The 52,694-nt window shown below is 35.5% G+C and overlaps 1 long non-coding RNA gene and 1 pseudogene across 4 annotated transcripts; one reads left to right on the top strand and one right to left on the bottom strand.

The window, feature by feature from the left end:
* On the top strand, positions 3,490-35,787 carry LOC107611056 (annotated as a pseudogene).
* On the bottom strand, positions 37,628-39,689 carry LOC110265909. Of its 4 annotated transcripts, none has more exons than XR_002352459.1 (5): positions 39,518-39,689; positions 39,161-39,272; positions 38,114-38,834; positions 37,920-38,006; positions 37,628-37,773 (listed from the first exon to the last, which is right to left on the bottom strand). It is a non-coding gene; the product is annotated as an uncharacterized LOC110265909 (long non-coding RNA). The 4 variants fall into 4 exon arrangements; XR_002352460.1 differs by lacking the exon at positions 37,628-37,773 and having other exon boundaries at positions 37,807-38,006; positions 38,114-38,285; positions 38,650-38,834; positions 39,518-39,683; XR_002352461.1 differs by lacking the exon at positions 37,628-37,773 and having other exon boundaries at positions 37,807-38,006; positions 38,114-38,217; positions 38,650-38,834; positions 39,518-39,681.

Genomic DNA, 52,694 nt, shown 5'->3' with positions numbered 1-52,694 from the left:
CTTGGATTCATATAAGAAACCTTTAACCACTGAGTCAAAGATCTTAAATTGGAAATCTAACACTTATGTTTATATAAAAGCCAAATATGTTAACGATATCAAGATCTTATCAAATATTATTGAATATTGCATTTTTTTATGACCCGCAGGTTGAGAGCGGGTAGAATTAGGATTGACATGTTATAAATTTATGGGTAGAATATAGTTGAGTTTTAGTGAAAAAATCAACTCTCGAGTAAAGTTATGATTAAATCTAAACCCTACTTTCACTACAAGATTCAAGTTTATTTGCGACGATTTTTTCCTGGTTTGTGGCGATTTAAAATCCCCACAAAAAAGTTTATGGGAGTCTTCCAAATCTCCAAAATTTGAGGTGGCCCGAACTTATTTGTGGTGATTTTACAATACCCCCAGGTCATAATTTAGTTGCGGTTCATTGTCTCCTTTGTAGGAATTTTGAGTTGAATTTTTTGGCATTTTTTGAAATTTTTATGGCGGTTTAAAATTCCTACAAAACTGAATTTTGAAATAAAAATATTGCAGCAAATTAAACTGTTAAAACGTTATTATTGTTTGAATAAATTACATCAATCAAGCTAAAGATTATTTAACTTTGAACAATAATCCACTTAATTTAACTTTATAAGACAAATTTGATGTTGGTATTATAATGATTTCGGGTCCAATTGAAGCAACCTCTTCAACACTTGAAGTAGCCCATAATGACAGAGTCTAAAACAATCACAGTACTAATTGTATAGATAGAGAACATAAAACCTTATAATGTCAAAGCTCATTAGGCACAAATATGTCACAAGTTAGAAGCATGTATAATATTTTGATTGATCATGAATGTCATTTTGTTTATATGGTGAAAAAATGGTGATTAACAACAATGCTTTGAAGGTCTCTAATTATGTTGAATATAAATGTAAGACCTAGAATTTTTGAAAAGACTTATTATGAACTAATTTCAAATTATATATTTATTTACAGTTTTAATTTAAGAAATTATTTTATAGAACATAATCAAAGGTAGCTTTGATTAATTGAATTTGAAATAAATTAAAGTTTTTAATTTAATAATTTAAGTTTTAGGAATAAAGAAAATTAATTACATTATCATATAATTTCAATTAGAGTATTTGATTGAAATCTAATTAGTAATTTGATACAACAAATAATATTTCTAAAAGTAAATTTATGGGTTTAATTAGATTTCAAATTAATGCTCTAGATCCTAATTTGATTAAAATTAACATTAATCCAAATTAATCCTAATATCCCCAAATAGAAACCCTAAGTCTAATTACACTCAAACACACACACACACCAGAAAAAGAAAAAAAAAGAAAGAAGAAAGAAGGGGAAACGGAATCAGGGGAAGGGGAGAAGAGAGGGCGTGTCGAGGGAGTGAGGGAGAAGAGAAGAGGGAGGGTTTATTCACGCCGTCACCGTCCAGCTCGTCCAGCTCGCGCCACCACCGTGCCACTCGTTGACATCACGAGGAAGACCAGAACCAAGGGAGAGAGCCGCGCGAGGAGAAGGAGGCACCGCCGTCCCTTGGAGCCCACGTAGTCGCCATTGCCATCAAGGTCTTCATCATCGCCATCCACGGAGGTTCGCGAACAGAGAGAAGACGCGCGAGAGGGAGCCATTGAGGAGCTGCTATCGCTGTTGTTGGAGCTGGTGTGCCTCGCCGCCACCGTCGCTAGTTGCTGTTGCCGTTCCTCGCCACTGCTGAGCTGTCGTCGACGTAGATCTGGTGAGAAGAGAAGAGGGAAACGTAAGCAGAATGCGATGCAGGGGAAGGCAGCTACCTGCATCGCCGCCGTCGAGCCATCGCCGCCGTTGCTGCCATCAGAAACCGCCACTGAAGCTTCTGTCTTCTTGGTAAGCTCTAACCTTGCTTTAGATCTTCCTTATCTATTAAGTTCGTTATTACCATGAGAGTTGTTGCTGAGGTTGTTTGTGCTAGGAGTTTACTTATCATGAGTTGCCACCGCCGGAGCCACCACCGGAGCTACTGCTATTTAATTCAGCTGTTCTTCCTTGTTACAGTAGGTATCTCTGTTCCGAAATCCTGGTTGCTAGCATATAAGCTTTTTGTTAGGTTTAGTTATAAACTCTGATGTTCTGGTAACATAGGGTCGAGCTCTGAATGCTGCATGTCACTTTAATGTTGCTGTGGTTGCTGCAAAAATGGTTTGGAGCTGAGGTTGCAGCTTCTGCTAACCGCAGGACGACAAATAAGATGCATTTGGTTTATGGGTTCACTTACCGAGGTAGGAATTTTTTCTAAAAACTCAATTTTATAATTTGGAATTGTTATAAATGGATATTAATGTGAGAAATATACTTCTTAGTGATTGTTTAAGTCTTATATATTGTCTGGCTATTTTGGATGAATATGATTTTTTGTTTGATTGGATTATGGTTTGGTTTTGTTAAACGGAAGGTAGCTGAATTGTTTCTTTAAATTTTTGGAAATGAGTTTGATTCATTGAAAATGATTTGATTTTGAATCGGTTTTCTTGAGATATGAAAATGATATGATTTGTTAGAATCAGCTTGATTTTGAATTGATTTGGTTTTGAACTCATTGGAAAGTGTTGCGTAATGGTTTGGTTGGGACCCGAAAAGGGTGGCAAAGTCCAAGTTTTAGGAGAGTTACTGTTGAAATTTCCATAGAATCTGAGACTTTGTTTGAAGTGTATTTAGAAAAGTTTGGATTTAAGAAATTGTATTATTCAAATTACTTAAGAAAATAGTTATGTTTCAAATTTAATTTATTTAAGAAAAATATGTGTCACGAGTTCTATTTATTTAGAAAAGAATTACTTTACGATTTTAAATTACTTAAGAAAAGTATTATGTTCTAATATCGATTTTAAATATTAAAAGGGCTTATGTTTTGAGTTGAAATTCAGGATTTTGTTTAGAGGAACTTTAATGAATTTACAAGAAATTGGACTTTGATTGAATGATGTCGTTTTGTGACGTTTTGAGAACAAGTTGAAATAATTGGTTTTAATAATGAAATTGAAATTGTTTTGGCTTTGAAAATTGGTTCGGAACTTCTAATTTATATGATTGGATTTTGATTTGAATAAGGAACTTTATTTGATTGATTTAGTCAAGAAAACAATGTTTTTTTTAGAATCTTTAGTGAATTTAAGAAGTTGAGATTTTGGTAGATTCTCCCTTAAAGTCTTGAGACCTTGTCATGGATTTTTAATTAACGACTCTTGACTTTAAAGTGGTTAAACGAATGGATTTAAGAGTGAAGGATTTTTTAGTCTTTTCTATGAATTTTATAATTGATACAATTTTGAAGTTGTTTGAAGTTTTCAGAGAATGTTACCAAAAGTGGTATGGTTTTAAACAAAATTGATTTAAGGAAAGGTGACTCTTGGCGAGATGTGAACTGAATACGTTTTGATTTTTAAAAGAAAGTGGGCCCAGAATGATTTTGAAATTGGGACAAAGATGAGTTTGGTTTTGATTGAGAAGCGATATGTGAGTCGCAAGAGTGTGCCAGGTACTATATCCTTGGGCAATGTGCTGGGTACTATATCCCTGGACAATGTGCCGGGCACTATATCCCTGGACAGTTTGCGAGCACTATATCCTTGGCTAATGTGAGGACTGAGGCATAGTATCCCGCTTACATCCTTTCAGAATCACAAGAGTGTGTCGGACACTATATCCCTAGACCGTGTGCCGGGCATGATATCCCTGGGGTTTCCCATTTATATTCATGACCGAAAGGCAACATTCCCATGGGGATGTGTCGGGTTGGAAGTTGAACCGAAAATGTGATATCACAACCAATAGGACAGGCATTCATCATATGCATCTATGTGACATTGTTTGGGTGTGCATAATGTAATTGGTTTGCCTATGTGAATAATTATGTTTAACTGCAAATTGCTATACTTGATGTTACTACTTTGATTGTGTTTGAACCTCTTTACTTGTGTTTGTGACTGAAATTGGTTGGAATTTGATGAATTGAATGTTGATTGAGTTGTTTGGGCCTGGGATCGTGATTGATTATGTGATGGGCTAGAGACCATGATTGGTTTGTGTTTGTGGTTTAGTAAAGTATGAAAAATCAAACTGGTTCAGCATAGACTAAATAAACCTATGCTTGGAACAGGTTGGTCATTCATACTATCTAGAAAAACTTTTAATATTTTATATAATAGGAAAAAGTTTTGGAATTTAAAGAATTAATAGATTTCTCTTTTAAAAAGGATTTTGGATTTCTGAATGTAAACCTTTGGTTTTTGAAAAGATACATAAGGCGACCAACGATCATTGTACCTTGAAAACAGTTTTAATTTACGTATCTTATTATAGCAATTCTCTAACCCTATAGTGAGAACCAACGAGAACGATGTTCTCACTTCCCTACAGGTTTTTCCTTTTTAGGACATGGACGAAGAAGTCATGAAAAGTTTATTTCATTTTCTGTTTACCCGATATTTTGTATTGTTTTAGATATTATGTTTTCCTCGCCTTTATCTTTACAAATTTTGTAAGAGGGATAGGAATTGTGATATGTAATGCTTGTAAATTAATATTATGTATATATATATATAATTTGTAAGTATTGTGTCTGGTCTACATGTACGTATTTATACTTTCAACTAAAAAGTCCCTTTTAGAAAGATTATACGGTTTTAAATTTAAACAGGCTCCTATCTTAGTATTAAAAATGTTTAAAGTCGTCGTAATATCCAAGTTATCAGGGTGGCACAGCCGGAAGCGAGACATTCTGATAGCAAGGGTGTTACAATAAATATAAAAAAAGGAGATTTGTACCATGATCGTTCCAGTATAGTAGCTGATGCAGCTCTTGCTGTCGCATATTCTCCTGTAAATATAAAGGGAAAAAGTATCATCCAACTCATCAAAAACCTAAAGAAGAATGATGTTTACACTATTTTGAGTGCATGCATCTTTTATATACTTTTTTTAATCTTCTCTCGATTTTACTAATATCAATTTCAGTACCAAAAATTAAAGATGAATAAAAAAAGAGTACATGTAACATTATCTAAAACTATGAATAAAGCATGTGCAGTGGTGGTGGTAGTACTAACCCTACATGTGGCTAAAGCCCTAAACTAAAAAAAAGAAAGAAAGAAAGAACGAAATGGAAAAGAGAGAGACATTTTTTTCTGCAGCACTAAAAGCTTCTCGATGTGGGATCTCAAGGTTCGCTGCTTTAATGCGCTGAATCTCCTTTCTGACATTTGCATAGATCAAATCAAATCAAACAAACATGAAACCCAGTTTTACTTCAAAGTTGATGGATCTGTTAAGGTAATTTCTGGATCTATATATATCGATCTCCACATAGTAAAAGACGAAACAAACACACTGAATCTTTTTCTTTTTTGACTTACTTCATGAAACGGTTGTATGCAGATGGAAGACAGTGCTTCTTTTCAGGTATTGTATGCATGTGTAATATTTGTTAATATTCGAAAACAAATCACACAAACTTTGATTGTTATTGCTAATCAAGTAATGCGTACGTTTGACAACAAAATGTGCTGCTTTAGGGGAGACTGATTCGTTTGATGTAGTTGGTGACGATGATGAAGATGATCCTTGCCCCTTCTTTGACCGTAGAAACCCTGCTTTTACCAAGGAAGAAGAATAAAATCGAATTATTAACTAATAAGTACTGTTAATCATAAATTCTCAACACAAAGTGAAAAAGTATATGTGCATAAAAATGGTTATCTGCCTATTAAAAATCTATGTTATTTAATTCATTATATTTTATCATGTATTTTATTAATTACTAATTTTTTGTACATTTTTTTCTAGTAATCAAATGCTCTAAAGATCTAACCAGAGTAAAAAGACTCGGAAACAAGATCATATAAGTCACAAAAAGCACAACATAAAATACTATCGAGACTAAAAAAAATCAAGAAAACATAACACAAATGTAACACTCTATCACGTTAAGCCTTACCTCTAGCCATAAAGCAAAGGATGACAAAGCATCACGACAGTTCTAAAGCTCCATACAATAATATACAATCATGAAATATTAAAACTAGAAGCCTAATGAATAAAAGATCAAAGACACATAAACAGAGATACAAGGCGCAAAACATTCACACACGATAACTAAACCGCATAGGCACGAAAGGAACAAAACATAATACATAAAACCTTGTAAACAGCTCCAGGATACACAAGGTAGTTAATATAAGATGAACAAGTTATATATATATATATATACTAGCGCCTCAACAAGCACTTACATGCCTGTTCAGCCGCTCTTCTATTATTCTGAAGAAATTAATTTTATTTTTAAAATATATTATTCATTCTTTAAATTTATTAGATGATCTTTTTTTAATTTTAATATTGACATGATCTTATTTATATTATATTTTAGTATTGGTGTTAATATATCCTTTACCCTTTAAATTTGTCAAATAAGTATTTTTTTTCATCATTTTAAAATTAACATAGCATTATTTATATGATATTTTGGTGAGACTAAAATTATTATAAAAAAAACCTTTATTAAAATGCTAAATTATAAAAGCACACATATATATATTATAGAAAAAGGTATAGTTCAAGAAATAATGGCAAAAATATTATCCTAGTTTAAAATTTAAAAATAGTATATCTATAAACCCAAATGCATGTTAGTTATTTACAAAAGATTATTTTTGCCTAAATATCATGGGTATTTATGTTTGTCTTCTTCTTTTTTAAGTGGTAGGCAAAAATATGATTCTGAATCTGAAGAGGCATTCATTTTCCTACAAATAGTGGAAGGACAGAAGAAATGAATATGTTTATAAATTTCGTTTTTAAATATCAAACTATAAGAGTATTTTAATAAAAAATTTAAGAGAATATAAAGATTGTGTACTTGGAAAAAATCCTTCGTAATTCATCATACATCTCCTTGTCAATAACTTCTTGCATCCTAAAAAAAGAGAAAAAAAGAATGTGATACTAAACATGTGTATTCCCATTATATATTGGTATAGATAGCTCATTAAATTTTTTTTAAATTATTTTTAAGGATGAATGATGTCTGAAAAAGTTGGATACCAAATTTTTAATGTTAACTTTATAAATTGATATATGATTGACGTGTTGTTTGATTAAGAAAGACCTTGTAGTATATGTATAATTTCGTGATATATATTTTGGATACTAAACCATGTATAGTAATATTAATTTGTTTAATTTTGTGTATGTTATTTTGATTTCTGTTACCTGTGGCAGTTTTATTCTCATGTGCTTCCATTTCTGTATTTTTTGAAAAGTAAAATATAATTATTAAGAACTAAATTAATTCATAACAAAAAAATTTAAATTTAGTTATCATGTTACCTATAGCAAATTGATGATAGGTGGTATCTCTGGCCATTTGTCTAATTGTAGTCAATCTGGCCACCCCCTATATTTGTAGTTAACCAGGTACTTCCACCAGTGTTTGGAATTGGAGTTGTATCAGTTGGGATGGCAATTTGTTTTTCTTGTCGAATCATTTCCTGATAACTTGCACGTCTTCTAACTCAGTATTGTTGTCTTTGTTCTTCGTTCTTCTTCGCCTAGCATAATCTGTCCAAGTGGGTCGACGTTGACATGGCTGTTGATTTCGTGAAGTTTCCATTTCTATTTGTCAGAAAGATAATAATGATATGCAAAGAAGAAAAACTCTTGTGAGACCAAGATTGAAAAAGAAGGAGTAATTTAATTATGTTAAGTATGATTGAAGGTGGAACAGTTTTTATTCAAAGTGAGTTAGTTTTTAAAATAAGTATGTAGTAGGTTTTTTTTTTCATTTTTAAAATACGTAGTGGGATGATGGTGAATCAGTTTGGTACTCTATCGTGGGATAAATTCTTTCCTTGATTAAAAAAATAGTAAGAAAAAATTGGATACCAAATTTTCATATTCTCATTATACATTGGTACAAAATGGGGTAAAATAATAAGAAAAAATTGGATATCAAATTTTCATATTCTCATTATACATTGGTACATTGGTATAATCTATTATATATTGGTATAGTCCATTATATATTGTATATTGTATTAGTATAAATTTAATTAATGAGTACACTTTTACGTACGTGTAATTTTTTTAAAAAATAAATATTGAACATCAAATATATGTAAACCATATGTTGTAGATTCAATTATTCCAATGACAATTCTCCCTACGATTTTGAACAAACTTAATTTTGTTATTAAATAATTTTTTAAATTTAGAATATTTTTAACTTCTTATATAATAAGTATCTTTTAAATTATCTTTCATGTATCTTGAAAGTTAAAAATTAAAGTTAAATGATATTAGGTTTTTTATTAAGTACAAAAATAAATATTTTAATGAAAGGGTCGTCATATTAAATCCCATGTTCTTATATTGAGAACATGTACCATTTATTATATTATATATAATCAATTTACCATATAACAAAAGGTGAAAATCTATATCTTTCTTTTGTTAAGTTTTTATCTCTCTCTCTAAATTAGTTTGTATATTATCAACTTATTTCTATTATTTATGTAATATTTTTTCTAGTAGTTATTCATTAATAAATTTTTAAACCTATTATCTTCAGACCATAAAATTTTCAAAGTAAAAGAAAAATACAATAAAACAAATTAGAGAACCTAAAAAAATAAAATAGTTTTTAAAATAGATAGAATATATATAAGATAAATAATAAATTAAAACTTACATGGCCTATGACATAGAAAAATAAAGAGAAGAAAATAATCATAAAAGTTGAAATAACAAAAAATATATAACACAGTCTTAACACGTTTAAATGTTATATGTCAATCTAATAATTAATAAAAATAATATTATCTAATATAAAATAGATTAAAAATAAAAAAGAGATTAACAAAATCAATTAACAAATTTCTTATCTTACTATATTTATGGTATTATATGTCAATCTAATAATCAATAAAAAATAATATTTTTTTATATAAAACATATTAAAAATAAAGAAAAAAATAACAAAATATACGTGGAGGTTTTTCACTCTACTATTAGTAGGTATAATTTTTTTTTACATCTTTTATATGCCAATCATATGACAGACAAATAATATTAAATTAATTAATAATTTTTTTGTAATAATTTAAAAAATTAATAAATGTCAATTCTAGTACTCTTTATAATTAAATGTCAAATTCAATACTCTACATAATTAATAGTTTAGATAGTTCAGGAAATTTACATGTTAATATTTTTAACAAACCTTTGATAGGTGTGAACTTTCTTGCGCCCTTTATACATGCCAATTAAATAAATTAGCCACTCCTTAAGATAAATGATAATGTGATAGACAAAATTAATAATTTCATTTTATTTCAGAAGAAATATTTATATACTCAAATTTCAAATATAATACTCTATATAATTAATAATTTAAAAACTTAAAAAAAATATTATTGCAAAGCAATCTAAAAATAATAAGTTAACAAAATATTTATGAAACTTCTTCTTTCTATCATTGATAGGTAAAGACATGTAAACAAAAAATAAGAACACATATCAGATAAAAAAAATATTTTCTTTCTACATCAAATTGATAAGATAAAAAAAATGATTTTTTTTACATCAAATTGATAAGAAAAAAAAGACAGAACTATTTTTTACGTAAAAAATTGGGAATGAATTAAAAGGATAAAAGAATGACTAAAAATATAAATTAAATAAGTAAACTAAAGAGAAGGAAAAATGTAAGTGGAAGTTATGCGTGAAATCAAATGATGAAATTTGCAACGGTGGATAAAGGCAATGGAAGATGAAGGAGGCGATGCAATTAAGGGTGTTGAAAAAAGAGAAGGCCGATAGTAAGAGAAACACATAAAAGTGTGTATGAAGAACAAAATTAGTAGATTTTTCTGAAAAATTACAAATAAAACTTTAATAGAATAATAGAAACTAAAGTTATGGTCAATTCTTCGTATTGACTTTATATATATATATTTACCAAAGATAGGAGACTCGAACCCGCAACCTCTTAATTGAGTATGGGGAGACTATACCATTTGAGCTATAACTCATTGGCTTAAAATTTGGAAAGATATGTGACTCGAACCTGCAACCTCTTAATTAAGTATGGGGAGTCTATGCTATTTGAGCTATAACTCATTGGCATTGACTTTATATATTGTTATAGATACATATTAATATATAAATAAAAGTATTAATCGACTTTAATAAACATAGACTTTAATAATACGTATTAAACAATATAAAAAAAATTGATAAATTTTAATAAATATAGAATATATTTATAGGTAAATAAATAAATAATTTTTTTACATATAATAATTAAAAATATAAAATATAAAATAATTAACTTTATTACAATTACTATTATTAGTATTATGAATGTATTGTCTATTTTTAAATTTTTTATTTGTTAATTATCTATTTTAATTATTTATTATGAAATTCATAATCTTATTTGTTATTAGGCATTTTATACATAGTAGTGTGCAATAACATATCTTTAAATTTATTCATTACGAAAGATTCTTTGAATAAATATTATATATTATACGATGAAGATAAAATATTAAAAAAATTATTGTTACTATTTTATCTATTAAATTTATTTTGTGAAATGAATTATTTGAAGAGAGATGATTTCTTCAAAATTTGGAGATCAAATTGTAATATTCCCTTTATATATTGTTTGAAACTGGATAATATAAAAAACTTGTTTAGATATTGAACACTCGATCTACAGTTATACAAAAAAAATACAAACTTTAGATGTAAAAATGGAATAAGATAAAGAGTACTTGTCTTTTAAATTTTCTTTTAAAAATTAGAAATGAGTACTCAAAAATAAAATAAACCATAAATATAAAATATCACCCACTTATATTATCATGACGTTTATTATTTGGACCAGTTCCATTATCGTGTGTTTCTATTCTTGTATTTTTTAAAAGGTAGAATATAGATACGGCAATGGAGTTGGCATAAAAATTGTATCAACTCCCTTTCTTAATAAATGCATGTCAGAACCAAAAGAGAGCAAGATGCAGAAAAAATATCGACAACAGTGAGGTGAGGAATATTTATAAGTGGAGCAGTTATTTAATTTACTCACGATTGCAGTAGTTAACTAACTCTTTCGTGGGTTAGTGACTTTTTTTTTTAATTAAAAATCTGAAAATGTATTGTTACTATTTTGTCCATAAATTTGATTTATAAAATGAATTATTTGAGGGTAAATAGTGTCTATAAAAATTGGACACCAAACTCTGGTATTGGCTTTATATATTGGTATATATAATTTGTATAACTGCATAAAAAATATAAATTTTTTTATTCATTATCAATTATCACGTCATAAATTTTTTAAAATATTAAAAAAATTAATAGCCGCAGCCCCTGGAATTTAGGCCGACTAGATCAATAAGATACAACAGAGTTTTTGATAAAACAAATACATCATGTCTCTCAATGTTTTCATTATTAAAGCCTCTAAGGCATAGACTTTACAAATGTGAGAGACAACAACAAAATAAAATGAAAGTAAAGTTGAGCCATCCTCCACTTTATCACCATCTGCCAACTCACCGAGGTGGGACGACCTGTATCTGAAAAATAACAACAACATATGGTATGAGAACTAGGGGTTCTCAGTACAGTAACAGTGCTCAATAGATAAGATATAAGGTTATGGGAAGCCAAAGGCAATCCTAGAACTTCAAACCGATATATAAAAAAATCAACTTATAATGAAATTTTAAACCATAAAGGGTTATCTAACTTAAGGATTTTCTATTCTACAGAATACCGCTGTCCCACAGCTTTTGCCAACCTATCCTCCATGTGATCTCATCGCCACCGCCTACCGAACCTCCTTAATCACAGCAGAATGCACAATTAATTGCAAGCAAGTAAAATACAACTAATAGCATATACCGTAAGTAATCCAATTAGCAATTAAACATATTATACAAGTTGGCACAATGCAAGTAAACAAAGCTAATAAACACATAAGAATGCATATGATGAATGCCTGTCCTATTGACCATGATATCACTTATCGGTTCAACTGCCAACCTGACACCTCCCCTCGGGATGTTGTCTTTATGTATTGCGCCATGGGATATAGTGCCCTAGCACACTCTTATGAGATATAATGCCTGAGCACATTCTTGTGACCAGAAAGGATGCAAGCGAAAAACACTGCCTCAGACCTTACATCTCAACGTAAGCGGGATTTACCACCATCCTTACGTTGGGGCCGCAACCTCGATAAGCGGGATTAACCACCATCCTTGCTGGGTGCATAGCGACTTACAAATCATAACATATCAGAATATATATTAAGTTTAGCGATCACCGTCATTCTCATCAAATTCAACAACCTCAATCTTTCATTTCTCTCAATTCATTATCAATGCAACATTCTGCCAATTTGCTCTAGTTATTCCATCCACAGAACTTTCCAAGCCTAAGTCACCGTCTCTAGTCTCATGATAGAAAATATGTCTAATTAAGTCCTCTCATAGTACTCTCCCTTGTCCCAAAGCCTAAATACTAGCTAGAAAATCTTAAACAGGGGTTATGGAGGTTTACAAGTTTACCGAGAAGGCCAAACAGTTTAAAGTAGGATTTTAGTGCAAAAATAGGACATCATGCATCCGCATCATACTGTGCGTATGCACGCACCAGAATGACTTCCCCAGCGTGTGCGTAAGCACACAATGTTCATGCGCACAACTTGTAAAATTTCCAGGGTATGCGTGTGCACACCCCTTCGTGCATACGCACGAGTCTCAACACACGCTCTGATCTGTTCGTGCGCACGATAGTGTGCATGGCCACACAAAGCAGAATTTCTGGTTTTCTGCAAAATTACAGAGTTTAGTTTTTTATATATAACTTTAGAGGTTCATAACTTTCTCTACAAAACTCCAATTTTCCTCATCTTTATACCATTTTAAATCTCTCAACTATCTTCAATTTGAAATAAAGTTCATTGTATTCCAAACTCCTAGGGCCATGTTATGTCCACTAAAGTTGGTGAAAATTTTATTTTTACCAAGTTATGCTAACTCCTTTAATTTTCAAAACTCACAAACCAAAACACACATTTTTACCATACCAAAACACCCAAAATCAATACCACACACCTCTCAATCATTTCTCAAGCATTCCAACCCCTAAATCATTCATTCCTCATCTTAGCAATTCATTCAACAAATTTCAAATTCAACATAATATCACATCAATAATCCTCAATTTCCATCGATTCTCATCAACACCATTATTTATCATTCAATACTCATCAATAATCATCACCAATCTTTATCATCATAAAAATCATAAATTACTATACATTCCATATCATCACCTCAACCTCCATCATACAAACTCATTCAATCTCCATTTCAACATTCACATATCATACACATTTACAATCCTCAATAACAATTCAATCATTTATACAAATTCAACCTATCTTAAGGCAACTAGCCTAAGTCTCACGCAATATTACATATTAACTAAAGAAAACCGAAACCATACATTGGCTGATTTCTCCCAAGCTTGAAACATTAAACTCAGCCACCAAGCTTAATCCAAATACTCCAATCCACCAAATCAACTCCAATCAACAAGAATTCAAGCCAGTTCATTCAAATTACCAAAAATTAAAATTAGGGTTCACATATATGACAAACTGCAAGGATATAGAGTTTTCTTACGTCACCCACTGTAGATTGGTGCAAAACCTAACAATTATTCAATGCAACATATCACCTAAACAACCAAAATTATCAAATTTTCTCAATAACTAAACCCAAAATGCAAGATTGTATATAGCAGAGAACTAGAACATGGGTTTCGAGATTCTTATCACTTTGTTTGGATAGAGTTGAAGAGCTTGACGAGACAAATGCATGACCGTAAATTGCATGCCAAACGGAGCTCCGGATCAAAAGTTATGATACAAAGAAGATGAAGATGAATAGTACCCTAGGATTTCTTCATCCTCTTCTCAACTCAGCATCCCTTACTTGTGTTTGATAAGGGAGTGATGAGCGGATAATTTATACACTTTTTGGCATTGTTTTTAGTATATTTTAGTTACCTTTTTTTTATATTTTTATTAGTTTTTAAATAAAAATAAAATTTCTGGACTTTACTATGAGTTTGTGAGTTTTTCTATGATTTCAGATATTTTCTGGCTGAAATTCAGGGACCTGAGCAAAAATCTGATTCAGAGGCTGAAAAAGCACTGTAGATGCTGTTGGATTCTGACCTCCCTGAACTCGAAGTGAATTTTCTGAAGCTACAGAAGGCCAATTGGCGAGCTCTCAATTGCGTTGGAAAGTAGACATCCTGGGCTTTCCAGCAATATATAATAGTCCATACTTTGCCCGAGATTTGATGGCCCAAACTGGTGTTCCAAGTCAGCATAAAAATTCTAGCGTCAAAACGCCAGAACTGGCACAAAAGCTGGAGTTAAACGCCCAAACTGGCACAAAAGCTGGCGTTTAACTCCAAGAAAAGTCTCTACATGTGAAAGCTTCAATGCTCAGCCCAAACACACACTAAGTGGGCCCGAAAATGGATCTCTGCATTAATTACCTATTTCTGTAAACCCTAGGCTACTAGTTCTCTATAAATAGGACCTTTTGCTATTGTATTTTCATCCTTGATTAGCCTTATGCTATCTTAGACGCTTTTGGGAGGCTGGCCTCATGGCCACGCCTAGATCTTTTGTTCTTATGTATTTTCAATGGTGGAGTTTCTACACCCCATAGATTAAGGTGTGGAGCTCTGCTGTTCCTCATGAATTAATGCAAAGTACTATTGTTTTTCTATTCAACTCAAGCCTATTTCTTCTCCAAGATATTCATTCGCACACAAGAACATGATGAATGTGATGATTATGTGACCCTCATCACCATTCTCACCTATGAACGCGTGCATGACAACCACTTCCGTTCTACATGCAAACAAGCTTGAATGTGTATCTCTTGGGTTTCTAATCTAATCTAAGATTAGAGCCTTCATGGTATAGGCTAGAATTATTGGCGGCCATTCTTGAGATCCAGAAAGTCTAAACCTTGTCTGTGGTATTCCGAGTAGGATCTGGGAAGGGATGACTGTGATGAGCTTCAAACTCGCGAGTGTTGGGCGTAGTGACAGACGCAAAAGGATCAATGGATCCTATTCCAACATGATCGAGAACCGACAGATGATTAGCCGTGCAGTGACAGCGCATTTGGACCATTTTCACTGAGAGGACAAGGGGTAGCCATTGACAACGGTGAAACCCAATATGCAGCTTGCCATGGAAAGGAGTATGAATGATTAGATGAAGGAAATAGAAAAGCAGAGGTTCAGAAGGAACAAAGCATCTTCATACGCTTGTCTGAATTTCTCACCAATGAATTACATAAGTATCTCTATCCTATTATATATTTTATTCATCTTTTAATTATCAATTCTCCATAACCATTTGAATTCGCCTGACTGAGATTTACAAGGTGACCATAGCTTGCTTCAAGCCGACAATCTCCGTGGGATTGACCCTTACTCACGTAAGGTTTATTACTTGGACGACCCAGTGCACTTGCTGGTTAGTTGTGCGGAATTGTGAAAAAGAGTTGAGATTACAATTGTGCGTGCCAAGTTGTTGGCGCCATTGATGATCACAATTTCGTGCACTAAGTTTATGGCGCCGTTGCCAGGGATTGTTCGAGTTTGGACAACTGACGGTTCATCTTGTTGCTTAGATTAGGTAACTTTATTTTATTCTTCAGAATTTTTAAGAACGAATTCTAGAGTTTCAGATGATACTTTCATCATCACAAGAGCTAGTTGATTCCCATCAATTTGGCTGTTGTATGTAATGTCTGCTGAAGCTTTAGACTAACATTGCATGATTCCTGGAATTCTTATTAAAATTTTTTGAATGTCTCTATTTTCTTTTCCAAATAATTTTCAAAAAAATACAAAAAAATTTATAAAATTATAAAACCAAAAATATTTTGTGTTTCTTGTTTGAGTCTAGTGTCAAATTTTAAGTTTGGTGTCAATTGCATCCTTTTTAATTTTTCTAAAAAATTTTCGAAAAATTCATGCATGTGTCTTCATTGATCTTCAAGTTGTTCTTGATGATTTCCTTGCTCTGATCTTTAATTTCTCTTGTTTTGTGTGTTTTATTGTTTCTCATATGCATTCTCAATTTGTTAGTATCTCTAATATGAAAATTTCTAAGTTTGGTGTCTTGCATGCATTGTTTATTTGATCTTAGTTCTTCATGATTTAGTTTCATTTTGTTATTATTCTCTAGAAATTCAAAAAAAAAATTTTCTTTTCAAGTCAATAATAAAAAGAATTGAAGATTCAGAACATGCACAGAGAAATTACACAGAAAAAGCTGGGCATTCAAAACGCCCAGTGAGGAAGGAAAACTGGCATTTAAACGCCAGCCAGGGTATCTGGCTGGGCGTTAAACGCCCAAAAGGGTAGAATTTTGGGCGTTAAACGCCAGAATGGATACCATTCTGGGCGTTTAACGCCAGGATGGCACAAGAGGGAAGATTTTGTTTTTAATTCAAATCTTTTTCAAATTTGCATGATTTTTCAAAATCAAATCTTTTTCAAACCATATCTTTTCAATCATATCTTTTCAAAATCAAATCCTTTCCATTTTTTTACTATTTTCGAAAATCCTTGCTAACAATTAGTGATTTGATTCAAAGACTTCTTCCTTGTTAAGAAATGTTCAATAATTGAATTTTAGAATCATATCTTTTAAATTTCTTGTTAGCCAAGGCATTAGTTTTAAAAATCAAATCTTTTTAATTGTTTGTCAATCATATCTTTTTAAAACCATATTTCCTCAATCATATCTTCTCAACCAAATCTTTCTCAAAATGATTTTCAATCATATCTGTTTGATTTCTGATTTCAAATTTTTTTAAAAAACCACTTAATTACTTTCTCAATTTTAATTTTCGAAAATCATTTACCAATTTTTCAAGATTTCTTTTAATTATTTCAAAATCTTTTTAAATTTAATTTCGAAAATTCTTCTCCCCTTCTCACATCCTTCTATTTAAGGACTAACATTCCTCCACTATCAGTAATTCAGACTCTCTCTATAAGTTCGAATTCTCATCTCTACCTTCTCCTTCTATTCTTTTTTTCCTCTGACACCTCAAAGAATCTCTATACTGTGACATAGAGGATTCCATACTTTCTTCTCCTCTCTTTCATATGAGCAGGAGCAAAGACAAAGGCATTCTTGTTGAAGCTGATCCTGAACCTAAAAGGACCTTGAAGAGAAAGATAAGAGAAGCTAAAGCACAACTCTCTGGAGAGGACCTAATAGAAATTTTCAAACAAGAAGAAGCCATGGCAGTCAAAAACAACAACAATGCCAACAATGCAAGGAAGGTGCTTGGTGACTTTACTGCACCTACTCCCAACTTCTATGGGAGAAGCATCTCTATCCCTGCCATTGGAGCAAACAAATTTGAGCTTAAGCCTCAATTAGTTTCTCTGATGCAATAGAATTGCAAGTTTAATGGACTTCCATTGGAAGATCCTCATCAGTTTTTAGCTAAATTCTTGCAAATCTGTGACACTGTCAAGACCAATGGGGCTGATCCTGAGGTCTACAGGCTTATGCTGTTTCCCTTTGATGTAAGAGAAAGAGCTAGAACATGGTTGGATTCACAACCTAAGGAAAGCCTGAACTCTTGGGAAAAGCTGGTCAATGGTTTTCCGGCCAAATTCTTTCCACCTCAAAAATTGAGTAAAATTAGAGTGGAAGTCTAGACCTTCAGATAGAAAGAAGGTGAATCCCTCTATGAAGCTTGGGAAAGATACAAACAATTGATCAGAAGGTGTCCTTTTGACATGCTTTCAGAATGGAGCATCATATGTATCTTCTATGATGGTCTGTCTGAACTGTCCAAGATGTCATTGGACAGCTCTACTGGAGGATCTTTTCATCTGAAGAAGACGCCTGCAGAAGCTCAGAAACTCATTGAAATGGTTGCAAATAACCAATTCATGTACACTTCTGAAAGGAATCCTGTGAATAATGGAACAAATCAGAAGAAAGGAGTTCTTGAGATTGATACTCTGAATGCCATATTGGCTCATAACAAAATATTGACTCAGCAAGTCAATATGATTTCTCAGAGTCTGTCTGGCATGAAAGCAGCAACAGGCAGTACCAAAGAAGCTTCATCTGAAGAAGAAGCTTATGATCCTGAAAACCCAGCAATGGAAGAGGTGAATTACATGGGAGAACCTTATGGAAACACCTATAATCCTTCATAGAGAAATCATCCAAATCTCTCATGGAAGGACCAACAGAGGCCTCAACAAGGCTTCAACAACAGTAATGGTGGAAGAAATAGGTTTAGCAATAGCAAGCCTTTTCCATCATCTTCTCAGCAACAGACAGAGAATTCTAAACAGAGCCAATCTGACTTAGCAATCATAATCTCTGATCTAACTAAGACCACACTGAGTTTCATGACTGAAACAAGGTCCTCCATTAGAAATTTGGAGGCACAAGTGGGTCAGCTGAGTAAGAAAGTTACTGAACTCCCTCCTAGTACTCTCCCAAGCAATACAAAAGAGAATCCAAAGAGAGAATGCAAGGCCATAAACACGTCCCCCATGGTCAAATGCATAGAGGAGGGAAAGGCAGTGCTTTCCACTGAGGAAGACCTCAATGGACGTTCACTGGCCTCCAAGGAGTTCCTTAATGAGGAACCATGGAAATCTGAGGCTCACACAGAGACCATAGAGATTCCACTGAACCTACTTCTGCCATTCATGAGCTCTGATGAGTATTCTTCCTTTGAAGAGGATGAAGATGTTTCTGAAGAGCAAGTTGCTAAGTACCTTGGAGCAATCATGAAGCTAAATGCCAAGTTATTTGGTAATGAGACTTGGGAGGATGAACTCCCTTTGCTCACCAACGAACTGGATGACTTGACTAGGCAGAGATTACCTCAAAAGAGACAGGATCCTGAAAAGTTCTCAATACCTTATACCATAGGCACCATGTCCTTTAATAAGGCTGTGTGTGACCTGGGGTCAAGTATAAACCTCATGCCACTCTCTGTGATGGAGAAGCTAGGGATCCTTGAGGTACAAGCTGCAAGAATCTCACTAGAGATGGCAGACAATTCAAGGAAACAGGCTTATAGACTTGTAGAGGATGTCTTGGTAAAGGTTGAAGGCCACTACATCCCTGCTGATTTCATAATCCTAGACACTGGGAAGTGTATTGATGAATCCATCATCCTTGGCAGACCCTTCCTAGCCACACCAAAAGCTGTGATTGATGTTGACAGAGGAGAATTGGACCTTCAAGTGAATGAGGACTCCCTTGTGTTTAAAGCTCAAGGATCTCCCTCTGTAACTATGGAGAGGAAGCATGAAAAGCTTCCCTCTGTAACTATCGGAGGCCATCATCATGCTCTGAGTATTTGTGAGGCTCCATGAGAGCCCATTGTCAAGCTATTAACATTAAAGAAGCGCTTGTTGGGAGGCAACCCAATTTTATTTTATTATATCTATTTATTTTCTATTGTTATTTTATGTTTTCTGTAGGTTGATGATCATGTGAAGTCACAAAAATAATTGAAAAAGTAAAAACAGAATGAAAAATAGTATTAAAAATAGCACAACCTGGAGGAGAAGCTTACTGGCGTTTAAACGCCAGTAAGTGTAGCAGAATGGGCGTTAAACGACCAGTCTGGCACCATTCTGGGTGTTTAACGCTAGAAATGGGCACCAGACTGGCGTTTAACGCCAGGATTGGCAATCAAGGGGGTATTTACACACCACATGGTGCAGGGATGAGAAATCTTTGACACCTCAGGATCTGTGAACCCCACAAGATCCCCACCTACCTCATCTCTCTCTCTCTTCTTCACACCTTCCCATAACACCCTTCCCTAAATACTCTTCACCAATCACCTCAATACCTCTCCCCTAAAAACCCCTCACCTATCAACTCCTACCCTCTTCTCCATAATCTCTTCACCAATCCACATCCATCCATCATAAAACCCCACTTACCTCACCATTCAAATTCAAATCACTTTCCCTCCCAAACCCACCCATACATGGCCGAACCCTACCCCTCTCTCCACTCCTATATAAATCCATCTTCAGTCCTTCATTTTCACACACCATACACACTACTTACCCCACTTGGCCGAACCACTAAACTCTCTCCATCTCCTCTATTTCTTCCTCTTCTACTCTTTTCTTTCTTCTTTTGCTCGAGGACGAGCAAACCTTCTAATTTTGGTATGGTAAAACTGTTGCTTTTTGTTTTTCCATAACCATTTATGGCACCAAAGGCCGGAGAAACCTTTGGAAAGAGGAAAGGGAAGACAAAAGCTTCCACCACCGAGTCATGGGAGATAGAGAGATTTATCTCAAGGGTGCATCAAGACCACTTCTATGAAGTTGTGGCCAAGAAGAAGGTGATCCCCGAGGTCCTTTTCAAGCTCAAAAAGGGTGAATATCCGGAGATCCGACATGAGATTCGAAGAAGAGGATGGGAAATTCTCACTAACCCCATTCAACAAGTCGGGATTTTAATGATTCAAGAGTTCTTTGCCAATGCATGGATCACCAAAAACCATGATCAAAGTGTAAACCTGGACCCAAAGAATTGGCTTACAATGGTCCGGGGGAAATGCTTAGATTTCAGTCCGAAAAATGTATGGTTGGCATTCAACTTGCCCCATGATGCAAGGAGATGCATGCCCCTACACTAGAAGGGTCAACTTTAATCAAAGGTTGGACCAAGTCCTCATAGACATTTGTGAAGAGGGCGCTCAATGGAAGAGAGATTCAAGAGGGAAGCCGGTTCAACTAAGAAGGCATGACCTCAAGCCCGTGGCTAGGGGATGGTTGGAGTTCATCCAATGCTCAATCATTCCCACTAGCAACCGGTCTGAAGTTACTATAGACCGGGTTATCATGATCCATAGCATCATGATTGGAGAGGAAGTAGAAGTTCATGAGGTTATATCCCTAGAACTCTACAAGGTGGCGGGCAAGTCCTCTACTTTGGCAAGGTTAGCCTTCCTTCATCTCATTTGTCACCTCTGCAATTGAGCTGGAATTGACATAGAGGAAGATATCTTCATTGATGAAGACAAGCCCATCACTAAGAAAAGGATGGAGCAAACAAGAGAGCCCACTCATGAACCTCACCAAGAGCATGAGGAAGTTCCTCATCATGAGATTCTTGAGATGCCTAAAGGGATGCATTTTCCTCCACAAAACTATTGGGAGCAGATCAACACCTCCCTAGGAGAATTAAGTTCCAACATGGGACAACTAAGGGTGGAGCACCAAGAGCATTCCATCCTCCTCCATGAAATTAGAGAAGACCAAAGAGTCACGAGGGAGGAGCAATAAAGGCAAGGAAGAGACATTGAGGAGCTCAAACTCTCCATAATATCTTCAAGAGGATGAACAAGTCGCCATCACTAAGGTGGATCCGTTCTTTAATTTCCTTGTTCTTTATTTTTCTGTTTTTCGTTTCCTATGCTTTATGTTCTATCTATGTTTGTGTCTTTACTACATGATCATTAGTGTCTTAGTGTCTATGCCTTAAAGTTATGAATGTCCTATGAATCCATCACCTTTCTTAAATAAAAAATGTTCTCTGAAAAAGAAAAAGAAGTACATAAATTTTGAATTTCAAAATAGTTTAATTATTTTGATGTGGTGGCAATACTTTTTATTTTCTGAATGAATGCTTGAACAGTGCATATTTTTGAATTTGTTGTTCATGAATGTTAAAATTGTTGGCTCTTGAAAGAATGATGAAAAAGGAGAAATGTTATTTGATAATCTGAAAAATCATAAAATTGATTCTTGAAACAAGAAAAAACAGTGAAAAGCTTGCGAAAAAATGGCGAAAAAAAGAAGAAAAGAAAAAGAAAGAAAAAGAAAAAGCAAGCAGAAAAAGCCAATAGCCCTTTAAACCAAAAGGCAATAAAATCCTGGCCTAAGCGGCTAAACCAAGCTGTCCCTAACCATGTGCTTGTGGCGTGAAGGTGTCAAGTGAAAGGCTTGAGACTGAGCGGTTAAAGTCATGGTCCAAAGCAAAAAGAGTGTGCTTAAGAGCTCTGAACATCTCTAATTGGGGACTCTAGCAAAGCTGAGTCACAATCTGAAAAGGTTCACCCAGTTTTGTGTCTGTGGCATTTATGTATTTGGTGGTAATACTGGAAAACAAAATGCTTAGGGTCACGGCCAAGACTCATAAAGTAGCTGTGTTCAATAATCAACATACTGAACTAGGAGAATCAATAACACTATCTGAATTCTGAGTTTCTATAGATGCCAATCATTCTGAACTTCAAAGGATAAAGTGAGATGCCAAAACTATTCAGAAGCAAAAAGCTAATAGCCCCGCTCATCTAATTAAGATTGATCTTCACAGATGTTTTCAAAATTTATTGTATATTCTCTTCTTTTTATCCTACTTTGTTTTAAGTTGCTTGGGGACAAGCAACAATTTAAGTTTGGTGTTGTGATGAGCGGATAATTTATATGCTTTTTGGCATTGTTTTTGTTATGTTTTTAGTATATTTTTGTTACTTTTTATTATATTTTATTAGTTTTTAAATAAAAATCACATTTCTGGAATTTACTAGGAGTTTGTGTGTTTTTCTATGATTTCAGGTATTTTCTGGCTGAAATTGAGGGACCTGAGCAAAAATCTGATTCAGAGGCTGAAAAAGGACTGTAGATGTTGTTGGATTCTAACCTCCCTGCACTCGAAGTGGATTTTCTGGAACTACAGAAGCCCAATTGGCGCGCTTTCAATTGCGTTGGAATGTAGACATCCTGGGCAGCAATATATAATAGTCCATACTTTGCCCGAGTTTTGATGGCCCAAACCGGCGTTCCAAGTCAGCATAAAAATTCTGGCGTCAAAACGCCAAAACTGGCATAAAAGCTGGAGTTAAACGCCCAAACTGGCACAAAAGCTGGCGTTTAACTCCAAGAAAAGTCTCTACTTGTGAAGGCTTCAATGCTCAACCCAAGCACACACCAAGTGGGCCCGGAAATGGATCTCTGCATTAATTACCTATTTCTGTAAACCCTAGGCTACTAGTTCTCTATAAATAGGACCTTTTGCTATTGTATTTTCATCTTTGATTAGCCTTATGCTATCTTAGACGCTTTTGGGAGGCTGGCCTCACGGCCATGCCTAGACCTTTTGTTCTTATGTATTTTCAACGGTGGAGTTTCTACACCCCATAGATTAAGGTGTGGAGCTCTGCTGTTCCTCATGAATTAATGCAAAGTACTATTGTTTTTCTATTCAATTCAAGCCTATTTCTTCTCCAAGATATTCATTCGCACACAAGAACATGATGAATGTGATGATTATGTGACACTCATCACCATTCTCACCTATGAACGCGTGCATGACAACCACTTCCGTTCTACATGCAAACAAGCTTGAATGTGTATCTCTTGGGTTTCTAATCTAAGATTAGAACATTCGTGGTATAGACTAGAATTATTGGCGGCCATTCCTGAGATCCGAAAAGTCTAAACCTTGTCTGTGGTATTCTGAGTAGGATCTGGGAAGGGATGACTGTGACGAGCTTCAAACTCGCGAGTGTTGGGCATAGTGACAGACGCAAAAGGATCAATGGATCCTATTCCAACATGATCGAGAACCGACAGATGATTAGTCGTGCGATGACAGCGCATTTGGACCATTTTCACTGAGAGGACGAGGGGTAGCCATTGACAACGGTGAAACCCAACATATAGCTTGCCATGGAAAGGAGTATGAATGATTGGATGAAGGCAATAGGAAAGCAGAGGTTCAGAAGGAACAAAGCATCTTCATACGCTTGTCTGAAATTCTGACCAATGAATTACAGAAGTATCTCTATCCTATTATATATTTTATTCATCTTTTAATTATCAATTCTCTATAACCATTTGAATCCGCCTGACTGAGATTTACATGATGACCATAGCTTGCTTCAAGCCGACAATCTCCGTGGGATCGACCTTTACTCACATAAGGTTTATTACTTGGACGACCCAGTGCACTTGCTGGTTAGTTGTGCGGAATTGTGAAAAACAGTTGAGATTACAATTGTGCATACCAAGTTGTTGGTGCCATTGATGATCACAATTTCGTGCACCAGGTAGATGATGAACTCTAAGCCTTAGGTGGCTTATAAGTGTTGGGCTTGGGGCCAACTTGGGCCTGGTCCAACCGGTTTATGCCTTTTGTTTGTTTAGCCTAACTTTGGGCCAAAACCGTTAGAATAAGTAACCAGGTTATAATTCTAAATATTTTCCTAAGAATTTCTGCAATTTTTATTTTCTCACAAGCAGTATCGGATAGACTTATGGTGGTACTACCGGCTAAATTACCAGTATGCGTTTTTACACATTTTGCTGCAGAAAATTACATTTTTCCACTCGAAAAAATCCGTTGAATCCAGATCTCACCTTTAAATTTGCTAATTAATATCACTAAATTTTTCAACCTATTCTGGACACTTCAATTGTTATTTTATTCTAATTAACTAACAATGATTTTCGGTTCTTACAAAAAACATCACAAATATCAACCTAAACAAATAAAATCAACAATATATAGAACATAATTAATTTAAAAACTAGCTACATCAACAAAGATGCAATATCGTAGGACAACTCCATGCCAAAGCTCAATAATATTTTGTGTTCCTGAAGAGTGAGGGCTTGATCAATGGTGGTGGTTTGATAGGTGTCAGAGAAAGGGGTTAGAGGTGGAGGGATCCTGGTGCTCAGAGATAAGACGTTGCTGCAGTGACCACACTTTACTGTCATAGCATTCTAGCCTCTTGCATGGTACTGATGGGTGGAAATTAGAATTCCACACCTAAACTCACCGGCAAGTGTACCGGGTCGCATCAAGTAGTAATTACTCACATAGGTGAGGTCGATCCCATAGGATTGATGGATTGAGCAATTTTAGTTAGATGATGAATTTAGTTAAGCAAACAATTGATGATTTGAGTGAATTGTGATCAACAGAAGTTAAATTGCATGAAAATAAAAGGGAGAGGGGAAATTGACAAAAATGTAAAGTGTAGAAGAGTAAATTGCATGGAACTTAAAGTGCAAGAAAGTAAAAGAGCTGAATCTTAAAGTGCAAGTAATGTAAATGACTGAAGCTTATATTGCAAGAAATGTAAATAGCTGAAGCTTAGAGTGCAAGAAATGTAAAATGCTTGAATAGTAAAGGGATGTGGGAGCTGGGATTCAGAATTCAACAAGAGAATGTAAAGAGAAATTAACCAGAGAAGTAGAAGATGAAATAAGTTGCAGAGAATCTAAAACGAAAGGAAAAATTTGCTTGAAAAGTAAAACAGAAAGTAAACTTAGCTCAATTGTGAACTCCAAAAGAGAAATTAAAGATCTCATGGGATCAATGAGACTAGAAAGTAGATCTAGATCTCAATTCCTTCCTTGATCAAACAGAAAACAATTTGTAGAAGAAAGGAAGATGAAAACAATAAATGAACTTCAGATCCAATTCTCAATTCACTGAATTATGCAGAAGAAGAACAAAGAGGGATTTCAGATTAAGAATTGAAACAGAATTCCTTCAATCTCAATCCAAAATTTAGAAACAGAAAGTAAGAATTGCAGAAGTAAAAACAAAGAGAAAGAGAACTCAGATCTTAATTCCAATTCCCAAATTCAAAAATGAAAGCTAATGTAAAAACTAAAATTGAGCTAAAAGGTAAAACCTAAAAATGAAGGAAGGTCCTCTACAAATCAAACTAAGTCCTATTTATACACTTTCTAATTTTAATTTTCAGACTTTGGAGTGGGCTTTTTTTATTTTTGTGAAGAATTGGATCCACATTGGTTTTTTTAATTGAAAATTCAACCAAGGCTAACTCCCAGGGAAGCGCTCAGTTAACTCAAATAACGTAGCGCTCAATGGTCTTGTCCCAGGCCTCGAACCAAGCCTTGTATAGCGTTTAGTTACTTGTTTCAACGTAGCGCTTCATGCTTTGAAGAGAGGCTCCCTCTTCGAGCCTTGATTCCATCATTTTGGCCAATTTCTTCATGAAGTAATGGCGCTCAGTAAGAAGAAGCAACGCAGCACCCTCTCTATGCGTGTGTCCCCTATTTCGAACCTTGGTGGCTACATTTTGGAGCAATTCCTCATGCCAAAGTAACGCTCATTGAGTGAATTGAACGTAGCGCCCTTGCTTTTCCTTGTGCAAGCTTTGCTTTTCTCTTCATGGGCCACCAAAAAGGTAAGAGAGTTAACATAATGCTACATCCAAATTGGGTGCTGGTGCCTTGTAGTTGAGCGCTACCCTGGTTCCCTCTCCGAGCCTTGGTGTGAGCACTTGCTTGGTTAGTTTTTGGGCTTTAATGATGCCTTTCACCTGTGCTTTGATTTCATGACAAATATGGATTGCTATATATCGTTGGAAGGCTCTGAATGTCAGCTTTCCAACACAACTAGAAGCACATCAATTGGACATCTGTAGCTCAAGTTATGGCCCTTTGAAGGAGGCATGGTTATGCTGTCACAAGGCTAAAAAAACCCGAAAAAGTTAACAATTTTAACGTAGCGCTCCATGTAATTGAGCGATAGCCTTTGTTTCCTTCATCATGGTCATGGGCAACGCTTTTAAAAGCGTGGCCTAAGGCATCAAAGTGTGCTCCAACTTCAAAGTGTGCTCCAAAACTCTTTTTTTTCTCCTTTTTAGCTTATTTTGTGCTTTTTTGCTTCTTTTTCTTCTTATTTCCTACAAAGTTTATCAAATCAAAAGATCAAAGAAATATACCATTTAAGCACAAAAGAATGCAATATTTGAGCACTAATTATCAATTTTTTGTATGAAAAAGCATAGAAAAACATGACATGATGACATGTCATCACAACACCAAACTTAAACCTTGCTTGTCCCCAAGCAAGAAAAGAATCATGCAATAAAGATTGACAATCCAAGGTATGAAGAATAGCAACTCAATGTTCATGGTTAGCTAGTTTTCTATGTATGCTACAATCACAAAAGAAATGTAAATGGTTGATGCTTCTATCTAGCTCAATTTATGAAATCTTTTTCTTATATTTCTTCCTTGAAACAAGCTTTTGATTTTCTTATTAGCTTCTCCTTTTGGGTGTTTTGCCCCATGAGTTGATAACAAAGCTACGACTTTAAATGCTTTGTTTTCAAGTATTAACACTTGATACATAAGTACCACAAGCATTTAATTATAGGACTTCATTAAGCTCATTTGTTTCTTTTCTTGACTCTCTAATCATTGATGCTTAGAGCCTTGAGCTTTGAGGGAGTGCTTTTTGCACTTTGAGCCTAACCTTAACTTCTAAGTGTTTTGTTTTCAAGCTTTTTGCTTGATAGATAAACACCACAAGTACTTAACAACTTAATTGTCATTGGTGCTCAGAGCCTTCAGCTTTCTCATTCTTTCCCTTTTTCTTTCTTGCCTTAACTTGCAATTGCTTCTTCAAGGTTTTCATGATTTCCAAATATTTCACAAAATGTTCTAGATGCAAACTTCAATTAAATAAAATCCAATGCAATTGAGCAATAATTAACCATACTAGCCTTCCAATACTTGTATGCACATGCTAAGTTCTTATTTAATTCCTTGTTTGTTTATGATCATGATGCTTTATTGCTTTTGAATTCACAAAACTCAAGTTGGTAGTCATAATGTCACAGCAACATGTTGCAAATCAAAATTCAGGCTATGTTTATTCATACCACACATGAATACAGAGAAGATAAAGACAATGATGCAATTTAAGTGTTGGAATCAAATGAGCAGAAAAGGAACTTTACAACCTTGTAATTCATCTTCTCTACTGTTATCCTTTTCCTTCTATTCTTCCCTTCCCTTGCCAAACTCAGATTGCTTGCTCATCCTCAAGCAATAATTAGAACAATGGCTATGGGGTTAACATAGATCATGAATGTCTTACACAATGAAATGTTAGTAACACATGTGTTTTAAGCAAGCAGAATTAAAGATAACAATCAAGGCACAGGAACCAGAGACATTGTGATTGCAAACATAGAGAATGTGCATGATACATTGCATAAAGAAAGTAAGTGGCACACCAAACTTAGTGTGACACTTACACTTGAAATTGATGCAAGTATCCTGTAAAGATTGGAAGCAAATTTTGTTGCATAGCAACACCAAACTTAGAATGCAATCACATGTCCATTTTATTTGAACTAAGACTAAATGAAACTATTATATGTTAAATACACTCACCAAGCGAAGAATCTGTCATGAATAAGGATTTCTTGGTGAGGTATTAACAAGAAAAGTTAAGGAGAAAAATAAATGAAGACTTTAAAAACAAAGAAATGACTAAAATGAAAATCAAACCAAAAGAGAGATAATACTGTAAAGGCATTATGATTATGCAGACAAGTGGTGTTGCTGGATTTCTTGCTTAGAGAATTAAGTGGCACACCAAACTTAGAAGCTTAGTGTGGCACTTTCAATTTAGAATTGATGCAATCATCCATAAGGATTGAGAACAGATTGTTGCAGGGCAACACCAAACTTAGAATATAATCATATGCCAATTTATTGAAACTTAAACAAGACAAGGAAAGAAAATAAACAGAGCAGAGAAATGAAATGTTACCCAAGGTTGGGTTACCACCCAACAAGCGCTCTTTTAGTGTCATTAAATTGACATGTTGTTCTTCACTTTCTTCCTCTTCTTCCAGTTTGTTAAGAGGAATGACCTCAAGGGGAGAGATGAACCAGCTAATGTCCCCTTTTTTGGTCTCCTCTCAGCAAGCTTCCTTGTGTAAATGGCTTGATTGAGCTTGCTTGCTGGATCAGAGACAGGATTGGTGCTCTTGTTAGTTGCCTTCACTTCTTTGGATTCAACACTTTGTTGTTGTGTGCTTATTGGAATTTTATCTTCATCCAGAGCCATTTGAATTTGGTGGCTCAATGAGCTCTTCATTCATGTACTTCTCTGCCTTACTTGAGTGTGAATTTTCTTTACTGACTTCCTCACTTTCTTGTTCTTCCACTTCCTCTTTTGCACTCAATATTTGAGTTAATAGCACTTTCATGGAGGAGGTCTGTTGTTCTTCCCAAGATTTCTTCATCTCCTCTTCATATATTTTAATCACAGGTTCAAGCGCTAAGAATTTTTGGCTCAGGGAAGTTTGTGAGGTTTGTGAGTTTTCATGTTCCTTTGTCATCTCAAGTGGCTTCTGTGGATATGCAATTTCAGGTCCAAATGCCTCCTTCAACTCATTCTTCATTAAAATTTTGCTTGACACAGGGGCCTCTTCATCTTCCTTCTCCACTTCTTCCTTTTTATCCCCCAATTGATCTTCACCTTCCTTGCTTAGCAATCTCTGATTCTTCTTGCTTGCTCCAAATATCCATTCATCTTATTGTAGAGGGTTTCTTGCCTTTTCTAGGATTGTTCTTGTCTTTCAAAAAATTCTCTGGACTTTTGAAGGAGATCCTCTGAAAGTTGAGAGTAATTTTGCGGACATGAACGTATTGTATTGAAGTTATTTTGAGGGTTATAGAGTGAATTTTGTGAGTTGTGGAATGAATCTTGTGGTTGGTGAGATGAGTTGTATTGATCTTGGAAGAAACTGTGTGTTGAGGCATAATCAAGAGATGATGTCTCTTGCTGAGTGTCGTGTGGAGCACCAGAATTCCCTTCCCAGCCATAGTTAGTGTTAGCATTATAACAGTATGATTTACTTTGTGGCTCTGGGAGGAAATTCCATTCACTTGATTGTTCACACTCTTGTTGATATGCACAGACACCATGAGAAAAATGACATGAATCATTCGGTGGTTCTGGATCATATCTCGTGTGAATTGCTTCATCATCTATCATTTCTTAGTGATATTTCCAGCCACCATTAAAATAATGACTCGAATTATTTTGTGGTGGTGGGAGGTATCCCATATGATTCTCTTGCTCATCTTGTGGTTTTGAAGCATATCTCCATTGAGTGGAGTGCTCAGAATTTGCATTTTCTTGGTGATATTCCCAGCCACCATTAGAATAATCAATTGGTGTTGGTGGGTAATATCCCATAAGATTTGTTTGATCATAAGATGAGTTGAACTCCATTTGAATTTTGTAAAACACAACACCAATGAAAATTGAAATTACTCATATCAGAGATGAGAATTTTCTTAGTGAGGCAAAAACACAAACACCTTGGTTTCAATTTAAAACAGAGAACAAAAATAAAAAAAATGCTTGATCTAGACTTCTCACCCACTTAATCATTGTTGATCTAAATCAATCTCCAGCAACGGTGCCAAAAACTTGATGGGTGGAAATTAGAATTCCACACCTAAACTCACCGGCAAGTGTACCGGGTCGCATTAAATAGTAATTACTCACATGAGTGAGGTCGATCCCACATGGATTGATGGATTGAGCAATTTTAGTTAGGTGATGAATTTAGTTAAGCAAACAATTGATGATTTGAGTGAATTGTGATCAACAGAAGCTAAATTGCATGAAAATAAAAAGGAGAGGGGAAATTGACAGAAAAGTAAAGTGCAGAAGAATAAATTGCATGAAACTTAAAGTGAAAGAAAGTAAAAGAGCTGAATCTTAAAGTGCAAGTAATGTAAATGATTGAAGCTTAGATTGCAAGAAATGTAAATAGCTGAAGCTTAGAGTGCAAGAAATGTAAATTGCTTGAATAGTAAAGGGATGTGGAAGCTGGGATTCAGAATTCAATAAGAGAATGTAAAGAAAAAATTAACTAGAGAAGTAGAAGATGAAATAAGTTGCAGAGAATCTAAACCGAAAGGTAAAATTTGCTTGAAAAGCAAAACAGAAAGTAAACTTGGCTCAATTGTGAACTCTAAAAGAGAAATTGAAGATCTCAGGGGATCAATGAGACTAGAAAGTAGATCTAGATCTCAATTCCTTCCTTGGTCAAACAGAAAACAATTTGCAGAAGAAAGGAAGATGAAAACAATAAATGAACTTCAGATCCAATTCTCAATTCACTAAATTATGCAGAAGAAGAACAAAGAGGGATTTCAGATCAAGAATTAAAACAGAATTCCTTCAATCTCAATCCAAAATTTAGAAACAGAAAGTAAGAATTGCAGAAGTAAAAACAAAGAGAAAGAGAACTCAGATCTCAATCCCAATTCCCAAATTAAAAAATGAAAGCTAAAGTAAAAACTAAAATTGAGCTAAAAGGTAAAAACTAAAAATGAAGGAAGGTCCTCTACAAATCAAACTAAGTCCTATTTATACACTTTTTAATTTTAATTTTCAGACTTTGGAGTGGGTTTTTCATTTTTGTGAAGAATTGGATCCACATTGGTTTTTTTAATTGAGAATTCAACCAAGGCTACCTCCCAGGGAAGCGCTCAGTTAACTCAAATAACATAGCGCTCAATGGTCTTGTCCCAGGCTTCGAACCAAGCCTTGTTTAGCGCTCAGTTACTTGTTTCAACGTAGCACTTCATGCTTTGAAGAGAGGCTCCCTCTTCGAGCCTTGGTTCCATCATTTTGGCCAATTTCTTCATAAAGTAATGGCGCTCAGTGAGAAGAAGCAACGCAGTGCCCTCTCTATGCATGTGTCCCCTATTTCAAACCTTGGTGGCTACATTTTGGAGCAATTCCTCATGCGAAAGTAGCGCTCAGTGAGTGAATTGAATGTAGCGCCCTTGCTTTTCCTTGTGCAAGCTTTGCTTTTCTCTTCATGGGCTACCAAAAAGGTAAGAGAGTTAACATAGCGCTACTTCCAAATTGGGTGCTGGTGCCTTGTAAATGAGCGCTACCCTGGTTCCCTCTTTGAGCCTTGGTGTGAGCACTTGCTTGGTTGGTTTTTGGGGCTTTGAAGATTCCTTTCACTTGTGCTTCAATTTCATGCCAAATGTAAATTGCTATATATCATTGGAAAGCTCTGAATGTCAGCTTTCCAACGCAACTGAAAGCATATCAATTGGACATTTGTAGCTCAAGTTATGGCCCTTTGAAGGAGGGATGGTCATGCTGTCACAAGGCTAAAAAAAACCCGAAAAAGTTAACAATTTTAACGTAGCGCTCCATGTAATTGAGCGCTAGCCTTTGTTTCCTTCATTCATGGTCATGGGGCACGCTTTTAAAAGCGTGGCCTAAGGCATCAAAGTGTGCTCCAAAACTCTTTTTTTCTCCTTTTTAGCTTATTTTGTGCTTTTTTGCTTCTTTTTCTTCTTATTTCCTACAAAGTTTATCAAATCAAAAGATCAAAGAAATATACCATTTAAGCACAAAAGAATGCAATATTTAAGCACTAATTATCAATTTCTTGTATGAAAAAGCATAGAAAAACATGACATGATGACATGTCATCAACAACAACAACAACGACAACAACAACAACAACAACAATAACAACAACAACAAAACCACACCATCACCCTCAACTTACCATGCTTCATATAAGTTGGATCGATCATAATGCAACCTTTTTCCCCTTTCTTTCACTAAAAATCTTACCACATTGCAAAACTAGAAAACTTCCCAAATAATCAAACATAAACAAACTTCATAATGCAAAATGCAAAAGAATAAACCGTACCTTGATTTCGAGTATAAAAGGATACAAATGCAAGCAAAACAACAAACAAACGAATAAAATAAATCAATTGACAATTCAATATTAAATCCAATTCAAAGCTAAAACCGTAGGAACTAACAGTGAAAAAACAAAGCAAAACCAAGAGCATCACATTTCTCATGTTTACATATACATCATCGATAGATAACAGAAATGATTTAAAATCATAAAATTAGAGAGACATAGTGGGGATAAGGAAATCAAAATGGAAGCGCGTGTTGATTCTAGATTTAAAAGCATTAGTGTGAAGAAATGGATCGAAGAGGAAGATGAAGATCACCATTTTGCTTGAGGAGATTGAAGAAAGAAAGTGGAATCGAAGTAGAACATTCTCTAGAGATCAGAATCGGAGTTCCTTAAGAGGTAGAATCAGCGGCAAAACCCACCACAGAAGATGAAGCAGTAGCAACGCCGTGCAGATTTGATGTGCCCTAGTGAGAGAGACCTAGCCTTGTGCTTTAGAGCTCCAGCACGGTGGTGCATGGATGTAGCAATACAAGAAAAAAGGCCTGTGGCCATGCTTTTTTCTGGCTATGCTTTAATAGCGTGGCCAAAAGGGGTCAATGGCCACGCTTTTATGAGGGTGACGATTGATTAGAGATTTGGCCACATTTTTCTTGCTATGCTTCAAAAGCGTGGCGAAAGGGGCCAATAGGGACGCTTTTATGAGTGTGTCAATTGATTAGAGTTTTGGCCACTTTTTTTTTGCCACACTTCAAAAGCGCGGCCAAAAGGGTTAATGTCCACTCTTTTCTGAGGGTGGCAATTGATTAAAAATTTGACCACGTTTTTTGTGCCACGCTTTAAAAGCTTGGCCATAGAAAGCAACAGGAACGCTTATAAAGCGTGCTAATAAAGTAGGCATACAGTGACAATTGTAAAGCGTGCCAATAGGGTATGTTTAATATACTGAGCAAAAACACTTCACTGTTAACACCTACACATAAATATTTTTCATCATTCTTCAACGTCCCACAGCTTTTTCATCATAACACTCCTCCAACCCTAAACCTGCTTCTTCATCAGAACTCCATCGTAACCCTAACCCCAGAGCAGCTTGGTCGCGCCTCCAACCTTAACCCTAGAGCTTCGTCGCGCCTACAACCCTAACCCCAGAACTTCATCACGCTTCCAACCCCTGCTTTGGCGCTCCCTCCGTCGGCGCTCCCTCTGTCTCAAAGCCTCCATCGTGCTCACACTCTCGTAAGCCCTTAAACGTCGCTCCTTCCTCCCTGGCTGAAACCCCTAACGCTCTATTTCTCCTACTGCATCGCTGTTCTCTGTCTCCTCCTATGTGTGGTTGTACTAAAGGTCCATGGGAAAGCTATACAAGGGATTCTATGGGAGATGCTTAACTACAGTTACAGAAGTACCGCGAGAATTGATTGAAGCAGTACAAGAACCACTCCCCTTCTCGAGAGGATCACGACAAGGTGAACACCTCAGCTGCTTCACGCTTTCACTTCTAATTCAAATGAGATTATAAATACCAATTCTAATTTATTTATAAACTCTCTGTTTATTTATTTATTTGGCAAGAGTGTTTGGAAGTGCAGAAGGGGAAGGCCTTCTATAACTTCCAGTTCAACACAAGACTTGTAAAATCCACAATTATGCATTTTCAGGTAGACACTTTTGTTTATCTATACTTAAACTTTGCTAATTCTTAGGCATTTTTGGGGAAAGTGGACTATTTCATTTGCACTACTATGTGTTTGATTTGAATAGAGCTTGTAATTTAAAAAAAAATTATTAAAACCCATAAATCCCTGCTTGTGTTCCTTGCTTGGATAAATTTTCATCATATAGTTAACTTTTTTCTTCTTTGGAACGATTTAATCATGTGGATGTTTGCTACACTGCACCAATGGAGTTCTTGTATTTGCTATGCATAATTTCTGGTGTGCATTTTAGCTCATTACTAGTCATTAATTTCTGGATTCCAGATCAGGATCTGAAACAAACACATGACCTAATATGTACCAAATTCTGATTAATAACATTATAATTAATGCTTTTTAGTAATACTTTAGTGCTTGTAATTTGCAAGCTTCCCAACGATGCTGCTATTTTTTACCATGCTAATGATGAATAACATTTGATTATTCCTATCATTATACTGAGGGAACTCCTTTAACTATAAATTGTGCAAATTTTGATCTATTTTAGAGATTTATTTATTCTTTATCAAAGTATGCATTTGGACGGTTTTGATTTGGTGTGACATGATCCACTTTAACGCTTCCTTGTGAGGAGGACCGGCAGCAATTTCAATGTTGTGATACAGAAGCGCTTGTTCATGAGCAAGGTTAAATAGCCTCCACTTTCTTTGTCATGCTTGATTAAGTTCATGAAGGGCAAGGTTTGTTTTCCCTTCTCTTATCTTTCTCAGTGGTAAGATAGGAATTCTCTCAAGTTTTGAGTACTTATACTCTCCACTGGATGCTTGTTTATTTTATGCAGGAAGGTAAAATTGCCATGGTAGTGGAAACTGTAACCGATGATATCAGAGTGTCTGAAGTTCATGCATTAAAGGTTACGACACTCATGTTTATAGAGACTACACGTGCTAGAATAGAGATGGCTGTTGGTGAATGCTTGACATTTGATTAGCTTGCACTTAGAGCACCTCTCGGACAGAACACGGTATGTGTATATTAGATGTATAATCCACTAACTAGTTTCAAATGATGTCTATGACTATGATATATAAACTTATCAATAGATATTTGAGCTGGACTAGTTCAAATAATATTTATACCGTTTGATTGAATAAATCACATGAAACCAAGTATATATTCGTTTGTGAATTATAATGGTACTAAGCATTATGATAGGATAAGTTTGGAAATGTTGAAGTGATCAATTTTTAGATGATTAATTTGGTTTATTTATTGTTCTATAAATGTAGGTCATTCTTCGAGGCCCAAAGAACTCTAGGGAAGCTGTGAAACAATTTGGTCCTGCCCTTGGTGTTCCTCAAAGTCATACCAAGCCATATGTACGATCTAAGGGAAGCAAGTTTGAGAAGCATGTTGAGAAATCAGAGTTTTAAACTCGGGATTTATTTTGTATTTGAGTATTAGTTTTTTAATGTATAAAACAATTATAACAAAAATTATATATGTCACTAATTACTGTTTGATTTGTCTTGTAATAAAAATTGCATACTATATTTATAAGTTTGGTAATAAAAAAGGATTGAAAATTTATATTGTGTAGCGATGAAGGTAAAGTCAAAAAGGCTTTTTTTTTAATTTGATAAGGTTATATAGGCCACGCTTTGAAAGCGTGGCCATATCTCTCTCTAATTGCATGCTTTAAAAGCATGCCCATATCTCTCACATACGACCACACTTTTAAGCATGGCAAAAAAGAAAGCATAACGATAGATCACCAAAAGGATGGCATTAGAACAATTGGCACCTTGCAGATGTGACCCTTTCAAAAGCGTGTCGGTAGCTTTCGTCATGCTTTTTTTTAGCATTTTGCAACGATTTAAAAGCGTGGCAATAGAGATATTTTCTTGTACTTTGGCATCGCGACATTTGTCCTTCATTGAAATAGAGAAATTCTATTTAGGGTTTGGTTTGGGGGTTTCACTATTTTGTTTATTTGGGTGTGTTTGTCGGGGTAGGAGTTTTAGGGGATTTTAATCATGTATAAATAGTGACAGTTTCTATCCAGAGAGTTTAATAAATTGCGATAAATAAATTATTTTATGGAGGTTTTTAAAACTTCCTCTAAAAACTTCCACAAATAATTAAAAGTTTTGTATTGCCTACCTTATCCATTACCACCCCTTATCGAGCATCTAATCCTACCTCCATCAACCATAGCCACTAGCACTATCACTATTCCCAACCTCAGATCCACAACCACCATAACTCCTAACCCTTCACCCCACACAAATAAAAGAGTATATTAACATAATAGAGGAAAAAACCATAATATAGCTAAGGTTGTGCAATAGGGTTTGAGAGCAGCAGAGGGATGCGTCGTTGTGTGGTTGTGGTGAGAGAAGAAGAATAAAGTGTGGTAATCAGCATGCTTGCTATGATGATTCATTATTATGGCATAAACTACAAGAAACACTATTAAAATTGATGATAAAGCAGTTGATAATATGCGAAACCGATGGCAAAAGCGGACACTTTTAAATGTGTTAATTTTTCAAAAATCCAATAAAATCGACCGTTTGCGAGACTGTTAATAAAATTTCAATAAAATTGACACTTCGTTCACTACAAGAAAACACGTCTATTGCCACGCTTTTAAAGCGTGGCGAAAAGCTGAAAAAAGCGTGGCGATAGCTTTTCGCCACGCTTTTTAAGCTACCGCCACGCTTTTGAAAGGGTGACCTATCAAAGGGTGGCGGTTGCTCTATCGCCACGCTTTTTGCAGCCTATTGCCACGCTTTTTGTTTGCCACGCTTTTTTACAAACCACCAATTGTAAAAGCGTGGCTGTAGGTGGGAAATACGGCCACGCTTTTGAAGCGTGGCGATAGGTAGAGATATGGCCACGCTTTTGAAGCGTGGCGATAGATAGATATATGGCCACGCTTTTGAAGCGTGGCGATAGGGAGAGATACAGCCACGCTTTTGAAGCGTGGCGATAGGGAGATATACGGCCACGCTTTAAAAGCGTGGCGAAAGGCTTGTTAAATTAAAAAAAAAATTTCTTTTTCTTACTTGATCTTAATTACTACACAATATAAATTTTCAATCCTTTTTTATTACCAAACCTATAAATATAGTATGCAATTTTTGTTGCAAGACAATTTTTATTAGTGACATAATTTTTGCTTTAATTATTTTATACATTAATAAACTAATATTCAAATACAAAATAAATTTCGAGTTCAAATTCTAAAACTAAAAACGGTAAAAAAATACAGAAACAATACAACTTAAACACTAAGTCCTTTGTTGTTCTTTCTTCCTCTAGCCCTCTCAAACTTCCTTCCCTTAGATCGTACATAAGGCTTGGTATGGCTGTGAGGAACACTAGGACCAGGATCAAAATGTTTCACAGCTTCCCTGAAATAGCAAAATCAACAAGGGAACAAAAAACATGTTTAAGTTATAAAAGATAAAGTAAGACATAAGACAAGAAGAAGCAAGAGTGTAATACTCCAGAATCCCCAATTTTCGGCTGAATTAGGACATAGCAAAGCCGAACTTACAATCTGACTGGGCAGAACAAGTCCTTTTCCATCAACACATCATTTTTTATTATAGTAATCCATTGACTCCTCAGCAATTGGAAAGAACTGCAGCACATTTAACTTACCAAATATAAATAAAACTGAGCAGAAAGATGGAGTAAATGTAAAGCAGGTTCATTAAATTTAGAAGAAAACGTTTAGATACTACTCACCTTCAAGAATAATAGAAGACTAGAAATCATCAACCTTGTTCGTTCCAGCCTTACAGTGGACAACCACAACATTCTCAATATCTAACTTCAACCACGAGTATGCACTATGACAGAAAGAGATAACCAGTTGAAGTGGTGGGCAATTATGATCATCAAATGGAAAGCTAGCCACCTGAAGAGGGAATTTGATATTGCAGATGAAAGCAGCAGTTGGTTTGTAAAACAAATCTAAGTGCTGAAAAAACCTAAAACCCAAGTGAAACAGAAAGCTGACACATGTAGTCTAGGTGTTGGAAATTAATCAAGACATCTGCATGAACACTCTATTTCCTCAGAACATTTATGATCACATTAAAAGAGATAATGTTGTTAAGTAGAGTAATATTATATGGTCTAGTAATCAATAATTATTCCACGATTTCCCAGGCTGAGAAACCACGTTAACAATATGGGCTATGATATGTAACACCTAAAAAAATAATAATTAAAATTCTAACAACATGCATGGATTGGCTTCTCTAAAATGATACTCACACCTTCAATCTAAAGGTGCTTCAAAGGGGATAAGCAACAGTTTGCCCAACAGTTCCAGGTGCAGCACCACATGCCAGGCGAGTTGTCACACTCAACTCAGAATCTTGCACTAGACCAAATGGATTGGATTTAACTAACCAATCTTTCAAAGACTCATAAACAGCAAAGTTTAGACCTACAATGGAACCTGGAGAACAGGAAAAACAATTAAAAATAAGAAAGCATTAATTCTAATAACAGCACTACAGCCACTACAGCAGGAGAGGAGGGGGTGGAGAACTTTAAGGAGTTAATTATATCAGTTGCATGATATTAAGATTTGTCATATTTGCCATTATGATCATGACTGTAATCATCAACTTTGTAAAGAAGTAATCATCAACAAAAAGCATACTATAAATATTAAGAGTAGTAGAGCACAAAGAACACGAAGAAAACCAATGTTATATCTTCTCTCTATGTGATTTGCAAACCAAGCAATTGGTAAACAGAAAAATGAAGGTAAAGATGTACCTGTACAGTTATCCTGCCTCGAACCATATCCATTGGATAAGTTGCGGACATGGCAATTATTCCAGCACATGCTCCAGCTCCAAGATGTAAAACAGGAGTCAGCTGAGATCCTCTGCCAAAATCCTAAGAAAAACAGTTAGACAAACAGGGTTTTATAACTAAACCCACCCCCAGCCCCTTTCCTTTCTTTGATTGAGAAAAGTGCTACTTATTAATTTTTATTGTTAAGTTTTTATAGGTACATCTGTAAAAATATCAGTTAATGAGAAAGCAGTAACTGGAGACCAAAACGTGCAATCCCTCTTGCCCAACACCAAAAAACCAGATGGGGAAAGAAAACAATAAATACGGACATACCATTTCCAGTTTTTTGCTGATACAGCTGCAGTATAGATCTGAGAGAAAACAATAGTCAGTGAAACAGGACAGGGACACTTAAAAATATGTCAGATGCAATGAACAAAAAACTGAAACTTGTTAAATGAAACTGCTCCCTATATTCTGTAGTTCAAATCAGACACTACAAGAAACTTGGTGTATTACTAATTACTTACAGTCTTTATTTGGATATACGTGAATAACCCCATCTTGCATTTCAAAGTAGTGCTGCATTACAAAACAAATTAACATTCATTTAATCACAGAAGATAAAATTGGGATATCTACCTCTTCGATGATGGAAAAGTATAAAATAAATTCATAAAAACTCACATCAGCACCGAAATAATGGAAAGTGAAGGTGATGCAGAATAGCTATGGTGGTTAATCCAATCAGCACCGAGAGCGGCATCAGTAATTCCAGCAACAGTGACCATGGTTACAGCAAAATAGAGAATTTAAACTCAATGGAATCGAAAACAGAAATGAATTCGATGGAATTGGAAACAAAGACAGCTTACGATAAAAGAACGAAACAGCAGCAATAGGAGAGGCAGCCCCCTTCTCTCCAGTCCGTGATTCCGGCGACCAGAGGCACGGCGGTTGTTCCCCAGTGACAATCGATGGCGGCGGCTGAAGCTTCTTCGACGGTGACTAAAACCAACACGCAGGGACAATAAGGTTTTTGGAATCTTAAACGAAGGTAAACCAAACTCAAAAACCCTTACCGATGGTGAATCTCAGTGGCGGCAGCGGAGCTTCTCAGCGGCAGAGGCGCGGCGGTGGCTGAGCACGGGTCTCCCCTTTCTCTCCTCGGCTCCCGAGCTCTCTCTCTCTCTCTCTCTCTCTCTCTCTCTCTCTCTCTTTCACTCTTCATGAACGGCAACGGCGCGGGCTGGAGGTGACAGCGCGAACGGCGGCAACGGGACTGGAAGCTTCTGCGACGCAACGGCGGCGAGCCCAGTGACGGTGTTATCCCTTCCTTTTCTCCCCGTCGCTCCCCTTCTCCTCCTCTTGTGCGTGACGACGACACGGCTGCGATGGCAAGGACGACACTGAGCGCGGCGCGGTAGCGAGCGGGACACGATCCTGAGCAGCGCGGTGACGGCTCCTCTCCGGCGCTCTCTTCCTCCCTGATTTTCCCCTTCCCCGTTTCCTTTTTTCTTGCCTTCGTTTCTTTCTTTCTTTCTTTCTGTCTTTCTCTTTTTTTTCTGAAGGATGGAACTGAGTTTGGGTTAGGGAGTGGGGGTGGTTAGGTTAGATGAGTGGCGGTGGTTAGGTTAGATTAGGAGGGGGTTATAGTTTAATTTGATTAAAATTAGGGTTTTATTTGGGAATTTAGAGTTAAGATAAAATTTATATAAGTAATATAATAATTCTATAAAATTAAGAGTAATAAGATAATTGAAAATTTGTTTTAATCCAACACTAATATTTATTAAAAATAATATTTAATTATCAATTTACATATTATTCTCAAATAAATAATTCTAATTCGATAACTATAGATAATATAATTAATTTTCTTTATTCATGAAAATTAAAGTATTAATTTCTAGAATCACAATTATTTCAATCAAATCATATAAATTCTTATTATTTTACGATTCCTAAACTTTATAATTTAAATATGCAAATTACCCAATAGTTGTAAAATTAGATAAAATTTCGAATTTAATTATCAAAAATTGGTTTAATTAGCTTTAATAAATTAATTTCTGAAATTAAAATCTTTAATACATAAATAAATTGAAATTAGTTCACAAAAAAATTTTATGAAAATTCTGAGTCTTACAGTTTCGAGTGACGAAGGCAATGTGCACAAGAAAGAGCTCTATGGCCACGCTTTTGAAGCGTGGCAGAAAAGAACCTTTTGGCCACTCTTTTAAAGCGTGCCAAAAGAGTACTAGGATATGGCCACGCTTTGTAAGCGTGGCCGTAATGAAACCCTATCGCCACGCTTTCAAAACGTCCTTGTTTCTCTCTATGGCCACGCTTTTGAAGCGTGAAAAAAAAAAAAGAGTGGCCGTTTCTCTAATCAATTGCCACCCTTACAAAAGCGTGGCCGTTGATACTTTTCGCCACGCTTTTGAAGCGTGGCAATAAAAAAAGTGGCCAAATCTCTAATCTATCGCCACCCTCATAAAAGCGTGGCCATTGACCACTTTTGGCCACGCTTTTGAAGCGTGGCAAGAAAAAAGCGTGGCCATAGGCCTTTTTTCTTGTAGTGGTTTGTCGATAATATAAATTTCAGATTTTTACATATCGACAGAAACCGTAGCCATCGATTTTTAGCCTCAGAAAATACACTATTTTTTATAGTGATAGTTGGTTCAATGTGTCGTTGTAATAACAAGGAAAAGGTATTTTGATGTCATAACTAATGCTAGAATGGTCATTGAAGTGTGACACTTCATGGTCTAGAGGCTGCGAGAGGAAGATGTTAGCTCTGTATCTCAAATTGAGTTTTGATGGTCCATAAATAATAAATATAATTAAAAATTTCATTAATTTGTTTCTAACAATTTCCTAATTTTGAAGTACTAGAGAATGTCTCCCTAAATAATTTATTGCAAATTAGAAATGTATAAATTGTGAGAGTGGCATACTCAATGTATGAATACCTCAAAACATGGTTTTAAGTTCACTATCCGATGCAGAAGATACGACAAGTTGATTCAAGAACCTCAAACGAAGCAAGACACATGTCTCTCTAAGATCTTAGAACAACATTTAAACTAATGAATATAATTTTGCTTTAAATTATGACCATGTTCAACAAGATAGAACACTTGAAAATAAGCTTTTCTCATTCTATTGCAACAAGTACATGATAGTTTACCATTTTTGATAAATGGACTTGTACAAAAAAAAAAGAATGATGTACACTTTTGACAGAAATTATTTTTAATATGGAGATGAAGATAGTATTTTGGTTAAATATTGATATTTGAAGTGTATTACAATATTGTGAATGTGTAAAAAAACATGTCTAACACGCATCCTGCGTGTTGGTCAGAATGTTGACATGTGTCCAACACGCATCTGATCAGGAAAAGGCGATTCCACACAAACTCACCGGCAAGTGTATCGAGTCGCATCAAGTAGTAATAACTCACAAGAGTGAGGTCGATCCCACAGAGATTGATGGATTGAGCAACTTTAGTATGGTGATGAATTTAGTTAAGCGAATATTTGATGATTTTGGTGAAATTCGAATTACAAGAACTAAATTACAAGTAAACTAAAGTGCAGAATGAAAATTGGCAGAATCTTAAAGTGCAGAAGATTTAAATTACAGAAACATAAAGTGCAAGAAATTAAAAGAGCTGAAACTTAAATTACAAGAAAAGTAAATAACTAAAACTTAAAGTGCAAGAAATTTAAATTGTAGAATCTAAATTGCTAGGAAACTTAAGTTGCATGAAGATTAAAGGGATTTGGGTATTGGGAATCTAAACAGAACTGGAAAATGTAAATTGTAGTGAATTAGAGAACTCTTAGATAAAGAAATGAAGAAAATAGATCAGTTAGGATTTTAGCACTAAAACAGAAATGAAGAATTTGTACAAGAAGATAAAACAGAAAGAAAACTTTGATCAATTCTAAAATCCTAAAAGAGAAATTGACAATTGCAGAAGAATAACGAAACAGAAAAGAAATTAAGATCTCAATTGCTCTCTTAATAAAACAGGAAGAAGAAATTACAGAGAAAGTAAAAATAGAAAGAAGATTAAGATCAGATCTCCAATTCTTAAAGCTAGAAATAGGAAAAATAAAAGAACACTCCAAGGTGAAGAGATTCATAAGAATTCTCCAATCAGAGTTCCAAAACCAAAAGCAGAATACCAAAAATTGCAGCAGAAGAAAGAAAACAACAACAGAAGGAAAAACTCAGATCTGATCTCAATTCTAAAATTCTAAAATGAAAAATTAAAAGAGAGTCCCCTGTGAAATCAAATTTTATCTTATTTATACACTTTCCAATTTAGTCTTCAAGTAATTGGAGTGGGCTTTGTGGCCTTGTATGAAGTAGATCAAAGTGGCATTTGGTTGCTGCTTCCAGGGGAACGTTGTGTTCTCAAAGTGAGCGCAGCGTTCATTCATCCACGCGTGCACGTCTCTGACGCGTGCGCGTCCTTTTGCGCTTTTTGCTCACCGACACGTACACGTCACTATCAATCCTCAGCTCCAAACATGCTCGCGCGTCCCTTTCTCGCGTATGTGACGTTGATAGCATTAACTTAGTAAGCGCTACATTAGCTTAGTGAGCGCTGCCCATACGTGCGCATCCTCTGCGCGTGCGCGTGGGTAGTAAAATCTCAATTCCAGGCTTCGGCGCCAGTCATGCGTGCACGTGCTTCATCACAAGTGCTTTATCGACGCGTGCGCGTCATGCACGTGTGCGCGTCGATTTCAAAACTTTGCCTCCAAATTTGAACGTGCCCGAAAATGCTGAGTAAATGAACGTAGCCTTCTTTTTGAAAACAAGCGCCACCCACTACCACGCATACGCGTGGATCTTCAGAAATCCATACCTAATGCGTAAGCGTCCGTTACGGGTGCGCACCGCAAGTGAGCGTGGCGTTCATTATTTGAATGCAACGCTATACTGCATGGCTTCTTCTTTTCTTCATTTTCTCACCTGAAATCAACTAAACAAGCAATCAAAGTTTCACCCAAAATCACAAGAATTTGAATCAATCATAATAATCACTTAGTTCTTGCATAAATCTCATGATTTTGTATAAAATAAATGATGTTTGATTGAATCACAATAATCATGAAATTCCACTCCAACCACTTACTAATTGTGCCAGAAAGTGCATAAAACCTAATGAAATAAATGAAAAATGCTTGTCAAACTAGCATAAGATGACTTGTCATCACAACACCAAACTTAAATCTTGCTTGTCCCCAAGCAAGCACTAAAACATGAGAAGAAATGAGAGAAAATAGAGAAGCTTATATGTCCTTATTTAGCAGGTAATTGAATTTGGTTCATGGGGTTTTATACAGACAGAATGCAGCTCAATTATTATCAGCTTCCAAGCAAGAAATGTCTCTTTGAGTGTTAACTAGAATTGCTGCTATAATGCCTTATTCTTTATTGATCCTTGTTAACTTTTTCTTTCTTTCTTTTGCTTCAGAAGCTTGTTTTTCAATTGTAGCTAAGTGTTGCAGAAGCTTTTTAGCTCAATTCAACACCTATTTACTACAGACACTTGGCTCACAATTCATCCTAAGACATTGATGTCCAACACCTCTTTGGGTCATTAAATGCTTTGTAATTAGGTTGCTCTTGATGGTGGATTTTTGGTTGGTAAACCCAGATTAGTTAATCCAAGTTACCAAGTTTTAAAATACTTCAGAACCTAATAATCCAAGCAAATCCTAATACAATAGCATTACAGGCATTTATCCTAAGGTCCAAGCTATTGGTGTCTAGCCTTATTATCTGTTTCTTTCATTTTTGGTTGCCAATTCTTGGCTTTTCTTCCTTTCCTTTCTTGCTTTTTCTTTTTCCAAGGATAATTATTTATTGAAAGCTTTATAACAGCAACTAAGTTCACACTACAAGAAGACATCCTATCCTGCAGCATTTATTATTGTGCTTACCAACTAATCAAGAAATTACCACCACAGAATTTTATTATCATTCCTACCACATTGGACATTCACTTCCTGTTTCAACATGTTTCTCTTATTGAATCAAAAATCAAAAGGCACAAGTCATAACATCTAAGTTGATGAAGATGAAAACAAGCACTTAAACCAGAACATTTATTTTGGAACTTAGGGAAAGTAAACAACAGAATTTAAACTTCATAAAACGAAAACACAATCTTTCTTATTGATGGACAAGGAGCAACACCACCTTTCAATTCTCTGGTTGCTTTCCTTTATTCTTGGCATCCTGCTTCTTCTTGCTTCTTCTTTCTTTCAGCTGGTCTTCAGTCCCAAATCTCTCCTCACCCATAGTCCAGCATCCATCAAGTGTTGCTTCATTCTTTCTTGCTTGCTTTTTGCTCGAGCTATATGGAAATCCATGAGTTCAGTGCATTCTTGATATGGTTTGATTCCTCAGCTTAATAGTGGCATGCTGCGGGTTATGTAGTCTAGACACGCTTGAGTGTTCACATCATATTCCACTATATCTTTGTTCCTGGCCTCATTAGCTGTGTTGTGGAGATTCCTCCATTCTCTATGGTCTTGAAGATATTCCTCAAGCTATTCCTGTCGTTCAGATATTTTATTGAAAGACTCCTGGAATTGATTTGATTATTCCCTGTGTTGCTCTAGTAGTCTTGCTTGAAAGTCTTCTTGTTTCTCCATCATTTTCAGCTGCCAGTTCTCCTGCTTCTCCTGATTTCTCACATATTGCTCATGTTGAGCCCTCAAGTATTGCTGGGACATTTTTACAATGGCATTCTGGATCTGGCTCAAGTCCATTGCGCCAGAAGCTTGTCCCTCTTCTATTTGTGGTCTCTTTCTTCTTCCTTGAGTTCTTCTCTCCTCTTGGGTGTCAGTGACACCGTCCATCCTTTGCTTAGTGATTCCTCTGCCTCCCTTTACCCGATCTGTATCTGCATCCTCAAAGATTACCCCTGTTCTGTTGCACAGCCTCAATATAGTGCTTGGGTGACCAAGTCTGCTTGATTCGCCGCTGTCCTCAGCCATCTCTTGGATGCTGTTGATGAATGAGAATTTGTCGTATCGGTCTAGATTTTCTTCTTATAGAAAAGAATTACTTCGTTGTAAGCATAGTTCTAAACCAACAAATAATTCTCACATCAAAAATTTGATTTGTCACAAGTACAAACCCCAATGAAAATTAACCGAAGTATTTTGACTCCGGGTTGTCTCACAACGAATTGTAATGAAGTGATCAATTATTGGCTATGAAGATGTAAGGGGGTTTGATTTTATATTTTATCAAGAAAATAAATGGCAAGAAAAATTAAATGACAAGAAAGTAAAATGATAAGAACAAATAAAATAAAGGAAAAGTACTCTTGACTAGACATAGGTAATTGAGATCACCATCCTTGTCTACAAACCAAATATTGATAATTAGGAGGAACTAAGCTCATTATGTGTACTTCTATACTTGAAGTATATCAAATGGCTTAATCAGCCTTATTATCTGTTTCTTTCATTTTTGGTTGCCAATTCTTGGCTTTTCTTCCTTTCCTTTCTTGCTTTTTCTTTTTCCAAGGATAATTATTTATTGAAAGCTTTATAACAGCAACTAAGTTCACACTACAAGAAGACATCCTATCCTGCAGCATTTATTATTGTGCTTACCAACTAATCAAGAAATTACCACCACAGAATTTTATTATCATTCCTACCACATTGGACATTCACTTCCTGTTTCAACATGTTTCTCTTATTGAATCAAAAATCAAAAGGCACAAGTCATAACATCTAAGTTGATGAAGATGAAAACAAGCACTTAAACCAGAACATTTATTTTGGAACTTAGGGAAAGTAAACAACAGAATTTAAACTTCATAAAACGAAAACACAATCTTTCTTATTGATGGACAAGGAGCAACACCACCTTTCAATTCTCTGGTTGCTTTCCTTTATTCTTGGCATCCTGCTTCTTCTTGCTTCTTCTTTCTTTCAGCTGGTCTTCAGTCCCAAATCTCTCCTCACCCATAGTCCAGCATCCATCAAGTGTTGCTTCATTCTTTCTTGCTTGCTTTTTGCTCGAGCTATATGGAAATCCATGAGTTCAGTGCATTCTTGATATGGTTTGATTCCTCAGCTTAATAGTGGCATGCTGCGGGTTATGTAGTCTAGACACGCTTGAGTGTTCACATCATATTCCACTATATCTTTGTTCCTGGCCTCATTAGCTGTGTTGTGGAGATTCCTCCATTCTCTATGGTCTTGAAGATATTCCTCAAGCTATTCCTGTCGTTCAGATATTTTATTGAAAGACTCCTGGAATTGATTTGATTATTCCCTGTGTTGCTCTAGTAGTCTTGCTTGAAAGTCTTCTTGTTTCTCCATCATTTTCAGCTGCCAGTTCTCCTGCTTCTCCTGATTTCTCACATATTGCTCATGTTGAGCCCTCAAGTATTGCTGGGACATTTTTACAATGGCATTCTGGATCTGGCTCAAGTCCATTGCGCCAGAAGCTTGTCCCTCTTCTATTTGTGGTCTCTTTCTTCTTCCTTGAGTTCTTCTCTCCTCTTGGGTGTCAGTGACACCGTCCATCCTTTGCTTAGTGATTCCTCTGCCTCCCTTTACCCGATCTGTATCTGCATCCTCAAAGATTACCCCTGTTCTGTTGCACAGCCTCAATATAGTGCTTGGGTGACCAAGTCTGCTTGATTCGCCGCTGTCCTCAGCCATCTCTTGGATGCTGTTGATGAATGAGAATTTGTCGTATCGGTCTAGATTTTCTTCTTATAGAAAAGAATTACTTCGTTGTAAGCATAGTTCTAAACCAACAAATAATTCTCACATCAAAAATTTGATTTGTCACAAGTACAAACCCCAATGAAAATTAACCGAAGTATTTTGACTCCGGGTTGTCTCACAACGAATTGTAATGAAGTGATCAATTATTGGCTATGAAGATGTAAGGGGGTTTGATTTTATATTTTATCAAGAAAATAAATGGCAAGAAAAATTAAATGACAAGAAAGTAAAATGATAAGAACAAATAAAATAAAGGAAAAGTACTCTTGACTAGACATAGGTAATTGAGATCACCATCCTTGTCTACAAACCAAATATTGATAATTAGGAGGAACTAAGCTCATTATGTGTACTTCTATACTTGAAGTATATCAAATGGCTTAATCAACATCAACCCATAAGTCCCAACCTATCTACTAATTAGATTAGTAGTGGGTTAGTATCAATGGGTATCAAATTGATCACCAAGGGTTCTCAAATCACCAATTCAATGAGACCCAATGACTCAAGGTCACTCAATTCCCTTAGCCTAGGCCATGAGTCAAGAAAACTACTCAAAAACTAGTGTAAACATTTTATCAAACACCTAGAGTGCAATAAAAGCAAACATCACAAAATGCTAGAATTAGTGAAACCCATGACTACCACAAGCAAGAAATAACAATAACAACTAAGATAAACATAAAAGAGCATGGAAACATAAGATTGCATTCAAAGAAATCAAGATCCAACAATGTTCATCAACATAAAAGAAAGTAGAATAAGAAATTAACAAGAGAAACTAAGAAGATTAAGACAATAGAACAGTAAAACATAAATAGAATTGAAATCAACACAAGAATTGAAAGAGAAATTGAGAGAGATTAACCTAAACTACCCTAAATTCTAGAGAGAAGGGAGAGCTTCTCTCTTTAGAATTCTACCCTAAAACATGATGAAAACTAAACTATGACTACCTAGTTCATCCCCCCTTCAATCCTTGGGTTCAATAGCATCATAAATGAGTTGGATTAGGCCCAAAATGAGCTACATATCGCCCCCAACGAGTTGCCCAAAGTGGACCGACGCTGATCCATCAGCGCATGCACGTCATGTGTGTGTACGCGCCCCTATACGTCAGGCAACTATGGCAAATTTTATATCATTTCAAAGCCCCGGATGTTAGCTTTCCAATGCAACTAAAACCGTCTCATTTAGACCTCTGTAGCTCAAGTTATGATCGATTGAGTGCGAAGAGGTTAGGCTTGATAGCTTTACGGTTCCTTCATTTCTTCACGAGTTCTCCCACTTTGCATGCTTCTCTCCTCACTTCTTCCATCCAATACTTGCCTTATGAACCTGAAATCACTCATCAAACACATCAAGGCATCGAATGGAATTAAAGCGAATTGAATTTAGCTATTTTAAGGCCTAAAAAGCATGTTTTCACATTTAAGCACAAATCAAGGGAGAATTGCAAAGCCATACTATTTCGTTGAATAAATGTGAGAAAAGGTGATAAAATCCACCAAATTAAGCACAAGATAAACCACAAAATTGGGGTTTATCAAATCTCCCCACACTTAAATGAAGCATGTCCTCATGCTAAGAATAAAGAAGGACAAGAAAAGGGGTATGAACATTTATTCAATGCAAATAAACTATATGCACTATCTATATGAATGCAACTAAATGTAAAATGATTCTACCTACTTGGTTAAAAGTAAATCAATCCCCAAGAACACATATGAATAAGTAGGGCTATGATCATATGACGATTCATGAATCCTACCAATTTGAATATCAAAATAAAGCACAAATAGACTTGCAAGAAGAAAAGCTCATGAAAGCCAGGAACAAGGAATTGAGTATCGAACCCTCACCGGAAGTGTATCCGCTCTAATCGCTCAAGTGTATAGGCTCGATCACTCAATTCTCTTCTAATCATGCTTTCCGTAATTTGTTTTTCATCTAACAATCAATAATTATTCAATGCATGCATACATTCATCATGACATGTTCATAGGTTGTAATGGGGCTAGGGTAAAATTTGCATCTTTGATTAGCCTAAGCTCTCACCTAACACATATAACAACCTATACAATTCTAATACACAACTTAGCTACCCATGATTCCCACTTTTTCACATACTCATGCATTCTCTTCAATTCACATTCTATATGCATTGATTTTTTTATTGAACTTTACTTTGGGGCATTTTTGTCCCCTTTTTATTGATTTCTCTCTCTCTTTTTTTCTTTTTTTATATATACGTATATGTTCTTTTTCTTTTTTTTAATCATTTTTTCTAAAGTATATACAAACATATCAATGCATATGGTTTTACATATAGTGCATGAATATGTACCCAATTCCCAATATTCTTAATAAAAATAAAAATTACACTTTTATCTCAACCAATGTTCCCAAGTTTCCCATTCCCAAATGATACAAACCCTCACTAGCCTAAGCTAATCAAAGATCTAAATTAAGGACATTTACTATTTTTCGCTTATGGGTAGTGATGTGCTACAATTAAGAACAAAAGGGATTAAATAGGCTCAAAATTGGCTAACAATGGTTGATGAAAGGTAGGCTATTTAGGTTAGTGAGCTAAATGAAATGATGGCCTCAATCATATAAATGCATGTATACATGGAATAATGGACATAAAGAATCAAACAAATCAAAGATTACAATCATAGAGAGAGAATAATACACACAAGAATGAAAATAAATGGTTATAAGATGTAACCACACAATTAGGCTCAAAACTCACATGCTTGTGTTCTTAGCTCAAAAACCATGTTCCAAAATAAATTCTTCAAGCAAGTTCAACAAGAAAAAAAATTTTTTCGAATTGGTAGGGTACCCTAAAACAAATTTTCTTGGAAAAGAAATCATCACCCTAACCAAGTAGTCCTAAAATAAAAAGAAGTAGTAAAATATGTACAAATTTTAACTATCATGCAACCTATCAAGCAATGCAACAACTAACTAACAAAGATAGAAATTTAAAATTTGGTGTTGATAGGAAATTGTTACCCATGGAGATCGGTCGGACGACCTCCCTACACTTAGAAATTTGCACCGTCCTCGGTGCATGCAAAGAAGGGCAAGGTGGATGGGTTGCTACAATTGATGAGCTCCTCCAAAAGGTTGTGCGGAAGGACTTGTTTGTTGCCCCATTTAGAAGCTTTTCCTTTTCCTCTTTCGGTGGCCATCCTAAAAGGAACGAAAAAGAAAGAAAATTAAGCCTACAACAAAGATATCAAAGCAAATAGAACATAGGCGAGGGCTAATGCCAAATAAGAGTATGGTTCTCATTACATGGTAGCTACAACATGTGAGTGAGAAAACAATATAAGCTAAGGCATATTAACTAACACTTGATGCAAGAGTAAAGTCAAAGCATGAAGAGCATGTTGAGCATCAAGTCAAAATAAGAAGAAGTGGGTCATGAAAAACAATATGAGTTTATATCAATGAACAAGGGATACAAGAGTCATAAAAGATGAAGTATTGATTTAAAAGTTTCATCACCCATCAATATCAAACAAGTCACGAAGCACGAAAATAATGCAAGAAATTCTCAACAATTGAGTAAGAGAATTCAACACTATTATTAAAATAAGAAACTCGAAAAAAATAAAGTAAAAACAGGCTATAAAAACAAAATGAAAATGCGAAGAATAAAAGTATGCGAATGCAATGGTCAAAAGAAAATGGAAGATGAGAAAAAAAACTCTTATTTATTTATTTATTTATTTTTTTACCGGCGCAGACGCGTCAAGCACGCCCACGCGCCGATGCGCAGGTTAGCAGAAGGACGCGTACGCGCCAGGTGTGCGCACGCGTGGGGCACAATGTCAGCCCAAGGTTGGCCCAACTCTCTAGAACATGTACCTGGAGGGCAGGTGGCACTATCAGTGCGCGCGCATTGCGCAATTAGCATCAAGGATACGTACGCGCCAGGTGCGCGTTCGCGCGGGTTTGTTTTTTTTTTTTTTGCCTCAGCCATGGTGCTGGCGCAATATAGGCGTAACTCTCGGGTCAATGTATGGAGGGATGAAATTTTTCAATCCACGCGTACGTGCAAGTGGAGGAGTGAAAATGCTTAATACACACATACGCGTACAGTGCGCGTACGCGTGGATGGTGCTCTGTTTTTCAAAATTTTTCAATGTTTTTGCACCAATCCAAGCATTCTAAACCTCCAAACAGCTACCAAAACACCATAAAACCTTATTTATCCTACTAGACTACCAATTATACTCAATAAACTCAACAAAACATGAAATTAAACTAATTACCAATATGTACAAAAGGGAAAAATGAAAAGAATTTACCATGGTGGGGTGTCTCCCACCTAGCACTTTTGTTTATTGTCCTTAAGTTGGACTTATGGGGAGCTCCTCTTAAGGTGGCTTGTGCTTGAAGGTATCCTTGAACATCCACCAATGCTTGAATCTCCAATAAGCTTTAGTCTTCAAAGATGATAACTCCAAGCCTTGGTGGAGTTCCACACAAGCCATGGGCTCCCAAATTTGATTCTCCTTGTGTGATCCGGGATCCCACACTTTGTTTTGACACCCATCTTCAAATTGATCATCATGATTCCAATTGGGTGGCATGACCTTAGAATTCTCAATTAAGCATCCAAACATTCTCCTAGACCCATGCAATTTGGTTCTACACCAACCATTGCTATTCAACTTCGAGCATGCAACCATCATGA

The sequence above is a fragment of the Arachis ipaensis genome, chromosome B08 (assembly GCF_000816755.2).
Source record: "Arachis ipaensis cultivar K30076 chromosome B08, Araip1.1, whole genome shotgun sequence".
In the NCBI taxonomy this organism is placed as follows: Eukaryota; Viridiplantae; Streptophyta; class Magnoliopsida; order Fabales; family Fabaceae; genus Arachis; species Arachis ipaensis.
The sequence above is the reverse complement of the archived record's forward strand: the minus strand, read 5'-3'. Positions and strand labels throughout refer to the sequence as shown.